Raw genomic sequence first — 70,794 nt, 5'->3', positions numbered from 1 at the left:
CCCTGCACAGTGGTAACAAGGCATGATGGATCCATGTTCTCATTTCTGTTTACGCCAAATTCTGACTCTACCATCTGAATGTCTCAACAGAAATCGAGACTCATCAGATCAGGCAACATTTTTCCAGTCTTCAACTGTCCAATTTTGGTGAGCTCGTGCAAATTGTAGCCTCTTTTTCCTATTTGTAGTGGAGATGAGTGGTACCCGGTGGGGTCTTCTGCTGTTGTAGCCCATCCGCCTCAAGGTTGTGCGTGTTGTGGCTTCACAAATGCTTTGCTGCATACCTCGGTTGTAACGAGTGGTAATTTCAGTCAAAGTTGCTCTTCTATCAGCTTTAATCAGTCGGCCCATTCTCCTCTGACCTCTAGCATCAACAAGGCATTTTCGCCCACAGGACTGCCGCATACTGGATGTTTTTCCCTTTTCACACCATTCTTTGTAAACCCTAGAAATGGTTGTGCGTGAAAATCCCAGTAACTGAGCAGATTGTGAAATACTCAGACCGGCCCGTCTGGCACCAACAACCACGCATGCAAGAAAAATAAATGTTAGTTATGATTAATTTAAAAAATCCATCACACAGCTGAATCTAACCACCCACTCATGTGGCGTCTGTTGTCCTCAGCTTGAGCTTTCAGTTGGGAAACTCTTCCTTAAGTAAACAATAAAAACTGCAGTTTTCAGAGAAGTTTCAGAGTACCGTGCACCATTACATTACACAGTCCCAGGTAAATGTTTAGACTCTCAAGCATGTTTTATTTGCGGAGACAAAGACTAAAGATGTTTAGTCAGGTCAGTAAGCGGGCAGAGCGCCTTTTCCCTGGACTCTGTTGTTAGTAACATTCTGTCATCACACAAACAGAAAACAGGCAATTTCACAATTTACATACCAGCTTTGTGACATTTACCCTGTAATTGAAGAGCAACAGAGTCATCAGCTCATCAACATAATTTATGCTTTAGCTTGTCTAGGTTCAGACACTCGGTCATGTCCCCCTTATTTTCATTCTTGAGTCAGCAATGAGCTCAAGGCTCCTGGTTTCCCCCCCGGATGGTCAACTTTCAAAATAAAGTGGATTTTCCATTTTGTGTGCAAAGGTGTCCTGAAGTATTTGCCATGCGTACGGCTCTGTAAGTCGGCGCAGCTGGGATTGGGAATCTGGAGCTGCTTCTTATTAGGCTATTCCCCGTTTCCCAGCTCTGAAATTTGCTGTCTGTCATGTCACCGCCTGGCTTGCATTACCTTCAGTTCCTCCTCCTGTCCTTCTCTCCTCCTCCATTCATCTATAAACAAGAGGAATCGAGACACACGTGCACAGGGATTCAGATCCTTAGCCAATGCCAATGCTCTTTTAATTGTAAATTGCTTTACAAATCTTACATTGAAATGTTGATCTCTGAGATTATTAATGTATTTTATGGGTGTTTTGCCCTTACAGGACATGAGCGAATAGCGAAGCAGGAATTGATGGATAGCATTCTGCTGTGAACTTTAGCTGTTGTTTGGGTGGTTTGATGTAGCGTCCAGCCTCTGATAACTGATCTGATGGTCCCATCCAAACATTTAGATATTGGTTTGTACCTTTTCCCAAAATTCCAGAGATTTATATTTTTGTAATGCAATTTATTCTTCATCCCATCAGATTCACAACCTTAATCACGATCCATTAACGGAGGGACCTTGTTCTGAAAATGTTGTAATTACTTTAATGACTCACAGGAGAGGCCGATTGTGAGGTAATTTCGTCCCCATTAGTGCAATTGTCTTTTAAACTGTGTGTCTGTGAGAATTTTAGCACAAATAAAGCAACTGAATGCTGCGGCGAAGAGGTAAAGTGGGATATTTAAGCTCAGTTCTTAATTCTAATTTATGGTATTAGTTTTACTTTGTGAAAATCAGCATGAAGTTTATTCTTGTAAAATAATTTAAACTTAATTACGATTTAATTTGTGTATAGTCTTACAAAACGAAAATCACCAGGAAGTTTATTCCAGTAAAATAACGTTATAAATTCTTTATATATATATATATATATATATATATATATATATATATATATATATATATATATATATATATATATATATATATGTGTGTGTGTCTCTGTGTGTGTGTTATTTAAAGTTGTGTCTAATTGATGTTGCAATAATTAATTAAAAATATAGAAATAAAGCTTAAAAATAAACTACATTTCAAAGTTGGATTTGTATTTCAGGGCTGGGACTTTTTTACCGTTGGGAGCGTATTTACCAGAAATCACAGGTATTCTTAGGTTTCCAACCAGATTTGTTATTTTTCGTTTGAGCGTGTTCCTCATGAAGTGAGTTAATGGTTAGTGTTGCTCTCTGGGAAGGAGATTTCCAAGTCATTTTAACAGGCTCATAGGGGGAGCGCAATAACTCAAATGAGATTCTGGGAAAGGCTGGCAGGACCTCCACAATAACTAGGTGAAGAATGTTACAAAATTGCCATGTTCTTGCAGTCTCTTGATGCTCCATAAATAAGGAATGGTCACTGCCACGTGCTTTTATAGGAATATTTTATTAAAATATATTTTAAAATATATATTTTTTATTAAATATATAATAAGATAAAAGTATATTAAAAATAAAAAACAGGTTTTTATTAATTTTATTTCCTTATTTTGCCACTATTAACACTGTGTTTGATTTAATATTGCTCAAGGGTCAGACAACTAGCATGCATTGTGTTTGTTAATTATTTAAATAAATAAAAAATAATAATTTAATTAAAAACATTTGTATTTAAAGTGTACATATTCTTTAAAAATATATATATATTTTTTTATAATTAATTTAATATATATTTTCATTTTTTAAATTATATTTTTACTATACATATTACACACACTGCCCGGCCCAAAAAAAAAATCACTGTTTGGATTTAATAGGCAAATGCTTAAGAGTGAGTGATTAGATCGTTATTGCAGTGATTATTGTGTTTCTAGCATGTTATATGTTTGGCATCAGTTCTTCTAACCCTCATTGATGGAGTGTGTAGCTTTTCATTCCTTAAACAATCATGTAGGAAGACACACCATGACCATATTCCAGGATGACAATGTCAAGATTCATCAGGCTCAGATTGTGAAAGAATGGTTGTGAGGAGCATGAAGAATCATTTCCACACATGAACTGATGCTCCTCTGAGTCCAGAGCTTAAACTCATTGAAAGTCTTTGGGATGTGCTGGAGGAGACTTTACAGAGTGTTGGACTCTTGCATTGACAACACAAGATCTTAACAAAAAATATATGCAGCTCTTGCTAGAAATAATGTTGTGATGTTATTTCATGGTCATGATGTGTCTTCCTACATGGTTGTTTAAGGAATGAAAAGCTACACACTCCATCAAGGGTTAGAAGAACTGATATCAAACATATAACATGCTAACATCATAATCACTGCAATAATGATCCAATCACTGACTCTTAAGCATTTGCCTATTTAAATCCAAACAGTGACTTTGTTTTTTCTTTTTGGCTGGACAGTGTATATCATCATGACATTAATAAGTACTTACACAGACAAGATTAGTAAATCATGAAAATAATTTAACACAAAGACAAGTCAAAATGATTTTCTTTAATCACCAGTCACAAAAGAGCTTAACATTAACTATTGACTATGAATTTAATTATTAACTAACTAATTCTAACCCAGCATTCCTAAACACATTGTCAGAGCAGCAGAGATGAGTCCGGGTCAGTGTGTGTGTGTGTGTGTGTGTGTGTGTGTGTGTGTGTGTGTGTGTGTGTGTGTGTGTGTGTGTGTGTGTGTGTGTGTGTGTGTGTGTGTGTGTGTGTGTGTGTGTGTGTGTGTGTGTGTGTGTGTGTGTGAATGATGTATGAGGGTTATCAACTGGCCAGCGTCTCTGTTCTGCACGGTGATAAAGAAGCTTTTAGTCTGGTGTGGGTGAAGACGAAGCGGATCTGTCTTGGGGGAGGATGTCAGAAACAGGCCCAAACATTGGCACAGCTTCAACTGAATGCTCATCGTAACACGTGCTTTTAAAAATAGTGATTTTTAAGTCATGCTCCTTTGGTTTCTTTAATTTTCTCTTAAAACAACCTCCAGTGTAATTATGACCACTGAAAAGTCTTTTATCTTTCATCCATATGGCCATGTTAAACCTATAATATATTTCCAAAGTAAAGGGTAACGCTGAGGTAATTTGAGATTTTCTAAAAGGCAAGTACAGTATACATTTGATTATCAGTTTTCTCTTATGCTGAGATGGAGGTGCTCTTTAAAGTAGTAATGAACTTATCAGACCACTGTGTGGCACTGCAGAGCAACTTTACTCTATCTATCTATCTATCTATCTATCTATCTATCTATCTATCTATCTATCTATCTATCTATCCATCTATCTGTCTGTCTGTCTGTCTGTCTGTCTGTCTGTCTGTCTGTCTGTCTATCTATCTATCTATCTATCTATCTGTCTGTCTGTCTATTTGTCTGTCTGTCTGTCTATCTATCTGTCTGTCTGTCTGTCTGTCTGTCTGTCTGTCTGTCTGTCTGTCTACCTATCTGTCTGTCTATCTATCTATCTATCTATCTATCTATCTATCTATCTGTCTGTCTGTCTGTCTGTCTGTCTGTCTGTCTGTCTGTCTGTCTGTCTGTCTATCTATCTATCTATCTATCTATCTATCTATCTATCTATCTATCTATCTATCTATCTGTCTGTCTGTCTGTCTGTCTGTCTGTCTGTCTGTCTATCTATCTATCTATCTATCTATCTGTCTGTCTGTCTATTTGTCTGTCTGTCTGTCTATCTATCTGTCTGTCTGTCTGTCTGTCTGTCTGTCTGTCTGTCTGTCTACCTATCTGTCTGTCTATCTATCTATCTATCTATCTATCTATCTATCTATCTATCTATCTATCTATCTATCTATCTATTTGTCTGTCTGTCTGTCTATCTATCTATCTATCTATCTATCTATCTATCTATCTATCTATCTATCTATCTATCTATCTATCTATCTATCTATCTATCTATCTATCTACACTGTAAAATCCAATAGCTTTCCTGACTCACATATACTTAGTAAACTTTACTCAGTAATATAAAATACATACTTCTTACTAGGTTTTGTTGAGTTACAGTCAATTGCAGGGTGAAAATAACAAGTTACTCAATCGTTTGAGTGACGCTTACTTGAAATAAGCAAGTAACAACAAAGGATGCAATGACGTTACTAAACCAGTGAGAGGCAGCAGTGAATTAAAGCATGCCTAATGTGCAGAAAAAAAACAAAGAAGAAGAAGTGGCACTTGTGAGAGCATGCGCAATAGATTCTGTGCGTATTTCATTTTCGGCGCCAATTTTGCAGATGTGGAAAGACTTTGGCCCTGTCCCAAATGGCACACTCCGGACTTGTGGACTTCCTCAGAGTCCACACTTTGGTGACGTCATGTAGTGCAGACCTATAGGGCCCTTGGCGCGAGTCCACGAGGGCGCATTGAGAGGTATTTTTGGGACAGACTCGATCAGCACGCCGGAAATAACGGGCTGTTTTTTTTTGTTGTTGTTTTTTGCATTACAATATAAATCATTACAATGGAAATAATACAAAACAATGAACATGAACATGTGGGGATACAGAGAAAATGAAAGTAAATAATAACAGTAAATAAAATATTTTTACAATTTATATAAAACTTGTTCTATAATACAGGATATTTCGAAGCTCTTTTATTGGAAGGGATTTTTTGAAGTGAAGAATAACTGTAAATCATAAGCAAAAAATTTGCAACAGGTTTGAATTTAAGGTATCTTGGATTTGTGAATATGATATTTACCCATCATACAGAAAAAGTTTAATATATCATCTAGCTTTTTATTTTCAGAGACATCAGAGTGAAAAATAACCTTACTGACAGAAATATTACAGGCCTGGTTGTTGTTGGACAGGAGAAATCACATTTTTTGCGCTCCAACGTCTTATCTCCATGTCAACTACACAGCCTAATTTTACAGTTCTATATTTTGATATTGTGCATATCACCTGGGCATTAGACAATAGATACATCATGCTTATTTAAATTATGTATACAGTTGTACATAATAATACATAATGTTCCATTTGAACTAAGATTGCAATTTTAAAACATAATGAAAATGTGCATGAGTTTCAGATGAATTTACAGGTTTCAATATTCTTACTATGTTTACATATGACTCAGTAAAGCCCAGCCATTCGGTTCTATTTATTTAATGAATTATAATGCGATCGTATTATTAAACGCGCTATTATTATGTTTGAGACATCAACCACTGGTCGATGACCATAATGTTTGTAGGCTATAAACTGTAGGTAACAACTGGTAAAATGTACATTTAGGTCATAAAAAACGTAATATTTTCTTCTCAGCCATGTCAACAATTATCCGTGAGTGAAATCTCCTCCCATCCGTTGTCTGATTGGCCTTTCGCAAGGATTCCTGGGTAGTTAAAGTGCGTGAAGCCTGCTTCTATGCGGGCTTCGCGGAAGACCGCTTCAAGGGTACAAAGGGGGCGCTGCTGAGCACACTTCAGTGCGGTAAAATGCTGAATGGGACAGCCTACGGACTCGTAGACTCAGCGAGCACGCGCAATTCAAGTCCACGAGACCGAAAGTCCGCATGAAGTGCGCCATTTGGGACAGGGCCTTTGACAGACTACCTACAGGTCGGTTTTTTTTTTTTTTTTTTTTTTTTTTTGCGCATAAAACTATCAGGTACCATAACAGTTCCTGGAATGCCTGAAAAGCGATTTATTTGTCCCAAATGTAAGAATTATGGTTTTCTATTTTACTATTTTTCACTGATGCATTCTCCTCTGTTGGCATTGGTTTAATTATTAAGGTTCCAAATCTGGTGAAATGGCGCACATCTACAGTTAAATGTAATCTGCAGCTTATGCAGAGATGAAGTATGTGATGCTTTTTGACAGTATGTGATTTCACAACAGCATTAAACTATTATTATTTTAAATTGAGTAAATTCAGATTGTAATGAAAGCACTGTAAAAGTGATTTTTTTTTTTTATGCTGACTTTTTTTTTACTCAACTACTTTATCACTGCATCAAAGATGGACCAGACCTTCTCAATGCGAAGACGTGAAGTTGTGGATGCAGATGGAGCAGTGGCCAGCTCTTTTTACAGAGAGACAAGTAAGTACTTATTCATACCCTTTTCCACCATTATAAACCACATTCTGTTTAGGTTTGGCTTTAGAATTGGCCTGTTGGCCTGACCATGCATTGAAAGATATTTTTTATAAAGATCAGAAAAATCAATTATTAATTATGAATAATTGTTCATTGAAAGATTTCCACGCTGTCCCATGCCTTTTTTTTTTTTTTTTTTTGCCTGTGTTGTAGGTGTTTGCAGAGTTTAACAGGATAGTCCCCACAGATCTGCAGACTGCAGAGTAACTTTTATGGTGCTGTGGATCGCTACACACCACGCTTTGTCACAATCTTCAAGTCTTCAAGAAGCATTGGAGAGAAATTAGATGAGCTTATGCAGAAAATGAAAACAGGGGTGAGTTTACTGCAGCCTTAATTTTGTATTAATATTCTGAGTTTATCATGGTTTTGCTTACAGTCTATCTAGCTGTTGTCTAAAGTGTTGTGGGGTTTTGTTGATAAACTCTTTAACTGTGGACTGTAATCTTAAAGGGTTAGTTCACTTTCAAATAAAAATTTCCTGATAATTTACTCACACCCATGTCATCCAAGATGTCCATATCTTTCTTTCTTCAGTCAAAAAGAAATTAAGGTTTTTGAGGAAAATTAAATTTTAATTTATAATTTATAGATCATGCCTTTTCACTTTTCTCTGTTGTAATATTTTTATTGTTTGGTTTCATTCAGGTATGTGATGTTGATGAAGCCTGGGCACAACTATCTGTTGGGGTGCTGACTGTCATTGATGAAGAACAACTTCCCTCTCTAAACTCTACCTTTGCCCAGTGTCTACTGCCATCATTGTTGAGAAAGGTATTGTAATGGATAATCTGCAGAACCTGCCTCAGGCAATTTGCATCTATTTTGGTCTGTTTTATGCTTTAAATTTGGATTACCCAAAAGACATGAAAAATACTTTTTAACTTCATTCAGAAATTGATGCTTGCTTTGAGACAGAACAAACTCTCACCAAAACTGCAATCTCTGAACAATCTCTTGTTGAGTAATCAAATGTGCAAGATTGATGATGTTTGGCATTAGATTACATTTGTTTATGACAGTGGAATTAGATTAGTTGATAGAAAAATAAAAGGGAAACTAAGCCACTTGTTTAAAATTGTCAGCCCATTTGTTTATGAGCAAGTTAAAGGGTTAGTTCACCCAAAAATGAAAATTCTGTCAGTAATTACTCACCTTCATGTCGTTCAAAACCTGTAAGACCTTCGTTCATCTTCAAAACACAAAGATATTTTTGATGAAATCTGAGAGTTTTCTACCCCCCAATGACCGCAACGTCATTGCAACTCTCAAGGCCCAGAAAAAAACAGTTACAATAGTCCATGTGACTACAGTACTGCAACCTTAATATTATGAAGCGACGAGAATACTTTTTGTGCGCAAAAAAACCCCGCCATTACGACATTATTCAACAATCTCTTCTCTTCCACGTCATTCTCCTACGCTGTTGACGTAGTGTAAACATCCCAGTGCTTCTGGGTTCTATGTCAGAACGTAGGCTTATTATTGGCCAGCATCACACATGACCAGCATCAGACAATAAGCCTCAATCTGACGTAGAACCCAGAAGCGCTGGATGTTTACACTACGTCAACAGTGTTGGAGAATGACGTGGAAGAGAAGAGATTGTTGAATAATGTCGTAATGGCGGGGGTTTTACACACAAAAAGTATTCTTGATGCTTCATAACATTAAGGTTGAAGTACTGTAGTCACATGGACTATTTTAACTATGTCTTTACTACCTTTCTGGGCCTTGGAAGTTGCAATGACATTGCAGTCTATGGAGGAACAGAAACCTCTCAGATTTCATCAAAAATATCTTCATTTGTGTTCCTAAGATGAACAAAAGTCTTACGGGGTTGGAACAACATGAGGGTGAGTAATTACTGACAGAATTAAAAAAAATTAAGAATCTGTCATTAAGAATCTGTCATTTCTAATGTATGTGTTTGAGAGACATTGCTTTTTCATCGTTTAGGCTTAAACGATGAAATACTATTCCATCGTTAATGAATGTAGCCACTTTTTTTGCACTTCTATATACCAAGTTTGGTCTCTGAAGTGTTATTGATTAAAGTGAGTCATTGTTATGTATTGAATTGTTAAAGCTGTTTGTTGAGAATCTGTTGGAGTCAGGGTATGGTCTCAAATATATTTATTTTTATATGTATTTCTCATGGTTAGTTCATGTTCGTTAACACACTACCTAATGTTAACTAATAAACCTTATTATAAAGTGTTTCCTTTTTTTTTTTTTCAAAAAAATGTAAAAACCTAAAGTGACTATTTACATAAATTGTATACCCCAATGCAAACTCGTGGACCACCCCTGTGTCAGTTGTTAAGAAACAAATACAATAAATTTACCTTTGAACTGTATCATTGCCTTAAATTTATTTGTCCTGTTGTAAATGTTATCTTTGTAAAATTGTGAAAGTATTCTCAATGATATATAATAGATGATTGATAGCACTTAAGTTATTTGAGTAAAGCTTACTTGCTATTTTAAGTGCAATCGGTTTGCATGGTTTTAACAAGTAAACTGGATTGCTTTTGAAGTAAAGTAAACTCAGTAATTCCAAGTTGTATGCAGAAAACATCAGAGTTAACACAACTAGCATAAATGAGTACATCTAAAGTAAATGATCAAGTATACTATACAAATTAGTTTTAAGTTACTGGAACTCTCTTGTAAGTTTACACTACTAGACATGCACTTGTTAGTACTACATACTATTCCTATTTCACGTTACTTAGTTTTTTAAGTGCAATCGGTTTGCATGCTTTTTTTGAGTAAGCTGAACTAATCGGATTTTACAGTGTATCTATCTATCTATCTATCTATCTGTCTGTCTGTCTGTCTGTCTATCTATTTGTCTGTCTGTCTGTCTGTCTATCTATCTATCTATCTATCTATCTATCTATCTATCTATCTATCTGTCTGTCTGTCTGTCTGTCTGTCTGTCTGTCTGTCTGTCTGTCTATCTATTTGTCTGTCTGTCTATCTATCTATCTATCTATCTATCTATCTATCTATCTATCTATCTATCTATCTATCTATCTATCTATCTATCTATCTATCTATCTATCTATCTATCTATCTATCTATCTATCTATCTATCTATCTATTCAATTCAATTCAATTCAAAAATTGCTTTATTGGCATGACTGTACATTTTACAATATTGCCAAAGCTTGTAGAAGACATCAAAATAATACAGTATTACAACATAACTTAAATCTAAATGTACTACTTAAATTAATTGTACAAATTAACAGTGTAACAAATTATAATATCTGTAAACGTTTTACACCATAGTGTTTTAACATATATACAAATTATAGTATCGGAACATTTTATACCACAGTGTTTTAACATATACACACACACACGTCACTGAAGGTCACTGTGGTGGACAGTAGGGAAACACACTGAGGTCAGACACACACATCACACACACATTCACCTGCTGTCTCTCAGGCTGTGGCACACACACACGTATCTGGCAGCAAGTGCTGCTGTCTGGCCCTCTCCTAGCAGGATCTTTAACTGATCTACTTCAGTCATGGCTGTAAAGTTCTGTATTACGTTAGTGAGTTTGCTGAAGTAGAGTTCTCTGACTGAACTGTATTTGTGACAGTGAAGGAGGAAGTGCGTCTCTGTCTCGACCTCTCCTGTCCTGCAGTGAACACACACCCTCTGCTCTCGGGGTAACCAGCTCTTCCTGTGTCTGCCCGTCTCGATGGCGAGACTGTGTTCACTCAGCCTGTACCGGCTCAGGATCCGTCTCTGCTTTGTGTCTCTCACACTCTGGAGATATTCTTCCAGTTCATAATTTGATTTCAGATTTCGATAGAATTGTAATTTACTTTGTGTTTTAGTTTCCTGATCCCAATGTTCCAGATATGTATTTTTAGAGTGTTTGGTAATTTGGTTTATTCTGATGTGTGTGTGAGAAGCAGTGCTGGTCTAAGACTGGTTAGAGTTAGTAGGGTTAGTCGGGTTAGTGAGTCTCAGAACCAGCTGACTGAAGGGACTCTTTTCGGGGTTATCTATCTATCTATCTATCTGTCTGTCTGTCTGTCTGTCTGTCTATCTATCTATCTATCTATCTCTCTATCTCTCTATCTATCTATCTGTCTGTCTATTTGTCTGTCTGTCATTCTGTGATTAATTTGCCTTAAAAATATTATGCTGATCATTTTCTATTATTAAAATATTGTAACATTCAGTTCAGGCAAGACAGGTTTTTCATGTGGAGCAATAAATTCTCATGCTCAGAGATCAGAAAGAAACCAAATACCAGCGAAAGCGCAGCCACCAACTGGTTTAGATTTTCACAGGCTGAAATAATGACTGCCATTATTCAAACTGATCATTTGTCCCTTAAGACATCTAGAGAATGTTGGTGAAAGGATTTGATATTATAATATTATTTAAATATTTTGTAAAAATCTGAGCCCGTTAGTGTTCTTTATTTTTTGCTGCGCTATTGTCACGAGGGCTGTCAGAAAACGTCCAAGCAGAATTCACCACCACACACAGACACGAGAACGGAAGCCGTAAAAACACTGAGATATTTGACTGCTCGGAGTTCTCCAAAATACACTGAATTAATCTGCCTGAACTTGTGATTTATTCCCTATATGAAAAACTTCAAAAGCTCTGAAACTTGACCTGCTTGAAGACCACAGTCTCTACATGAAATATGTGCAGTGTGAATAAGGATCATGACAGCTGAAGGGGATTTTATTAGCCAAGGCATGAAAGTAATTTGCCTTTGATGACAAACCTTGGACAGAAAAAGTGATAAACATTCATTTGTACCTTTTACTGATTTCTAGTGTTCTTAATTGAAGCAAATCAGTGGTATTTGCTAAGGCTCATACTTAGGGTTAGCGATCTGAACAAACCTCTGATGTTTATTTCTAACATGACAACTCTCTGTGTGTTTGGCATGGTAATGGATATGAAAGTGTTGATATATTTGGTCTTAGATCTGCTATTCTTCTGCAGCAGCTTCTTCTTCTTCAGAGCAAGTATGGGACTTGCTACTGCCAATACAAACGCGATACGCTGCTGTTAGCAAGTCGTGCCGCTGCTGTACAATATAGCGTATACATGAATTGCCCGTAGCAGATTTATACAGGTGGAGCTGGGGAAGGTGGACGGCTTCTGAAAGCGCACATCAGCTATGGCAAATGCTGACCAAGTATTTAAAGGTTGAGCAGCGAGCTCATTGGCTGCTGAAACAGCAGGAACCAATCAGCTGTGCCCAATCGAGAATGATGTGATTGCAAGCAGACTGAGTTAGGGTGCTTTCACATCTGTAATTCGGGTCATTTGGTCCGGACCAAGGGCGAAAAATTGTACATTGTAGGATTTTTCAGGCGTTTTGGTTCCTTTTCACAACACACTGATAGCTTTGGTTGAAGTTGAAGAAACAAGCAAAAATGCAGTCACGTGACAACATCCACATCACTCATTGGCCAGATGTGTCTTGAACGTATTTCCAAAACAGCACTTCGATTGGTCAGAATTAAAATTCGGGAAAATTCCAACAGAACTCCCGGAAGTAAACAAAGAGGAGGAAAATCCGTTAGACAACACGCTGCTTTTTACTATGAGACGACTGCGTGGGCTGATTGTATCCCTGGTCATAGTTTGTTATATAGTTTGTCTACACCACTTTAGGCAAAAAATAACATTTGAGAATGAAGCTTCAGGACCTCCTCACAACTCCAAGTGTGTCCGCGAGCTGCCATGCTAAAAGTGCAAACTGTCAACAAACATTAGTCTTCATCCCATAATGCACAGCGCAGCTGACTACGGCAGCTGATTTAGTCCAAAAATGTGCAGTTCTTTGGCAGTCGGGTCTGTTCGAGGTCGGATCACGTTCTCACAACAAACGAAATACCTCCTCGAACGCTTGTTTGGTCCCCTTTTGGTGTGCACCCGAGTGCGATTGCTGCATTCACACCTGCCCAAACGAACCACACCGTAACATTGACATAGCCCAAAAAAATGGTTTTTTAAACATTTTTAAAAAATGGACATTTTGAATGTTCATTCAAGTCTGCATTCAGAAATAACATTTTGTTACTCAATAACTCCACAACTCAATGGAGACGTATTTTTGTTAGCAACTACCCAGAATGCTCTAGTAAATGTATAGCCTACTCTAGTCTAGTGTATACCTTATAGGCACATTTCTTATTTAAGTTATTTGGTCCATTTTTTTTTTTTTTTTTACTATATGAGGATCATATTGACAACTTAGTTACTGTACTAAGTACTGTAATACTTTACTGTATTTGAGAGGACGTTTTCAGAAATTTGGCTCTCATAGTGAGACACGCACAGCCCACCCTGGCACTTATATTGTCGGCTGGGAATTTATATAGTCGAATAAAATAGCAAATAGATGTTCTGTTTTAGAAGGGCCTCCTCATACCTCATTTACAACGAGGTCGTTTTTATGAGTGTTTAGTAATTGTTGGTCCCATTCGCTGCTCCTGGAGCTCCATCTGCATCTGAAACAACATTGAGTCACTATGAATCACATTTTTTTTTTAAATAGTTTTTTCTACATTAAGGGTCTAAGTTACCTAAACCAGCTGTGCATACTGCTTTTTTTTTTAATGGGTTACCGGGTTAGGTGTGTTAAGATGATATGCCTGTGGAAACATTGTGGGAGAAATGCCTGTAGTCTGTGTTTGTGTTTGTGTCTTTCCCCTGAGTTTGCATGTTTCAGGCCTGTCTAGGAAATGAAGACAGGGTACCTTTATATTCACTGTGCTGTATATTCATAAATGGGTCATTCCTGTTATGAAGTACCTTTTGAACTTTAATATGTTTGAGTTATAAAAACATTTACCAGACTTTCAAAAATCTGCTTTGATCAGGCACTTTAACTTGAGTCATTGTGAATGAAAAGAACATGCCTAACATATTCTAAAGAGGTAAAGTTGGTTAATAAAGTTAATAAAGAGCCAAACCTTGACCTTGTAGTTAATTCCCATAATGTTACTTCCTGTATAATGCCACTGTGGACACTGGCTTTTGTTAGTTAAAGGAATTCAAAAGAATGGAAAATGATACTGAGGACACAGGGGGAAAATACAATTAAAATGTATATTCCCAGAAAGAAATGTTTTGTGAAAAAGTAAAGAAACACATGGAATATTTCTTAATAATCTGTTTTTCATGTTAGAAGTAACCAAAATGTCATAACCAAAACCACTCATAATGTAAAACAAACTATGATTTCATCTTTATAATTTTGAGTTTAAAATTTGATTGAAAATATTAAGACATACACTACCATAAAATTGTTTGGGATCAGTAAGACTTTAAAGGAATTAATACTTTTATCCAGCAATGAACCATTAAACTGATCTAAAGTGAGAGTAAAGACATTTCTAATGTTATTTTATTTATTTATTAATAAATGCTGTTTTTTTCCCCAACTTTCTATTCATCAAAGAATCCAGAAAAAAAGTATCATGGTTTTTCACATAAATATTAAGCAATTCAACTGTTTTCAGCATTGATAATAATGTTTCTTGAGAAGCAAATCAGCATTGCAGGAATCATTTTCATTTTAAAATATATTAAATTAGAAATATTATAATATTTATGATTTATTATGAAATATAAATATATTATTATACAAAAATATATTATGATATATATATATATATATATATATATATATATATATATATATATATATATATATATACATGAATACCTATATATGAAGGTGACATTAGTCATTGAAACATTAAAAATATATAGTTTTTCAAACATGTGTTTGACTTAAAATCTTGCACTAATGTCTTTGAAACATTTGTGTTCTTACAGCATGTTATAACAGACACTGAATGATGAATTGAGCATATCTGAAGGAAAGAGCTGCATCAAAATAAGTTGGGTTTACTCATGATGGTGCTCAGTGTTCTGAATCAGTGTGCGTTCATGCAGTTACGGGTTACCCATTGAGCCTCACATTGATCCACAGATAAAGCACACAACAGGAGGTGTCGTGATAGATCTGCACGCTGATAGCCTGAACACGACGCCACGTCCCTCCTGTTTTGATATGGATGGAGTGGATCTGGATTCCGTACAATAAGTCAACCAGCGGATTCATCCTGCTATTCCTAAATGCAATGTTGTCAGGTCTTACTCACAGAAATCTGTACTTATTTCATCAATAATTGAGCATGTTGATTTGCACTTTTTAGACAAGAAATGGTATGGATGTTACTTTACAGGCATGCTCTGATCTCCCACGTGAACTCTACTTTATGAGTGTGATTTAGTATCAAAATCTGGCAACCCAGAGTTGTGGGAACTTGAGACAGGCACTAAATGTGTCATTTACTGGTGATTTGTATTCATAAAAGTCTAAGAGGTCATGTGTGGTGCATGTGGCCTGTGTTATGTTCAAGAGGTGGACAGGAAAGGAAAGAATCACTGCAAAACCCGGACTGTGCTGCCATCTAGTGGACAAGATGAGATGCCACGTAGTCTAACACACACAGAAGCCTGGGTTCTTCAATCTAATCTGTTCATAGACATAATATATGCAGCTGGGTTTTTTTTTCTATTTAGTGCCTCCTTGATTAATAATAATAATAATAATAATAAATAATAATATGTTTATTTTTTATAGCGCCTTTCAAGTGCCTTCCAAGGTCGCTTCACAAAATAATACAAACAGTTGACAGACAAAGAGACAGGCAATCTGCTTATTATAACAATCAAACAAGCAGAAAAGCAGATGGAGACAACTAATGACTACAAATAATTAACATGAGAAGTTATATAATCAAAGAAAACATCAATTTCGATAAATTCAATTGCATAAACTCATTAAGCCTGTATATGCTTGAGATGACCGTATTTAATTTGTTGTGAGTTGCAGTGACTAAAACAGTGACAATTTATGGTGGAAGGGGATAAAGCCTGTGTTTAGGCTATTAAGTTGATGCAATTTGTAGAAGAACTTTTACTTTTAAGCTGCAGTCCATAACTTTTTTACTGTTTAAACTGAACAAAATGTAGGCTATATAATGAGCGAGAACATTATGAATCTATTTTCCAAAACGTGTTTTTGTCTTATCCTGAATCACTACACCAGCACCTATAATAAGTGTTTATATTCGGACTATTTTAGACTGGTTCGGTTCGTACCACTGAGGAGTAGTCCAGTACCTGCAGGAGTCATTTGCATAAACAGAGAGAAGTAATTAACTTGGCTACAATGTTCTTCCGCAAAACGCATGCAGTTCTGTTTATTAACCGCTAGAGCGCCAAAAGTTACGGACTGCAGCTTTAAATAGCTAAATGTCAATTAAACATTCTTCTAAACTATTCCTGACCCTTTTTGATGAAAAGTAAATGGTATCGATTCGACTCCTCAATAGCAAACTTGAGTCGAATCTGCTACCCCCCTTTTTTTTAACCAACAATAATATAAACAGTAGACAAAAAGCCAGTGAGAGCAAGTTAAATAAAAAGCAAGTAAAATAAACAGACAAAAAATAAAAATAAAAAGTCAGCTACCCCTGCAGTGACGTAGCTGTGACGTCTGCTTCCAAAGGGTCTATAATTAGGCTACTTGCTCATTAACGCGGTTGAGTGGAGTGAATGACTGATACCTTACTTGACGGTGATTCGCGAAGTTAAATCAACTCTAGTAGAACGCCATCAAAGTTGTGAGTATAACTCTACTGGATCTAAGGTGAATTAAACTACTATAAAACGCATTACAGTGAGACTGAGTGTATAAGTGAAAAAAATACAATTAAAGCTATGTATCCTCGCTCTAGTGTAGGCCTACATCAGCAGGTTCAAGATTGTATTGTTATTTGTTCCGGGGGCTTTCATACCTGGCACGTTTACCTGCGGTTTGAGTGACAGTCCGAGTGCGACTGCAGCGTTGATCCGGTTTCACACTCGTTTGATTACATCGAACCCTCGTGCATTTTACTTCAACCTACATCATCATAAACGTGCACGTCGCATGATAGAAAACAGAACGCGGTTTATTTTTATTAATTTGGTGCTGTTATGTGCAGCAAAGTGAAGGACACTTGAGTTTACGGTATGCGTCCCTCGAAGACTTGCAAACGAACTCTTTTAAGGAGAAAGCTGATTCACTCTCGGCACGATTACACTACAATCACTTTGGCTCGTATCAAAGGTAAATCATAAAACTTCCATGCCCTACATTGTTTTGTTAAATTAATGATGTGCAGGCTACTTTACTTCCTGAACAAGTGCGCACATGTTTGAGTTGCTTTCACATTCACGCGAATCGATACACAATTCTAGAACTTCCAGTGCAACCGAACACATAGACCACCTCCTTCTGGTTGTCTCAGGTCTGCATGATGATGACACTTTAACATTACAGGTTTATGTGAACCGCGCCCTGTTTCGAATTAAACAGCCAGTGTGAAAGCACCCTTAAAGGGATAGTTCACCCAAAAATGAAAATTATCCCATGATTTATTCACCCTCAAGCCATCCTATCTTCTTTCAGACAAACCCAATCGGAGTTATATTTAAAAATATCATTGCTCTTCAGAGCTTTATAATGCTAGTGAATGGCGATCCTGATTTTGAAGTCCAAAAAAGGGCATCCATCATAAAAGTAGTCCATACGACTCCATGGGGTTAATAAAGGCCTTCTGAAGCAAAGTGATGGGTTTTTGTAAGAAAAATATCCATATTTAAAACTTTATAAACTAAAATAACTATAGCTTCTGGAAGACTGCCTACTCAAATCGACTTGCGCCTAAAGAGTAACCCTGTATGGCGGCGTAGGAGCAAGGGGCAACATTCTAATCTGAAAAATGAAGCCTACCCGGAAGTGCGAAAAACTGCAATACATCGAAAATCCGCTAGGGGCAGGTCCCAAAAGGGAGCAAATGTCCGTTTTCACAGCATAAATTCATGTTTTTACAGGTTGGTCCCATGGACTTTTATTGTATTTTTCGATAGGTTCCGAGTGCCTGACAACTGTGAGGGGGGTGAATTTTTTTCTAACTCGTTAGTTTAGATAGTATTTAGATATAAAATGTATGCCAAAAAGGGCGTGGTTAACTTTGATTGACAGCTTGATTGACAGCTGATAACGAGCATAGGCTGCGCCAAGGAGAATGACAACATAAGAAGCGCCATTTTTTTAATATACAGTTGGAATATAATACTACTGTTTTTGTATCATGAAATGTAGTTTTAAGAGTTTTTCAGGCGAGAATGTAGTTGTTTAAAGCTCAAATCTGTGGTTTATTTATAAAGATTTATGAAAGTTGTATCCAGGTTGTGAGATGCAGGCGATCACCGGGTGCTCGGCGCTCATGTACCCCGCCGGGAACAGCCTTTCCTCGGCTAGTCGTTCTGACGTTTGCCGCTGACTCTGGCGTCTCTGTAGTGGTTAAACATGAGATATAATTCGTCTTGTGTATATCTAATGGGTGATTTTTGGTCTCGTGAATCTATAATTTGTTCCCTGGCCAATCGTTTTGGCTGAGGGCTAAGTTAAGTGAAATTTCATAACTTTATAAGTTATTTAACTTTACCGTTGTATGGTTAGACTAAAGCGCTGACTTTGTGTGTTTGACTGAATTGTTTGCTTTATTTGTATAGCTTCTTGTAGGGCTGCACGATATTGGAAAAAAAATTACATTGCGATATTTTTTTCCCAACGATATATATCGCGATATTGCGAGCCATCAATCCAGGCTAAAGTCAATAATTACCATTCCATGTTATTAATAATTTCACTAATAAGCAAGCTTCATTACAAGTAACAAAAAGGCCACTTAATATTTTATTCCAGAAACATATTTCTCTCAGAATTCGGTGAACGTTCTACGCAGGACCTAACGTTCTTCGGGTTCTAGGACCTGAAAAATTATGTTTTCTGTGCTGATTCAGTGACGTGTTCATGTAAACGGCACCTAGACCCAGCAAAAGTAATGATTAATAATATGTAAAATATTACAATGAGACATTTTAATTGTTTATTAATAAACAAGTGTTTTCTGTAAAGATGAAGTTGACAATATACTGACTCGCGATCTTCGCAGCAGTGATCGGGAGAAATGCACTTTTCATACAGATTAAATATAGCTATATTTTTTTTAATGGTTCTGTTTAAAAGTAGAGATTTCTGTAGATAATAGATATATTTCTTTCTTTCTTTTTTTTTTTTTTTTAGGTGTGTGAGGCGAGTAGGCTACCTTTTACGCTGAGTTTCGGTTCATGGATGATAGCTTAATCTCGGGTTCAGGCGCTGGCTGCTATATTTAATTATTATTAATCATTATTAAATCCAGGAAATTGGATAATGAAATACTGATTAAAATTAAGATACAATTAATACAAAACGAAATTTGTTTTAAAGAAAGGCTTTGTGCTTTCTGTTTGAGGTCTCTGTGAAAGTTTTAAAGCAGTCTTTTAGTGTTGCTTTCATAACGGTCGCGTCCGTAATATCACGTAACATTGTTTTTTCCTCATAAATGCGAACACGAAAAATAAACGAATGTTTAAAAAAGACAACCATCCACAACTTTATAACACTCCAGCAAAGTAGCCTACCTCTTTTTGGTCAACATCCTCCTTTTTGTAGACGAAATAGGCTAGTCCCAAATAGCTGATTTTGACTTTTTTTTGCGGCGGATCCTCTTCGTCGCGCATTTTTGAATGTTGGCTGTGAGCGCGGTGAGCTGCGGCACAGCGAACCAATCACTGTGCAGGCACGCAGAACGCGTATGTCACCCCAGCAAAAAGCCATACAACAAACTCGTGTTTACTGTGTGCTACCGTTCTCTTATGGGTACTACTAACGTTACCCTTCACATCGCATGTTCCGGCGATGTGACTATCGCTCATTCGCACATCGCGATGTCGATGTTAAAACAGAATATCGTTCAGCCCTAGCTTCTTGTACCTTTTACTTACTTTTATAATGGCTAATATTGCTAACTGAAATTTAACAAAAAGAGACTGGGATGAGTTTTGTCATTTTAAATTTTAATACAATGAAGATGATCTGTAATGTTTACTGCAACATCTGTTTAGTACAAATGCACATATTGCCTGGACCATATTAAAATGTTTAATATTTTTATATTATATTTAAACGAAAAGAGGCAGGGTTAGTTTTATATTTCGTTTTGTTAGGCTAACGTTATATGCAGTGAATATAATCAATACGCGTTGCCTGAACCACATTTGTGTGGCTGTAATGTTTAAGATTTCTTTAAATGAAAACGAAAAGAGGCAGTGTGGTGTTTTATAACTTATTTCGTTTTATTGTTGCCTAAAATATACATACAGAGATAACAGGAGTAGCAGAGCGAGCTGAGTGACGCGCGCTGTTCCATTTGCAGAATAACCGGACTCGCGTCCTTTACCCATATATGGATTGGCCAGAAGGTGGGCGGGGTTTTCCAAGATGGCGCCGCCCATACCCCCCATAAACGGCTTCAAAACCGTTCTTCAGAAAGTCTATGGGTGATGTCACAGACGCTTTGTCCATATTTTTTACAGTCTATGCGTAGGAGTAGCGTAAGCAAACCAATAGGGCTGGGCAACAAACTCAAGTTTCTCTTCTCATTTATCGAAATCCTTTAACATTTCTCTTTAAAAAATCTCATTTTAGACTTCTAATTTGTGATCGGTGTTTTGTTTTGCTGTATCCTGTGCGATTCCGCGTTTGTCAATACTTCATACGTCAAGGGTTACTCTTTCGGCGTAAATTGACGCGTTTAGCCGTCTGTCGGAAACAAGTTATTTTAGTTTAAATATGGATATTTTTCATACACAAACACGATTGCTTCGCTTCAGAAGGACTTTATAACCCCCCACCCTTTATTAATTTTTTTTTTACTTTTTACGTCAACATTAAGATGCTTATTGTTAGTTCACACAAAAATTAAACTTCTTTCATTAATTACTAGATGCACTTTTTTGGGGCTTCAAATCTTTTTTTTTTTTATCTTTTTTTTTATAACTCCGATTTTGTTTGGCTGAAAGAAGAAAGTCATATATACACCTAGGATGACTTGAGGGTGAGTAAATTATTGGATAATTTTAATTTATGGGTGAACTATCCCTTTAATTGAATGTGTAGTAGGTTGCACAAAATACCCTTTGTACCCTTATGCATACATAAAAGGGGATCTCAACTTCTTTGTCAAGATCTTGTGTGAGATTGTTTTGAGAATTGAGCAGCAAGTTGTATTTACAGTAGGGCAAATGTGTTTCTGAATTTTAAATGCATATAGTGCTTTTCAGGATGGTGCAGATATATAGTGAAATTTTCTGAAACTTGAAGTAGGAAATAATGATTCATTTTCATTTGGTCATGTTTGTACAGGAGCCACTCCCATTCTGATTTAAAAAGATTCCAAACCGCTGTTATTCTACAGTGAATCGTCCACTGGGTTTGAAAACCCCAGAATGGCAGCATCTCTTTTTCATACTCAAAATCATTTAAAATGTCCGATCTGTCTGACTCTGCTTAAGAACCCAGTGACTACATCTTGTGGGCACAGTTTCTGCATGGACTGTATTAAGAGATGCTGGGATGTGGATTTTTATAGAGGCGTTTACAGCTGCCCTACATGCAGGACAACATTCAAGAAAAGACCAGCTCTCAGCAGAAGCACTGTGCTTGCTGGTATTTTAGAGGGAATGAAGCAGAAAGCTCCAGCTAGGCCTGTGACGTGTGATGTTTGCAAAGGAAGAAAAGTAAAAGCCATCCAGTCTTGTTTGGTTTGTATGGCTTCTTACTGCCAAACTCATGTTCGTCCTCATTATGAGTCTAAAGCTTTCAAAATACACAAGCTGGTCAAAGCTTCCCCAAATCTACAGCATCAGATCTGCCCTCTCCATCATAAAGCACTGGAGATTTACTGCTACAATGACCAGAAGTGTATTTGTGTAGTTTGTATGGGGAATCAGCACAGTGGACATAAAACAGTCTCAGCCGCAGCTGAAATGGCAAAAAAACAGGTAAGATGAGGTAATTATATTTAATATATACTGTATGAAGAGAGTTCTCAATTACATGCACTTCATTGAGCTGTTTCTACTAACTTGTTTTAGTCTGAGGCCAGTTTGAGATTAAGATCTTTACTCCAGTATTCAACAGTTGCTTAAGAACTGTTGCTTATTGATTGTAAATTCATCCACAGGAGGAACTGAAAATAAAAAAGAGGGATTTCATTCAGAAAACCATTGACTTGAAGAAGGAGGTTCATCAGTGCAACACAGCTGTGTTCTCTTTTGAGGTAGGTGTGATTGACCGCTAAAACTAGGGTTTGAACAAGATGAGAAATGGTTCCTATTATAGCCAAACAGCTGCTAACAGAAATACTTACAACAGAGTTGTGCTGGTTGAATAAAGTCGCTGGTCCTTTCCTGGTCATGGTCCTCTCTTATTGTTTTCTGTCTATCTCTACTGTCCTAACATTATTTGGAGATATGTTTGTGTCTGTATGATGGAGAATAAAACTCGCTTTTGGTGCCATTCAGTGGAAATTTCACTTGGAATCTATTGCTATACGTAACTGCAGGTTCATTTCCATTTTTAATTGTTTAGAAGGGACTAAAATTATTTGCACTGAGACTGAGCACTATGCACTATCAGACTTTATTGGCTCTCAGCATGCAGCCAGATGGTGCTTAGATTAGAGTTGATCCTGCCTATTAATAAGGATTATGGATCAATAGTAGAAATTGTTAACATGAACTAACGATAAAAATGATTTTAAAGGAGAACTCCGGTCAATTTTAACATTGAGCTCATTTTTTTGTAAATTTGGAGTGCTGTCAGTAACAGAGAACAACGACAAAAATCGGTGTTGCCTACACAGTGTTATCCTCTTTTTTAAAATTTGCACCCTGTTGACTTCAATGGGGCAAGTTTTAAACCTGCTTTTAGCCTCTTAACATCCTTGATGTGTCATTACAAGTGCACAGCCATGTGAGTGATTCCTTTCAGAGTGAACACGGGTGAATCTGACTGCAGTAGATGTGAAAGATATGTATAAAAATTGTTTATTCAGCCAGCGCAAATACCTGTATTTACTTTCCGTTTTCGGTCGAAGTCCAAAGTAGTCCAAAGTAGTACTGTGGTCTTCGACCGAAAACGGAAAGTAAATACAGGTATTTGCGCTGGCTGAATAAACATAATTTTTAACCATATCTTGCACATCTACTGCAGTCAGATTCACCCGTGTTCACTCTGAAGGAATCACTCACATGGCTGTGCACTTGTAATGACACATCAAGGATGTTAAGAGGCTAAAAGCAGGTTTAAAACTTGCCCCATTGAAGTCAACAGGGTGCAAATTTTAAAAAGAGGATAACACGGTGTAGGCAACACCGATTTTTGTCGTTGTTCTCTGTACTGACAGCACTCCAAATTTACAAAAAAATGAGCTCAATGTTAAAATTGACCGGAGTTCTCCTTTAAAGCACTTTCTCAGTTAATGTTAATTTCAACATTTATCAATACATTATTAAAAAAACAAATGTATATGTTAATGTTATTTAATTTTCCTGAGCAAACAACCAACAACAGATTTATTTTTAACTAACATTAAGATGCTTATTGTTAGTTCACACAAAAATGAAACTTCTGTCATTAATTACTCACCCTCATTTTGTTCCAACCCCGTAAGACTTTAGTTCATCTTCCGAACAAAAATTAAGATATTTTTGATGAAATCTGAGAGCTGTCTCACTCCTTCATAGGCTTTTGTAAGAAGATGTAATTTAATTTTGCCAGCCCAGAAAAGTTAGTAAAGACATCATTAAAATAGTTATTAATAGTGACTACAGTGGCTCAACTTAAAGTTTATCAAGTGATGAGAATACTTTTTTGCGCAAAACCTCCCCCAAAATAACGACTTTATTGAACTATTCATTTTCTTCTTTGTGGTCGACTCTCTGACGCGAGTTCACGAGAGCAACACGATGCATGCGCGAGAACGGAGAAGATGACTCTCATGATCATTTGATGGCAATGTGTGAACGGTAAGCCATTCATTTTGCGGCATTGGTAAGGCACTTTTACGTTTTCTCATTGGTTTCTCACGATTCGGACATCCAGGAAATGCACACTTTAGAACCATTTTAAACAGTATCGAGACCCATCTGCATCTTCTCAGTTCTCGCGCATGCGTCGTGTTGCTCTCGTGAACTCACTCAGAGGCCCACACAGAAGAAAATTAATTTTCTTTTTTGCGCAGAAAAAGAATTCTCGTCACTTGATAAACTTAAGGTTGAGCCACTGTAGTCACTTGGATTATTTTAATGATATCTTTACTAACTTAGTAACGGCAGAATTAAATTACAGAGAAGCCTATGGAGGAGTGAGCCAGCTCTCAGATTTAATCAAAAATCTCTTAATTTGTGTTCCGAAGATGAACGAAAGTCTTACGGGGTTGGAACAACATGAGAGTGTAATTACTGGCAGAATTTTCATTTTTGGGTGAACAAACACTTTAATGTTGGTTAATGCATTAACTAATGGGACTTTATTGTAAAGTGTCACCAAAATGTTGACCAAGTGTTTTGTGTGTGTTGTTGTGACAGCGCTCTGCACAGGCAGCAGTGGAGAACAGTGACCGAATCTTCACTGAGATCATCCGCTCCATTCAGAACATACAAGCCGAGGTGAGAGAGAAGATCAGAGCTCAGGAGAACAAGGAAGTACGAGATGCAGATATTCACATGCAGATGCTGGAGCAGGAGATTGTTAAACTACAGAAGGAGAATTGTAAAGCGGAGCCACTTTTACGCACAGAGAATCATGTTTATTTCTTCAAGGTGGTGAAAAATATCTAGAAGATGGATTTTTTTATTTTTTTATTTTTTTTATTTGATGAAATGCTACATTGTTGATTTTGACTTTTTGTAGGATTTTTTTTTCTTTTTTATCTTCCAGTTGCAGAAGTACTACTGCTTCTATTCTGGAGTTTTCCCATCCAATTCATCCAGGAATGTTAATAACCTGACATTTCAGAGAGTAAACCAATCTCTCTCAGAGCTGAAAAGCCAACTGGATGAAGTCTGTGAAGAGCGCATGCGTGAAATATTATACGAAGGTAAAAATGACTTTTTCAACTGTCTTTTAGCCTTTTTTTGGCAGCTCGGTCTTTCCCCATTCATCTAAATAAGAGCTGAACTTGCATTTTTAGTGATATCTACCACTGGGGTATTACTAATATGGCTGAGAGTGGATGGTCTTGCCCTAAAGAGACATTATTGTGGGGCACTGACTGATTTAAATTATGCCATAAAGGTGTCTATTATAAAGACTGCTGACTGAGTTTAAATCTCAGCTGTTCCTCAACAGCTGTATAATATTATGTTATTCATCATACATTTATGCAAGAGAAATTTCACATTGTAAGTTAATGTGTGTCTGTCTTTGTAGTTGCTGATGTCCAAATTTTCCAGGATGGTAAGTACATCATTCTAAAGGGGAGAAAATGCGCGCGCACACACGCACGCACGCACGCACGCGCGCACACACACACACACACACACACACACACACACACACACACACACACACAAAAAGAGGTGGCAAAATATATTTTAATAACCATTACTTAGGAAATCAACCAGGCTCACATTATAGTCATTTTTAGCACTTAACTGTCACACGTTTGCTCTCTTTACATTCATGCTTCATTTTTTTTTTTAAATATAGATGACCTCTCAGAAGAGGAAGAAGAGAAAGAAGAGATGGTTGATGAGAATTTGTGGTAAAGTTATTTATTACAAATAACAGTTATTGTACCTGCACTTTTTTTTTGTTGGAAACATCTTTCGAAACACTTATTTCGAAAAATGTGAGTTTTGATTGCAGTGGCTGAGATGTTTATTAAATAAACGAAGCCTAAAATAAATAAAGCTTTGGTGAACGTATTAATTTTCCTTCAAAAAGAAAAATCGTACTCATCGGTAGTGTTTGTGCATATATATATTATTTTGTATAAACACACATGCATGCATGTACAGTGGGGAGAACAAATATTTGATACACTGCCGATTTTGCAGGTTTTCCTTCTTACAAAGCATGTAGAGGTCTGTAATTTTTATCATAGGTACACTTCAACTGTGAGAGACGGAATCTAAAGAAAATCCAGAAAGTCACATTGTATGATTTTTAAATAATTAATTTGCATTTTATTGCATGACATAAGTATTTGATCACCTACCAACCAGTAAGAATTCCGGCTCTCACAGACCTGTTAGTTTTTTTTTAAGAAGCCCTCCTGTTCTCCACTCATTACCTGTATTAACTGCACCTGTTTGAACTTGTTACCTGTATAAAAGACACCTGTCCACACACTCAATCAAACAGACTCCAACCTCTCCACAATGGCCAAGACCAGAGAGCTGTGTAAGGACATCAGGGATAAAATTGTAGACCTGCACAAGGCTGGGATGGGCTACACGCTACAGGACAATAGGCAAGCAGCTTGGTGAGAAGGCAACAACTGTACATGTTCATGTCCAAAATTCTTAATTAATATTCAAAGTAGTTGACTCTCTCCTCAACACGGTTTAAGATTGATTAATATACATGGTTAAATTTAAAGCACATACTGCACATTCATTCATTCAAATATTTTAATATTATTTATAAATGTAAACTCAACAGGTATGAAATATGATCAGTAAGAGAAAAAAACTGTTAATGAGAAGACGTGCGGACTGATGCAGGTTGGGAGGGAAATATATTTATTTATTATTCAGAATGCACAGTTGGAAAGAAAATATATTTATTAGGACCATTTCAGTAGCCATGTTCAGTAGCCATTTCAGACCATTTCCATTTCTTAGGTTCAAGATAATTCATGTTAACACAGAAAACATGATTCACTGTTTTCATTGGGTTCCTCCAGATACTGGCTTTAACATAAGAGATCTTCCAGGAACCACTTAAATGTTAATAGATCTTACAATAACCCTTTTATAGAAATCGAGTTCCTCTAATTTCCCCCAAAGCACTTCGAGGTCTCATGGTAATGAAAAGGTGATTCTAGGTCCTCTGAACTGAATAAAAAGTGCTTAAATGATCCCATAAGTTCCTGTAAGAACCGCGAAGACTGTCAATGCTCCACCAGTAACCCTACTATAGGAGAAAGAGCTTTGAGGCACTTAAATTACATTTTTAAGTTCATTGAGTATCCGACAGGCACATTTGAGGCACCTTTAGTTTTTACAGTGCAGGTGAAGAGGTTGTGTTGAATACTGTACTGGTAATGTACACTATTTATTTGAATCAAATTAGTAAGGAATGTTTGTTAAAAGATCAAAAGATCAGGGAGGCTTTTCAGTTCCGTCAGTTCTATATGTTTATTAGAATGTTATACTACTGTAGATGCAATTAAATGAGTTTATCCACTCACTTAAACTTTACACTGATGACATGACTGATGTGGTATTAATTCAGCAGTCACATTTCATAGATCATGATGAAACAAATCTCTTTTTGGGTGGTATTTGGTGAACTCCAGGATCAAAATCTCATCTCTCTGGGGTTGGTAGCAGCCCATTCCTGCAAAAGATTGAGGCATGCCAGAGTATAAATAATAATGAATAATTAATTATTGTGTGTTGTAAGTTAAATTAAACTTTCCTGCTCAGTAAAGTAATACTACAGTATATAATTATCTTTTCCCTTACCCACTTCCAGTGGGATGGGATGTTCTCCTGGTTTCTCAGACAGAAGCTTCCAGTATGTATTGTCCGTTTTAGATCCAGGCAATCCGTTCACACTCTCCAGAAATATGCCATAGTGAGGGTCAGTAGTGTGTGTGAATCTTTTGTTAAAAAGAAATAAAGGTAGCAGAATTAGCACAAAAATTTAATTCCATTCAAAGTCTGCTTTCAAGAAATGTCGTTAGTCCTGGGCCTTGTTCAATTGACTGACAAGACAAGCGCTGATTCAGCATCTGCAGGCTTATCGGAAATGTATAGAAAAATAATAGTACATTACAGAATTGCATTGATCTTTTTGTTCCTGTTTTCCTTAGTGGTCACAGTGGTAAAGTATGCCCCATTCTCCTATAACCTTGATTTTGATTAAGTATGTGGGTAATCAAACCAGTAGTAAAGTTAATCAGGTATGATATAATTACATTACTGCATGTGAAGTGCACTAAACTTCAAATCAATTCAGTAAAATTTGAAGGAATACCTGAAGCTGGAGTTGGTGTGCTGCAGTTCATTTAAGGCCCCAAACATTGTCCATCCCTCTGTCACAGTGGTGGAGTAGGAAATCTGCTCTTTAGTGATATCATTAATGACAATCACCTCAACCGGAAACGTATTCAGCTCGCCTATTTGGGAGAGAGAAAGAAAGAGCATTATATAGTTTGAATGCATCAAATACATGAAGTGGTAATTTAGAGTTATTATAGTGTAACAAATACGCAGTGTTGGGTGCAATGCATTAATAATTACTGTAATTTAATTAGGCTACATTTACTCTTACTTTTTTTTTGTAATTTAAATATTGTATAGAAAAATTATATATAAAACAATAGTGGAGTTAACATCAAAATGTAACATCTAATGTTAAAATTTATGTTTTTAATGTAACATTTATAGAAGATACCTCACCTGAGTGGTCACGCTCTCCCAGCCCTGGGAAAGGCAGCAAAGCTGCGAAGCACAGAAGAATAATCACTGTCAGAGCCATTCTATCAGTCTGCTCAGTGTGTTTGAATGTCTCTCTCAACCGCACAACCTATTTATGCAGTTTTGTATGCTAATTATTTATTTATTTGAAGTTCCTGGGAAATGCATGCCTTACAAGAACTGGTCAGTCAAGAAACACAAGGAAACATGACAAACAAATCTTGACTGTTCCAGTCTCACAAATTTCTGCATTAATTGATTAAAAAAAATAAGTTGTAGTAACTTAGTGAAATTTTCTTGATAACTTTGGAAACTGGGCAGTGGATTTCTAGTTCCCAGCATGTTTTGCATTGGACTGGAAAAGGAGAATAAGTGTTGAAATAAGTTAATTTTTTTGTGTGTGTGAAAAACAGACCTGTTAGTGTTAATTTTACATTTTTTTGGAAGTTTCTGCAATGCATGCCTTAAGAACTGGTCAGTCAAGAAACACAAGGAAACAAGACAAACAAATCTTGACTGTTCCAGTCTCACTCCCTGAGCCTTGTGCAAAACACTGACAAGACAAGTGTTGAGTCAGGTCTGACTGTAAAAGCATCTGGAATAATTATAGTTATATTGATTCTGTTCATTAATGTCACAAATCCAGCCTTTGTGGTTCCCTCTGATCACCACCAGAGGAAACTTCATTTCATTTCCCATAATCCCGTACCTGGTGCTGACCGCACACCTGATTCCCATCTCATGGACTATTTAACTAGCACTCTCCCAAACCATCATTGCAATTTTTACATTTTTATTTTTTTGTGGCTACATTTCTAAGCATATTTTCGCAGCAAATAAAAAAAATATTTGCAGCATTTTACTGTTATTCGTAAGTGTAATGCATGTATTGTGAAACTGCAGCTTCATGCTAACGCAAAATAAATAGGATCTTCTTCTGACTTCCATTTTTCCGTGCTTACACTTTTGGCACGGTTTTTTCGCACAAATACGGCCAAAAGCACTGCAAGCCTGTGAACAGCAATTTGCAACCGAAAACAACAGTCAGGAACTGTAAAACAGATTAACTGCGTAAAATCAAACTTTGTGTTAAAAAAAAAAAAAAAACTGTTGCAAATGTCTAAATGACTTCTTGTGTGCCTGGGGCAAAACAATAACCCGATTTGTACATTTGCGTCTTTCTTTTACCTGCGCTTCCAGTTTTGGCACAATTCTCTCACTCATTGAGTTTTGCAAGCGCGAAGAGGAGGGCGGGTCCACCTTCTTCATGTAGCCAATCAAATGAGCTTCGCTCTCGATTTACTCTTATCTGATTGGTTCAATAACCACGCTAGAACAGTCCAACGATCTCCATTGACTTTGCATTGCGAGAGGCTGCCTCCTTGTCATTTCTTGCTTCTAACAAAAGACAGACTAATGCCTAAAAGCTGCTATGTGACAAGGTGTACAGCAAACAAGCTAAAAAACCCAGAAATAAGTTTTCATAAGCTGTCGACCCCAAAAAACGAGCGTTTTGAGGACATAAAAGTGGATACAGGCTGGAACGAGTGGGTAAATTGTGGGATCCTGACACTCAGTATGCACTAAAAATACACTATGGCCCGGTTTCACAGACAGGGCTTAGACTAAGCCAGGATTAGACCATAGATCAATTAGGACATTTAAGTAATTTTTATAAACATGCTTATAAAAAAACATTACCCGATGTGCATCTTAAAACTAAAAAGGCACTGATATATTTTTAAGATCAGTCAGTGCAAGTTTATTTCAGTGGAAACAGCTCAGACTTACATTTTAGTCTAGGACTAGTCTTAAGCCCTGTCTGTGAAACCAGGGGAATGTGTGCAGTAAGTTAAACATTTGGTCACTAGTGAGTCAAATGTCAGTTTTATATATTATATTTCTGTAAGATAAACTATCCTGTGTTGCCGATAACAGTCTCCTCCAGCGGGCGTACGTTAGTTCTCAGAGTAATGAGACACGTGACGCTCTGTCTCAACTGCCTGTATCCACTTTTATGTCCTAAACCAGGGTTCACCAATCTCGGTCCTGGAGGGCCGCTGTCCTGCAGAGTTTAGCTCCAACCAGCTCCAACACACCTGTTTGAAAGATTCTAGTATGCCTAGTGAGACCTTGATTAGCTGGTTCAGGTGTGTTTAATTGGGGTTGGAGCTAAACTCTGCAGGACAGCGGCCCTCCAGGACCGAGATTGGTGAACCCTGTCCTAAACACTCGTTTTTTGGGGTCGACAGCTTATAAAAACTTATTTCTGTTTTTTTTTTTTAGCTTGTTTGCTGTACACCTTGTCACACAGCAGCTTTTAGGCTTTTTTCTGTCTTTTGTTAGAAGCAAGAAATGACAAGGAGACAGCCTCTCGAAATGCAAAGTCAATGGAGACAGTTGGACTGCCCCCCCCCCCCCCCGGGTGTGGGCGTGGCCTAATTAAATACATTCAGTGCATTTATCTTGCTCATCAGGCCAAATCAGTGTGTAATCTTGATGTTGCTGAATGTAAGCCCTAGTATCTACTACTGCATGCATAATTTCACCTGTCTACTGATCGGGATGATTCCAGAATTATTATTATTATTTTACTAAAATGAGTTACAATCATATTTTTCCCTTTTAATGTGTATTTTAAGAGCATCTCTGAATTATGCACCATTTATTAACTGCAATGTCATCGTGTAACCATTAAATGGCTGTATAGCCCTATATATAAACATATCAAGATGCAGTGTGTTCTCTGGTTGCTGGGTTTTTATTCAGACATAATCAGTTACTTTTTGTCAAAGTTGAGTTTATGTTGATTTAGTATCAGTTTTTCATTACAGTGGAATCTGGACACAGAGAAATCATTTTGTTATTCATGCATAGCTAATAGTTTGATCAGTCACACGAAAGTAATCACTAATCAGAATCAATATTGAGAGTGCGACTAAGACAATTACAAAATATATAATTGAGTGTTAAATACCATGAACAGAGACATGATGTGAAAAACACTGCATCAGAATGGTATTATTACATAAAGAATTGGGTATTAAATGTTTTGATTGTAAAGTTTAACATCTGCTCAGTGGTGTAACAGATTATATAATATATAAAATTTCAATCCAATAATATTAACACCAGCTTGAATTTCAGTATGAATGTCAGTAAGCCTTAATCAGTCTAATTGTGCACAGCTTATCAAGCAATCATGATTTATTTGTTTATTTATTTATTTAACACGTATGTGTGCATTAAAAGTACCATTTTGGCAACGATAACTTTCTGAGCCAAATAAAGATAAAGATGTGTTCTTGTGACTGACGTTTTTGTTTAACCAATCAGATAAGAGTAAATTGTGAGTCAGCAAGAAGCTCATTTGATTGGCTAGATGAAGAAGGTGGACCCGCCCTTCTCTTAGCTCTTGCAAAACTCAGAGAATCGTCGGACGTACCCATAAGCCGCCTTTCCACTGCACACGACATTCGCATTCGATTGTCGCATTTCGCCCCCTGGTGTCAGTCGCACGGAACTTTGAAATTGGTCGTGAAGCAACCGTTACCCTCGGCTATTCACAATGGTAAAATGAATGATTTTAATACATGCATGAATATATCCACACAAAACAAATGACCCTCAATACATCTAATATAAAAAATAGTCGATTTTATAGAGCTAATCAATATAAATATTGATTTAATAATGATAAAAATATTTTTTTCAGCCATATACTAATAACCGTCATTTTGCCGGAATAGTGTTTACAATAAAGTAATAAAATATTGGTAATTCTAGCTTCGCACTTAAAGTTCAGATATTTCAACGTATCCGAAGCTCAAATCGGATCCAAAATTTCCGCATACGCATATGATCGGAACTCCCCGCAACTCCCGTACAACTCTCCATTGGAAATGAATGACTTCCGGTCCGACGGCTGTCGTTTGTCGTGTGCAGTGGAAAGGTGGCTATAGACTGTAAAAAAAATAGGACGTACCAAAACTGGAAGCTCAGGTAAAAGAAAGACGCAACTGTACATCGGGTAATTTCGGGAACTTTTTTTGCCCCATGCACACAAGTCATTTATGGCGCTTTTCCATTACCAGTACCAGCTCAACTCGACTTGACTCAATTCGCCTCGCCTCGCCTCGGCTCGGCCTGCTTTCCGCTTCGTTTTCCATTGCAGATAGTACCTTCACAATAGTACCTGGTCGTCATAGCGACGCCGCAGGAAACTGCCGTGACTTAATCTTCTACGCGACACACACAGGACAATGGAGGAAATCGAGTGTATGCTGTTTTTGCTGTTTTTTTATTCAGGATACTCCGTCTGGCACGTGCAATGATGACGCAGTGAATAGTGACGATTCTCTCTGACCAATCAGCAATGTTTTCACGTCACATTTTAGTATCGCCTCAGCTCGCTCAGAACCTCGCCGGAGGTGGTACGAAAAAAAGTACCTGGAAGCAGGTACAGGTACAACTTTTACACAGTGGAAAACCAAACAAAGCCGAGGCGAGCTGGTACTGTGTAGTGGAAAAGCGCCATTAGACATTTGCAACAGTTTTTTTTTTTTTTAAACACAAAGTTTGATTTTACGCAATTAATCTGTTTTGCAGTTCCTGACTGTTGTTTTCGGGGTGCAAATTGCTGTTCACAGGCTTGCTGTGCTTTTGGCCGTATTTGTGCAAAAAAACGTGCCAAAAGTGTAAGCGCGGAAAAATGGAAGTCAGAAGAATACAGATCCTATTTATTTTGCGCTAGCACGAATAACAGTAAACTGTTGCTAATATTTTTTTCTTACACTTGAAAGGCGATTTACACCTTTACAAATCTTCTCTTGCGCATATTAGTTATGCTTGCAATTTTATGTACACTTGAACAAATCTTACCCTGCGCATACAATTCTTTATACCTTCGTAAAATTAATTGTTTCTACGATGCATCGCGATGCAGACGAGGACGATTCGGTATCGGTTCAGTAATAGACCACAACCGATTATAGTACTGACGCTTTTCTGACGTCAACAGGTAAGAACTGGGCACCAGCACTTTAAGAGAAGCGCGCTCTTTTTTTTCTATTCAGTTTGAGCACTTCCTCCTTTTGCGAAAAACACGAATCGCGCACTCATTAATCTGTTCCATTTCTGTTGCTCATTAGCGCTATTGTATTATCTCCAGTAACACGGCTGACAGTGGAGTGACTGATACTGGGCCAAGAAAGAGGTAATAAAAGCGTGTTTGTACGGATCTCCGCACGACATGCAAGGGAAAAAAAGTAAATCGTGCGCACGTGCATGTTATGTGCGGGGCTTCGTATGTTTAACGTTACCTCAGGAAGTTATGGCTGTATTGTTTTAATTGTTGTGTTTTAGGTCTACACAAAATACCTTTTACTACTACTGGGAGAACTTGATAAACACGGCATACAACTTGAAAGCACCAAAATGGCAGAATCTCTCGTTGATACTGAAAATCCTTTAAACTGCCCGATCTGTCTGAATCTGCTTAAGGATCCAGTGACTACATCTTGTGGGCACAGTTTCTGCATGGACTGTATTAAGAGCTGCTGGGACCAGGAGGTTCATAGAGGTGTTTACAGCTGCCCTACATGCAGGACAACATTCAACCAAAGACCAGCTCTCAGCAGAAGCACTGTGCTGGCTGATATTTTAGAGGGAATGAAGAGGGAAGATCCAGCTGGACCTGGAGACGTGACGTGTGATGTTTGCAAAGGAAGAAAAGTAAAAGCCATCAAGTCTTGTTTGGTTTGTATGGCTTCTTACTGCCAAACTCACATCCAACCTCATTATGTATCTGAAGCTTTTAAAAAGCACAAGCTGGTCAAAGCTTCCCCAAATCTACAGCATCAGATCTGCCCTCTCCATCATAAAGCACTGGAGATTTACTGCGACTATGACCAGAAGTGTATTTGTGTAGCTTGTATGGGGAATCAGCACAGTGGGCATAAAACAGTCTCAGCTGCAGCTGAAATGGCAAAAAAACAGGTAAGACCTCAAGTCTTTCAAGTCAAATTTAATCTTACTTCTATGATAAATAATTGAGATATAAGAATATCTTGTTTGTAAGAATAGGTAGCTCATTGGTAGCAAATTAGTAAAAAATAGGTGATGGAAGCTGTTTTTATTGAAAAAATGGAACAAAATCCTGTACAAATGCAAATATTTTGATTCCATTCAACAGTTGATTTTTATTTTGTTATTTGAAGTCGCTTAACAACAGGATTCTTATTGATTGCAAATTCATTCACAGGAGCTACTGAAAATGATAAAGAAGAATTTAATTCAGAAAAACATTGACATGGACAAGGAGGTTCTGAAGTTCAAGGAAGCTGTGGCCTCTCATAAGGTAGGACTAAAGCCCAATTTATACTTTTGCATCGAACTCACTCTGTATCTACGTCGCAGGCTGTGTGTAGCACGCGTAGCCTTGCATACCCTGACGTGCACCTCGCCAAAAATGTAAAAATGCGTCAATTCTACGCGGACCACAATCGCTGTGATTGGTCTGCTAGAACCCCTCCCTCGGGTTTCACATGCGTATGTGTAATAATTACACGTCAATGCAGACAACAGCGCATAAGTATAAATGAAAACCCACGCTTAGTCTACAGCGTAGAGGATACGGTGTAGGTCCGACACAGAAGTATAAATCACCCTTAAAGGGATAGTTCACCCAAAAATGAAAATTAGCCCATGATTTACTCACCCTGAAGCCATCCTAGGTGTATATCACATTCTTCTTTCAGGCCCCGTCCACACTACTGCGTTTTCGTTTAAAAACGGAGACCTTTTGCTACGTTTGCACCTCCCGTCCACACTAAAACGGCAAAAACGGAGACCCAAAACGGAGAACTTTAGAAACGCTGCCGACCCGTTTTTCGTTTTTGAATCGCCGGAGTGCGTTTTAGTCTGGACGGGTCAAAACGGAGGACTTTAGAAACGATGACGTAGTAGAGGCTCACGCTTGGCTCTATGATTGGGTGTCATCAGTCATGGCGTATATCTTTGCTAGCAGCTGTTGTGCAAGTAAATTCTGCATTTTACAATGATATAACTGCCTACATGCGCCGGAGGCAAGCTATTATTCGAACGATTTGTGACAATTCCCGTGGAAGAACCAGCGCATGTTGGGATAATTTTATCAATGAAGTTGTGTTTACACCGGCACACGCATGCCCAGTGTTGGTGAATGGTCACGTGATCCGCGTTTTCAGTCGTTTTAATGTGGACGGAGATCAATTCTAAAACGCAGCTAAAACGCTGGTGTGGACGGAGATCGTATTTGTTTTAATTCTCCGTTTCTGAACAAAAACGCAGTAGTGTGGACGGGGCCTCAGACGAATACAATCAGAGTTGTATTAAAAAATGTCCTGGCTCTTCCAAGCCTTATAATGGGAGTCAATGGGTATATTTTTTTGAAAGTCCATCAGAGCCTATCCATCTGAGATAAAAGTGCTCCACACTGCTCTATGTGGTTAATAAAGGCCTTCTGAAGTGAAGCGATGCGTTTGTGTAAGAAAAATATCCATATTTAAAACTTTATCGACTAAAATCACTAGCTTCCGGCAGACGGCATCACTTCACTTCAGAAGGCCTTTATTAACCCCTCTGAGCTGTTTCAAGCACTTTTATCTCGGATGGATAGGCTTTGATGGACTTCCAAAAAAATATGGACATTTTTTAATATAACTCCGATTCGATTTGTCTGAAAGAAAAAACTTAGCAGTATACGTTAAAAAAAATTGTATCGTATCAGCGTTTTGTTTGATCCGCCGTTTTGGGAGCCTGAAACCGGGTCCCAGAGTGGATAAATCTGAAAATGACACCCTTGCATTTTCATTTATACAGCCAATCTGTATATTTTGTGAAACAATGATGTCATCACCCCACTTGTCAACACTAGTTAGACAACGCTACCTCATGTAACGGCAACAACAACTGCAGACTATATGCTTGTTCGTGCTACTGATTTTCTCTTATTTATTTATTTATTATTTACTTTAATGTATTTTTGTTATTTCTTTATTTTACTTCTTTATTTATATTATCTTTCTTATGCTATGATGCTTGTTTGTTGTCTGATTAAGACATTTCATATTTTGTACCAGGCCATTTATTATTGTTTATATTGTTCAATAAAGTTCTTGGTAAAAATAAAGAAGCAGCTGCTGAGCCTATTATTATTGTATACAGCGCGCAAGATTTATGCGCAAGCTCCAAGTCTTCTCCATTTTTAGTGTATCTCTGTGGCAGAATTACAGCGCCACATACTGGTCTGGCATATATACTACATCATTTTGAGTTGGTTTCAGTGGTTTCGTGTGTACGCAAATATTTCTTGTGACGACGCAGTTTACGGAATCTTTGTTAGAACGAGGGGAAAAAAGATCGGATAGGGAAAGCTCTGGCTTTGTGGGGATGTGGCCTAAGTGTGATTTAACAACTATATATTACCCCTTTTCCACCAAAAAAGAACTGGTTCGGAACTGGTGCTGGTTCAAAGTTGGTTCAACTTGCTAACCTTCTCAGAACCTGTTTGTTTTTCCACTGACTAGAGAGCCCAGCGAACGGTGCCGTTACATCACTGTGTACGTTGCCATAGGCTACGTCTTAGCTTTCCGAGAAACGCTTGCGCCAAATTCAAACATAACAATTACAATGGCGGACTACATCGTCTTTCTGCAAATGTTTCTCCTGGCTTTGCGATCCTATATTGGGGTCAGAAGAAGACGTTTAGAGCACATTTGTGCTGCTCGTCTGGATTACTATAGACGGAGATTACGTTCGAGAAGAAGTTCGACAATAACCCCGCCCCCAGCCCCTGACGTAAGCATGACATGGTAAAAGAACGGTTCTAGTCCAGCAAAGAGTTGGTGCCGCTTTGGAACCAATTTTCCAGGCCGAGAACCGGTTCTTTGGCTGTCGAAACACAAAGAACTGGTTCGTGAGTAGGCACCGGCTCCGAACCGGCACCAGCACTGCCTTGGTGGAAAGGGGGTATATGAGGGTTTGAAAAAGATGAGGCAAGTTCCTATTGCTGATAACAAATAAATAATAACAATAGAGTTCATTTCCATATACATGAAGTGCCACTGTTTTCACTTTGTAGGATTTTCTATGAATGGCTTACTTTATGATCCTGTCTATAAAGGATAAGGTTAACAAAGACTAATAAATTTTGTAACAAATGTATTCCTATGTTAGTTAATGCATTAACTAATGGGACCTTGTTGAGGTGTTATCAATTTTTACAAATGGTTTCCTGGTACAATGTGTCAGGAGTTTGACCAAGTGTTTTGTGTGTGTTGTGACAGCGCTCTGCACAGGCAGCGGTGGAGAACAGTGACCGAATCTTCACCGAGATCATCCGCTCCATTCAGAACATACAAGCCGAGGTGAGAGAGAAGATCAGAGCTCAGGAGAACAAGGAAGTGCGAGATGCAGAGAGTCACATACAGAGACTAGAGAAGGAGATTGTTAAACTACAGAAGGAGACTTGTAAAGTGGAGCCACTTTTACATACTGAGGATCACGTTTATTTCTTCCAGGTGGTGGAAAAAAATATCTAGAGGATGGTTATTTTTAATGAAATTCGGTACTGTTGATTTTGTAAGATATTTTTTTTTAATTCTTTGTTTTTTCTTACAATTGCAGAATTACTTTTTCTCTTCTGGAATGTTACAATGCATTCAAAATGTTACAATTCCATCCAAAGATGTTACTAACCTGACATTTGAGAAATTAGAACAATCTCTCTCAGAGCTGAAAAGCCAACTGGATGAAGTCTGTGAAGAGCACATGGACAGAATATTTAACAAAGGTGAAATAACATTTCACGTGTCATTCAGCCTTTTTTAGTTTGGCAGTTCAGTCTTCATACATTTATTCTGAGAAATCTCACAATGTAAGTGAATAATGTGTGTTTGTCTTTGTAGTGGCTGATGTCCAAATATTCAATGAAACCGAAAGGTCCCAGTGCAGTAAGTACCTTTTTTCTATAGAAAAAAAAGAGATTCAATACTCACAGCGACGTTCTTCGTTTCATGTGTCATAGAACGGAAGAGAGGCTCTTGGGAGAGTGGGTAAAAGTCACATCATTTTAATTTTCCTTGCAAAAATGTTTTGAGTCCTTACACATGAAAATCCGTACATACAGTGAGGAAAATAAGTATTTGAACACCCTGCTATTTTGCAAGTTCTCCCACTTAGAAATCATGGAGGGGTCTGAAATTGTCATCGTAGGTGCATGTCCACTGTGAGAGACATAATCTAAATAAAAAAAATCCAGAAATCACAATGTATGATTTTTTAACTATTTATTTGTATGATACAGCTGCAAATAAGTATTTGAACACCTGAGAAAATCAGTGTTAATATTTGGTACAGTAGCCTTTGTTTGCAATTACAGAGGTCAAACGTTTCCTGTAGTTTTTCACCAGGTTTGCACACACTGCAGGAGGGATTTTGGCCCACTCCTCCACACAGATCTTCTCTAGATCAGTCAGGTTTCTGGACTGTCGCTGAGAAACACGGAGTTTGAGCTCCCCCCAAAGATTCTCTACTGGGTTTAGGTCTGGAGACTGGCTAGGCCACGCCAGAACCTTGATATGCTTCTTACAGAGCCACTCCTTGGTTATCCTGGCTGTGTGCTTCGGGTCATTGTCATGTTGGAAGGCCCAGCCTCGACCCATCTTCAATGCTCTAACTGAGGGAAGGAGGTTGTTCCCCAAAATCTCGCAATACATGGCCCCGGTCATCCTCTCCTTAATACAGTGCAGTCGCCCTGTCCCATGTGCAGAAAAATACCCCCAAAGCATGATGCTACCACCCCCATGCTTCACAGTAGGGATGGTGTTCTTGGGATGGTACTCATCATTCTTCTTCCTCCAAACACGTTTAGTGGAATTATGACCAAAAAGTTCTATTTTGGTCTCATCTGACCACATGACTTTCTCCCATGACTCCTCTGGATCATCCAAATGGTCATTGGCAAACTTAAGACGGGCCTTGACATGTGCTGTTTTAAGCAGGAGAACCTTCCGTGCCATGCATGATTTCAAACCATGACGTCTTAGTGTATTACCAACAGTAACCTTGGAAACGGTGGTCCCAGCTCTTTTCAGGTCATTGACCAGCTCCTCCCGTGTAGTTCTGGGCTGATTTCTCACCTTTCTTAGGATCATTGAGACCCCACGAGGTGAGATCTTGCATGGAGCCCCAGTCCGAGGGAGATTGACAGTCATGTTTAGCTTCTTCCATTTTCTAATGATTGCTCCAACAGTGGACCTTTTTTCACCAAGCTGCTTGGCAATTTCCCCGTAGCCCTTTCCAGCCTTGTGGAGGTGTACAATTTTGTCTCTAGTGACTTTGGACAGCTCTTTGGTCTTGGCCATGTTAGTAGTTGGATTCTTACTGATTGTATGGGGTGGACAGGTGTCTTTATGCAGCTAACGACCTCAAACAGGTGCATCTAATTTAGGATAATAAATGGAGTGGAGGTGGACATTTTAAAGGCAGACTAACAGGTCTTTGAGGGTCAGAATTCTAGCTGATAGACAGGTGTTCAAATACTTATTTGCAGCTGTATCATACAAATAAATAGTTAAAAAATCATATATTGTGATTTCTGGATTTTTTTTTAGATTATGTCTCTCACAGTGGACATGCACCTACGATGACAATTTCAGACCCCTCCATGATTTCCAAGTGGGAGAACTTGCAAAATAGCAGGGTGTTCAAATACTTATTTTCCTCACTGTATAGGCCCTTTAATATTATTATATTTTAGCCAGTTTATTCTCTTATTCTTTGGTTCTTGTTCTTTTTGTTGTGGCAATCAATAAACACTACTTAGAAAACAGGCTCACATTATACTTGTTTTCTGCACTTAATTGTCATGTGATTTGAGCTCTTTCCATGTTTCATTTTTTTAAATCTAGTTTACCACTCGGAGATGGAAGTAGGGATGGAAGTGCAGATTTGGTAAGTGTTTTTATTAAGTTAAAAAAATAGAAATAAAACATTTCTAAAAATGTGATTTGTTTTGATTGAAATGGCTGAGATGTTTATCAAATAAATGAAGCCTAAAATAAATTACCAACTAAATTAAGCCTTGGTCAAATTAAAAATTTTCAAAAACAAAAATATTGCAGATCCCAAAATTTGGACAGTAGTGATTTTGCACATTTGCTCTTTAGTTGATTTAGCAACAATCTAATAATTTCTCATGTAAGCTTGCTCACTAAAATGTGAACTTTGATTGCAGGGACAGTTGTGATGACTACATATATGGATAGATGGAGACAGTTTCACACATAATTTGACAACACTTAAAAACATCTGGACATCATCATTCTTTTTCCTAGAGTACAATAAAAGGTTACAAGACACCAACATTGGAGATGAACCTCATATGGGTAGATTACATTACATATTATATATTATAATTAGTAATATGGCTTTAAAAACTGAATTTTTAAACAACTGTACCTTTTAGATTTTTTTTTTCCTAGTCCGTTACATTTAACCCCATTGCACACATAATTCCATAAGCTTTTGTTTTTGTGTTGTGAATAATCTTCCAAAACATACAAATTGAACAATGACTTGTTTGGAGGAGCCACACAAAATATTGTCAAATTCTAGCACTAGGTGGTGCTATAACAGAAATGTTCACATAATTCTGCAACCATTTGATGATTGGAGTTAAAGTTCAGTGTTCTATTTCTTTGTCATAGATATGTTAACAGATCCTTTTGTTCCAAAGATCATCTGTACAAAAAATGTTTAAATGTAAAAAAAACTGAATAAATAAAAAATGCTCCAATTTCAACTGATTATAATCAAATGTATTATATTTGTGTTGTTTTCAAATTTTGTGATAGTCAGCCATGAGGTGGCACTACAACAAGGGAATATATATTTTACTGTGGGAATATATGATCATCTGGCTGGAATGAGAGGTAGAGATGTGTGTCATCAGCATAGCTGTGATGGGGAAAAAAACATGTTTCTGAATAACAGATCCTAGTGATGACTGACATGTAGATGGAGAAGAGAAGTGGTCCAAGCACTGAGCCCTGAGGCACCCCAGTAGCTAGATGTTGCGATGTAGACACCTCACCCCTCCAAGACACCCTGGAGGACCTACTTGAAAGGGAAGACTTGAACCATTGGAATGTGGTACCTGAGATGCCCTTCGCCTTGAGGGTTGACAGGAGGATCTGGTGGTTAACTGTGTCAAAAGCTGCAGACAGATCCAGCAAGATGAGTACTGGGGATTTGGAAGCTGCTCTTGCCAGTCTCAGAGAAGGGAGGGAAACATGAAAAGGAGGTATTGGGAAATTTCACATGAAGTATGTCAGTCTGGTCAGTAGGAACATACTACAGTCTTTGGAACATGAAAAAAAAAACTTTTGGTAAATTACAATAATTTCTAAAATAAATTGTTTACTGTGCTACAGGTGAAATTGCGCCAATACCTCTGTTACTGTATGTAACTGTGAACAATTATTTTTTAGAAATTACTGTCATTCAACAAAAGGTTGTTTTTTTTTTTTTTTTCATGTTCCAAAGATTGTACTATGTTCCTAGCGACCAGCCTGACTTACTACATGAAATTGTGCCAATACCTCCGTTGATGTATATCACGCAGTGTCACTCTCACCACCACCTGTGAAATGCCAGCCGCGTTGTAAGTCTGTCTTTCTCTACTGCAATGAACTAGGTGAATTAACAACTAAATAAAAAAACATATTACGGGGTAATGTGCCCAGAGGTAATAAATGTGTGTGTTTGTTTGTGTGCATAAGTTAAAAATCAAATAAAGGGTATTTTCCCATACTCTCTCAGCTGAGGCAAGTTAAGTTATATGGCAGCATTGGTTTGAATAGTATTTACATCCTGTTTTCGGTCGAAGTCCAAAGTAGTTGATTGTCGAGTTCACGCGCATAGGTTTAGTTACCTATGATCACGCGCGTGAACTCGACAATCGATTACTGTGGACTTCGACCGAAAACAGGAAGAAAATACAGCTATGTGCGCTGGCTGAAATAACATCACTTTTATTCATATCTTTCACATCTACTGCAGTCAGATTCACTCGTGTTCACTCTGAAGGAATCACTCACATTGGCTGTGCACTTGTAATGACACATCAAGGATGTTAAGAGGCTAAAAGCAGGTTTAAAACTTGCCCCATTGAAGTCAACAGGGTGCAAATTTTAAAAAGAGGATAACACGGTGTAGGCAACACCGATTTCTGTCGTTGTTCTCTGTACTGACAGCACTCCAAATTGACAAAAAACTGAGCTCAATGTTAAAATTGACCGGAGTTCTCCTTTAACAATATTGTAAGGCAGTTGTCACACTTAAGAGTAAGAAAGAGAAGGGCTTTAAATTATATATTTCGAGCTACATCGACAACTTTGAGGGTGAGTATTCTCTCATATCATGCAAAATACGACTTGCGAATTGGTTTCTAAAATCGTTGTCTCCGTTTCTGAGAAAATTAATTTTATGAAAGTTTTGCCGCTAGTACACTTCGTTATAGAACGCGCTATGCGGAAATAAAGATGCTGGCTGAGATTCTACCGGAAATACGTCAGCAGCGTTTGTACATAGAGCCTATTGGAACGCAGCAATGGTGTTCGGGTTGTTACCAAGCGGCAACCTCCCTGTCTCTCTCTTGAAACCAACAATTCATCAACTGGCCGCTTGAGGCTGGCTGCAAAAGTGAGTCAAAACTGCATCTCTCCCATGTTGAAATGCCCAACTTTACAGCAGAAAAAAACATGTTTACAGCCTGGAGCAAAAAGTGGCTTTGGTCTATACAGTTAATTTTGCCCTTCATGACAACTGTGAGGGGGGTATAACTCATCCGTTTAAATTATATTAAGCCTTAAATTTCTGAATAATTAAGGGTGTGTCCACTTTTGAGTGACAGGTGGATTCCCGCTGGTCATTAGTCATCATTAGCCGTTTGTCTGCTGTCTGTTAGCCGTCATGTTACCTCAGCTCATAGGCCTATGCCACGAAAAAATTGAAGACCGGAAGTACATCTTTTAGAAGGGATACGGCTCTTCCGGTTAGCTTTTTACAATGGCGGAGTCCGATAGATACCGCTGGACCAAATCTCTCCGCAACCTGCCTGAAGTCACATGTGACGATGTGGTTCGGATGGTAAATGAAAACTCTCAAGTGGAAACGTCAAAACTGAGGAAAGGGTACAAGTTCTTCTGGGAGAAATTAATTTTCAATTACAGAGGTAAGTGTTTGAATTCCGCTGACACGCTGTCGCTTGCTAGCTTGAATGTCAAAGTGTATTTATATAGCTAGCACATGAATGTGTCAGATAAGTGTAATGCGTGTGTCAGATAAAACATCCTTTTTAATTAATCGAAAAAATATGATTTGCATCATTGGTAGGAATACATATTTAGTTTTTCAGTGGCCCCTCATCACTCCTTATTAACCGAACCCAAGACTTGCGGAGTGTTTCGTCCTTCGGGAAAGCGTGAAAGCTGAGGTATGGCTGTCTACGTCCTGATGCAGAGCAACCCGGTACACTACAACAACAGCTGCGGGTGTAGCCTGCCATTGTTGTTATAGCTCTAGCCGTTCGCCATTAAGGTAAACGTTTCTATGGTAACAGCGAGTTTGACCAATCAGCAGACATTGCTGCTACGCTTAGGATTGTGGGTAGTGTAGTTTTTTTTTTTCATAAGGTCGTGGATAAAACATGTTTTTCTTAAAACAAGGTTGATTTCATACGAACTTATAGCTTCTACAGGAGCAAAAACCTTCGTTTCACAACCTCATAGCTCGTGGTCAGTTTACCTAGGATGGTTTAGACATTATGGCTGATAATCTAAATCCTTATCGAGAAATACTGTTGACCGTAAGTTCTGAATCCCTACTCCGCGTTCCGGAAGCAGGAAGTGTGACATAGGCCTATTGTCTGACTGTAAAAATAAATAAATTCGGGAGTGATGCGCTGCCAAGATGGCGACGGTCGGCTACGCCCACTTTAGGCTTCAAAAACTGTCTTCAGAAACCTACGGGTGACGTCACGGACACTATGGTTGTTACAGGCAGAATTGGGCACTACCCCTTTAAGAGCAGCGGACTTTTTTTTCTGTTCAGTTTGAGCACTTCCTCCGAATCGCGCACACATAAGTCTGTTCCATTTCTGTTGCTCATTTGCGTTATTTTATTATCTACAGTAACACGTTGACAGTGAAGTGACTGATACTGACTGGGCCAAGAAAGAGGTAGGCCTAATAATAAAAATGTATTTTGTGTGTATAGGTTAAAAAATTAAAGGTGTTTTTTCCACACTCTACCTTAGCAGTTTGTTATAGCTGTGTTGTTTTAATTGTTGTGTTGTAGGTCTACACAAAATACCTTTTACCACTACTGGGAGAACAAACACAACAGACTACACTGTGCATACCACGTGGGATCTCAACTTGTTTGTCAAGCTCTTGTGTTTGAGTGTTTTGAGAATTGAGCAGCAGGTTTACAGTAGGGCAAATGTGTTTTTTGAACTTGAAATGTATATGTATAGTGCTTGTTGGGATGGTATGGTGCAGATAGTGAAACTTAATCTGTTTCTGAAACTTAAGAAAAGTCCAGGAGCAGGAAATTAATTTTTACTTTCACTTTCATTTCATTCCCATTCCCAAAAAATCCTAACTCCTGTTATTCTACAGTGAATTTCCCACTGGGTTTGAAAGCACCAAAATGGCAGAATCTCTCTTAGATACTGAAAATCCTTTAAACTGCCCGATCTGTCTGAATCTGCTTAAGGATCCAGTGACTACATCTTGTGGGCACAGTTTCTGCATGGACTGTATTAAGAGATGCTGGGACCAGGAGGTTCATAGAGGTGTTTTTTGCAGCTGTCCTACATGCAGGACAACATTCAACCAAAGACCAGCTCTCAGCAGAAGCACTGTGCTGGCTGATATTTTAGAGGGAATGAAGAGGGAAGATCCAGCTGGACCTGGAGACGTGACGTGTGATGTTTGCGAAGGAAGAAAAGTAAAAGCCATCCATTCTTGTTTGGTTTGTATGGCTTCTTACTGCCAAACTCATGTTCGGCCTCATTATGAGTCTAAAGCTTTTAAAATACACAAGCTGGTCAAAGCTTCCCCAAATCTAGAGCATCAGATCTGCCCTAAACATCATAAAGCACTGGAGATTTACTGCTACAATGACCAGAAGTGTATTTGTGTAGTTTGTATGGGGAATCAGCACAGTGGGCATAAAACAGTCTCAGCTGCAGCTGAAATGGCAAAAAAACAGGTACAGAAAGATCTCTCTCTCTCTCTCTCTCTCTCTCTCTCTCTCTCTCTGTATATATGTGTCGTGTGTATATATATATATATATATATATATATACACAACGTGCAAAAACTAAAAAAACTGATTGCATAATGAACGGGATTCTTATTGATTGTGAATTCGTCCTCAGGAGGAACTGAAAATAAAAAAGAGGGATTTCAGTCAGCAAGCCAATGACATAGACAAGGAGATTCGACAGTCTACGAAAAATTTGGACTTTCATAAGGTAATGCTCATTAAACCTGGAATATTTTAGAAATTTGCATAAATGTATGTACACTGCACAGTTATGTTTGTATTTTTGGGATGAGGCTGGATATTATTAAATGGCCATCAGGATGAAGCCAGATGATGTCATACCAGCGGGGGCTAAAGCTAACCAGCAAAACCTTGACTTTATGACACAATCAAGCAGCAATGCTTTCTGTCTTTACACTTAGGACAACCAATGAATGGCTTACCTTATAGTTTACTCTGCATACTGTATATGATCTGTCATGTCAATGTGTCAGGAGTTTGACCAAGTTGTGTGTGTTGTGACAGCGCTCTGCACAGGCAGCGGTGGAGAACAGTGACCGAATCTTCACCGAGATCATCCGCTCCATTCAGACCATACGAGCCGAGGTGAGAAAGAAGATCAGAGCTCAGGAGAACAAGGAAGTGCGAGATGCAGAGATTCACATACAGCTGCTGCGGGAGGAGACTGTTAAACTACAGAAGGAGACTTGTAAACTGGAGCCACTTTTACACACTGAGGATCACATTTATTTCTTCCAGGTAAAGAAAAATATTTTGAATGAAATCTTGACAGTGTTTTTGATTCAGTGTTGATTCTTGTTTTAAGGTTATTGTTTTTTTGTCCAATTGCAGAATTATGCTTCCTGTTCTACATTCACTCAGCACACAGCCTCACCCAGGGAGATTAATGACATCCAGACATTTGAGAATGTAGAGAAATCTGTATCTCACCTGAAGAAACAACTGGACAAACTCTGTGAAGAGCACATGGGCAGAATATCAAAGACAGGTGAGATAACAATGTCAAGAACTATTCTGCTTTTTAAAAGTACTAAAATTTGTACCCAACTTTTCATCTGCATCAAATCTGCCGAGTGGCCTGATACAATGTACTACAGTAAGCAACCAAAAAGTACAAGTACAGTGTGTTGTCTCAACTTAATCTATAAATAAATCTATATAATGGAACAGTTTGAGATGGAGTGCTTATTAGCCGCTTAAAGGGTTAGTTCACCCAAAAATGAAAATTCTGTCAGTAATTACTCACCCTCATGTTGTTCCAACCCCGTAAGACATTCGTTCATCTTCGGAACACAAATTAAGATATTTTTGATGACATCTGACAGCTGGATCACTCCCCCATAGGCTTCTAAGGGACTGAAACTTGCTGGCCCAGAAAAGTTATTAAAGAGATCGTTAATATAGTCCAAGTGACTCCAGTAGCTCAATCTTAAGTTTATCAAGCGACGAGAATACTTTTTGTGCGCAAAAACAAAACAAAAATAACAAATTTATTCCACTATTCATTTCCTTCTCTCTGGGCCTCGAGTTGGTTCACGTAGTGTTTTTGCGCAGCGCTTCTGTGTTGTACATCACAGGCATTACACACATGACCAGCGTCGGCCAATAGTGAGCCTACGTGGTGACGTGTAACACAGACGCGCTGCGCAAAAACACTACGTAAACCAACTCGAGGCCCAGACAGAAGGAAATGAATAGTGGAATAAAGTCGTTATTTTTGTTTTGTTTTTGCGCACAAAAGGTATTCTCGTCGCTTTATAAACTTAAGATTGAGCCACTGGAGTCACTTGGACTATATTAACGATCTCTTTAATAACTTTTCTGGGCCAGCAAGTTTCAGTCCCTTAGAAGCCCATGGAGGAGTGATCCAGCTGTCAGATGTCATCAAAAATATCTTAATTTGTGTTCCGAAGATGAACGAATGTCTTACGGGGTTGGAACAACATGAGGGTGAGTAATTACTGACAGAATTTTCATTTTTGGGTGAACTAACCCTTTAATTCACCACAACATTGGAAACAGAGACTGTATAGTGTCCTGTTATAAAGATATAAATGTGAGAATCACATCGCTGTGGGAATGTTGACTGAAAACTGTTCATCAAATGTTGTATAACATTGTCATCTCACTGATGCAGCGAATTCCCACATAATGTAAGTGAATATTGTATATGTCTTCATAGTTGCTGATATCCAAATATTAAAAAACAAGATCCAGAGCAGTAAGTACACTTTTTCTATTAGAAAAAAAACACACACACATTTTTTTGACATAAGAACAACCTATGGACTTTAATATTGAATGAAGTTGTTTCAACAGCCAATACATATCAAGGAATTCAAAGATGCTCACATTATACTTAGCAAATAACTGTCATGTTTGAGTTCTTTACTCACTGAAACGTATGTTTTATTTGTATTTTTTTAGATCAAGATTGCCAAGATGGTTTTTTGTTATTTCCCTGTTCGGATATGGAGTCGTAAGTGTCATAGGTTTTAAACCACTCTTATCAAACTTGCTAATCTTTTTTTTTTTTTTTTTTTAAACTGATAGCAGTGTCTGAGGTATTTATTAATCATAGATATTTCCTGTCATCATGTATTATCACTTTGATCTCGTCTAAGACATGTTCACTCTAACACACAGCCTTAAATGTTTTATTGCTTTAATAAAACGGCATTACGAGAAAAGACACAAATGTTAAATAAATATAATATTTTAATAATAACAGTAATCAATTCTTCCACCAAGTAATTTATTTCATTAGTATAATTGCATGCTGAAAATTAGTGCATTCATATAATATTAATATTTTTTTGTGGTTATGTGGTTATGTCTTTGTGTTTAATTAACCCTTGAACATGACACAGCTGATTTTACAGCCTGTTTGTCAGCTTTAATGTTTCAGTTATCACATCTGTGCATATTTTCTGTGGTTGATTTAGCAACTACTCTTTTTCTATGTAAAAAACTGATTTCTAAAAAAATATGACCTTGTAATAATATGACCTTGATTGCAGTAATGAGGATACGGATACGGATACGGATTCGGAATTGGAATCGGAAATGGAATGATAGACTGTATCTACCAAAGGACCTTGTTACTGACTGGGTATTGTTATATTAGCATAATACTTAAATGGCTATAAAACTATTGCTCAGTTACTCAGTTAATCTTTTTGTGTGATAATTATGAAAAACATTTCAACAGAACAATGGATTTTTTGGAATGGCTCATTGACTAATTAACCTGTTATGTTTGGATGTGCCATACAAAATATTGTCAAATTTCAGCACTAGGTGGTGCTATAACAGATATGTTCTCATAATTCTGCAACCATTTGATGATGGAAGTTGAAATTCTGCCTGCTGTTTCTTTATTCATGTGTTAACACAAACTTATTTGTCCAGAGATCATCTGTACAAATCAACAAAAAATTAAATGCTCACATTTCAACTGTTACGCTATTTCAATAGTAAGATAATAATGATATTATAATTATATTTAAGTTGAGTATAACACAAATATAATTATAAGATAATATAATATAAATATATTTGTTTTAGTATCTTCAAATTTTGTAAAAATTTCATAAAGAAATGTATATGTGGGTGAAATATATAGATTGTTGTGTTGCTCTCAAGTCACATAATTTCCATTTTTGCCTTTGGAAAATTAAATATATCTTCGTAACAATCGGATTGTTTAGCTGTTTTTTCTTGCATATTTGAATGAACTTCACTTGGGTAAAATACGGTCAATAATTCCACTCAAACATTAAAAACCCATAAAAATGCAGTAACTAACCTGAGCCATCAAGAGCAGCAGGGCAACACTCTCTGAGGACACGCTAGTGTGATCACAAAACCATTTGAACTCCATTCACTGCTGTATTAGTACTAATAAAACACAATTCAAGATAAAGAACAACTACTCCATATTCACAGAAAGTGATCGTAATCTGAACGCAAGGGTAAAACACTTTTAGGGACTTTCATCCTACAGGATCTTAAATTGATAGTTCAACCAAAGAGCTGTGATAGGAAAAAACATGTTTCTGAATGACAGATGACAGTGAGGACTGACATGTAGCTGGAGAAGAGAAGTGGTCCAAGCACTGAGCCCTGAGGCACCCCAGTAGCTAGATGTTGCGATGTAGACACCTCACCCCTCCAAGACACCACAAAGACTTGAACCATTGGAGTGTGGTACCTCAGATGCCCTTCACCTTGAGGGTTGACAGGAGGATCTGGTGGTTAACCGTGTCAAAAGCTGCAGACAGATCCAGCGAGATGAGTACTGGGGATTTGGAAGCTGCTCTTGCCAGTCTCAGAGAAGGGAGGAAAACATGAAAGGGGGTATTGGGAAATTTCACCTGTAGTAAGTCAGTCTAGTCACTGGGAACATACTACAATTTTGGAATATGCTGAATTTCAGTATTTACTTTACTACAGATAAAATTGTGCCAGTTCCTCCATTAATGTACAGAAAATAATTATTTTTTTAGAAAATTATTGTAATTCACCAAAAGATTTTTTTTTTCTTCTTTTTTTTCCCCCCATTTTTTTCTTCATTTTCCAAAAGTTGTAGTATGTTCCTAGTGACCAGACTGACTTAATACAGGTGAAGTTGTGCCGATACCTTTCATGCATATAATACATAGGCCTACATAAAATTTACAACATCAACAAAACTAAACATGAATTCCTCATAATAATTACCTTCTTGATTCTCACTGTTTTGTTTGGTAAAGTAAATAATATTTAGTAATATTATCATCATTTCCCTATTTTCGTTTGATGTGTTATGCATTGTAATTGTATTAATGTATTTTCCTAGAATGCCAAGGAAAGAAAGGATAAAAAGAAGAAAAAAAACCAAGGAATTCTTTTTTTTTTTTTTTTTTTTTGTGCCCTTTTTGGTCCTTCTGCCCCTGAGGAGGCCTGTTCACGCCACTGGTACTACAGGTGAAATTGCCAATACCTCCATTAATGTAAGTCAGTCTGGTCACTAGGAATGTACTACAACCTTTGGAACATGGATTTTTTGTGTGTGTGTGTGTGTGAATTACAGTAATTTCTAAAATAAATAAATAACTGTTTACATACATATATTAAGGCAGGTAGGCTATTGGCAATATTTAATCTGTAGTAAGTCAGTCTGGTCACTTGGAACTAACTACAACCTTTGGAACATGAAAAAAATAACACTTTTGGTGACTTAGTCTTTTTTTTTTTTTTTTACTTTGTACTGTACAAGCAAGTTATTGGCAGAAGCTCATATAGCCTACACAAAGTCAATCTGCCCACTAGGCATTTACTATAAGCAATTAAATAACGTTCATTTGAATGAATGATTGGATGTTTATATTTTTGGACTGTGAGTGGTATTTGCTGACGGTCCCTTTAGCAGTCTATGCAGCAAACTAACTTTACCGCGCTACACAAGCTTCCTTTTCCGTTCAGTGCTTTGCTTCTGTGCAAAGCATCGTTAGGCACGCACTGTCACTCTCACCACTGTGAAATTCCAGCCGCATTGTAAGTCTGTCTCTACTTTAATTAACTAAATTTAAATTTAAAAACGCATTACGGGGTGATGTGCCCAGAGGTAATAAAAGTGTGTGTTTGTGTGCATAGGTGAAAAATCAAATAAAGGGTATTTTCCCATACTCTCTCAGCTGAGGCAAGTTAAGTTAACGTTATATGCAGCATTGTTTTGTGCAGATGCTGTTTGTGTAGTAGGCTAGGCTAGTCTACACTAAGGAAGCTTGTTTCCGCCACAAAATAAAAAAGGAAGAAGGTGATTGCGACGTGTTATCACAGTTCTGATTTTTTTCCTATCTGCTGTTACTTCATCTCAATTCTGAGAAAAAAACCCCAGAAATTTGACTTTTTCCCTCCGATTTGTGAGGCTAAACTCACAAGTGCGAGTTATAAAATCAGCATAGAGAGATTCGATTTAGTTTGAGACATTTCCCAAAAAAAGAAAAAAACTTTATAAAAACTTGCTGACAGTGTATACCGTTCTGAACTTGTTTAGCAAGCCCTTTTGTGAATGTTTTAGAATACGATGCGTTTCTGATCTTTAAATGTAGGCCTATTTGTAGCCTATAGAAAGTGTTTTTCAGGATGGTGCAGATATATGAAATCTTCAGAAAATGTTACGTTGGTGCAGGAAATTATTTTGTACCATTATAATCATATTATAATTTTCATTTGGTCATGTTTGCACAGGAGCCCCACCCATTCTGATTTAAAAAGATTCCTAACTCCTGTTATTCTACAGTGAATTGTCCACTGGGTTTGAAAACACCAAAATGGCAGAATCTCTCTTTGATCCTGAAAATAATTTAAACTGTCCGATCTGTCTGAATCTGCTAAAGAACCCAGTGACTACATCTTGTGGGCACAGTTTCTGCATGGACTGTATTAAGAGATGCTGGGATGTGGATAGAGGTGTTTACAGCTGCCCTATATGCAGGACGAAATTCAAGAAAAGACCAGCTCTCAGCAGAAGCACTGTGCTTGCTGATATTTTAGAGGGAATGAAGCTGGAAGATCCAGCTGGACCTGGAGACGTGACGTGTGATGTTTGCAAAGGAAGAAAAGTAAAAGCCATCCATTCTTGTTTGGTTTGTATGGCTTCTTACTGCCAAACTCATGTTCGGCCTCATTATGAGTCTAAAGCTTTTAAAAAGCACAAGCTGGTCAAAGCTTCCCCAAATCTACAGCATCAGATCTGCCCTAAACATCATAAAGTACTGGAGATTTACTGCTACAATGACCAGAAGTGTATTTGTGTAGTTTGTATGGGGAATCAGCACAGTGGACATAAAACCGTCTCAGCTGCAGCTGAAATGGCAAAAAAACAGGTACAGTAGGCATTTAATATAAGCTTGTAAATATCGTTCATTTGAATGAATGATTGGACGTTTATATTTTTGGACTGTGAGTGGAATTTGCCGACGGCCCCTTTAGCAGTCTATAGGCGAATATGCAGCAACTTTACCGCGCTACACAAGCTTCCTGTTCCGTTCAGTGTTTGGCAATTTTGCTTGCTTCAGCATTTGTCACATGGCTGGTGACCCTCTTACTTCACAATGTCCAGACCTGAACCCCACTGAAAGCCTCTGGAATGTAAGCAAGAGAGTCTCCAGCCATTAAATAAAGCCAAGCTGCTTAAATGTTTTCGCCAGGAGTGGCATAAAGTCGCCCAACAGCAATGGGGATCATGCCAAGACGCATGAAAGCTGCAATGGGCTTTATGCACAGCTGCACTACTTCCTGAACTTCAGGCAGGTCCTTTGTTTCCTGTCTGCCATTATTGGACAAACTGATTAATCCAGGTGTGCCTGACCACCTGGATTAATCATTTTGTCCAATAATGGCAGACAGGAAACAAAGGACCTGCCTGAAGTTCAGGAAGTAGTGCAGCTGTGCATAAAGCCCATTGGAAATCAGGGTTATTCCACCAAATATTGATTTCTGAACTCTTCCTAAGTTAAAACATTAGTATTGTGTTGTTTAAAAATGAAGATAAACTTGTTTTGCAATATTCGAGGTCTGAAAACACTACATCTTTTTTGGTTATTTTGACCAGTTGTCATTTATTAAAAAAAAAAAAAAAATGCTCTAAATGACAATATTTTTATTTGAAATGTGGAGGAAATGTTGTCAGTAGTTTGTAGAATAAATTAAAAATGTTTGTTTTACTCAAACGGATAAAAATAAATAATAAATCAAGAGAAACTGCTTATTTTTCAGTGGTCTCTAAGTAATTTTTATTGCAAAAACAAGATAATGAACAGCAGATTCATGTACAAATACAAATAAACTGATTGCATAAAGAACTATAAAATAAATGTGTCGTGTGTATGTACAACGTGCAAAAAAAAAAAAAAAAAACTGATTCCATAAAGAACGGGATTCTTATTGATTGTGAATTCATCCTCAGGAAAAACTGAAAATAAAAAAGAGGGATTTCATTCGGAAAACCAATGACATAGACAAGGAGATTCGACAGTCTACGAAAAATTTGGACTTTCATAAGGTAATACTCATTAAACCTGGATTATTTTAGAAATTTGGATAAATGTATGTACACTGCACAGTTATGTTTGTATTTTTGGGATGAGGCTGGATATTATTAAATGGCCATCAGGATGAAGCTAGATGATGTCATACCAGCGGGGGCTAAAGCTAACCAGCAAAACCTTGACCTCGTGACACAAGCAAGCAGCAATGCTTTCTGTCTTTACACTTTTAGGACATCAACTAATTAATTGCTTAACTTATATTTTACTCTGCATAACAAGGAAAAGGATTATGGATAGGAGAAAGTATTTTAACATAAAAAAAAAATCCACTAACATAGTTTATACCATGGTCTGGGTGAATACTCGATTCTGATTGGCATTGACAATGGACACCTCGTCGGGCATTAACCCTTACATATTTTAGCTACTGTATATGATCTGTCATATCAGTGTGTCAGTCAGAAGTTTGACCAAGTCGTGTGTGTTGTGACAGCGCTCTGCACGGGCAGCAGTGAAGCACAGTGACAAAATCTTCACTAAGATCATCCGCTCCATTCAGAACAAACAAGCTGAGGTGAGAAAGAAGATCAGAGCTCAGAAGAGCAAGGAAGTGCGAGATGTAGAGAGTCACATACAGAGACTGGAGAAGGAGATTGTTAAACTACAGAAGGAGAAGTGTAAACTGAAGCCACTTCTACATACTGAGGATCATGTTTATTTCTTCCAGGTAAACTTTTTTTTTTTTTATATATATATATTTTTTATTCTGTGTTGATTCTTGTTTTAAAGGTATTGTTTTTATATTCAATTGCAGAATTATGCTTCCTGTTCTACATTCACTCAGCACACAGCCTCACCCAGGAAGATTAATGACATACAGACATTTGAGAATGTAGAGAAATCTGTATCTCACCTGAAGAAACAACTGGACAAACTCTGTGAAGAGCACATGGGCAGAATATCAAAGACAGGTGAGATAACAATGTCAAGAACTATTCTGCTTTTTAAAAGTACTAAATTTGTACCCAACTTTTCATCTGCATCAAATCTGCCGAGTGGCCTGATACAATGTACTACAGTAAGCAACCAAAAAGTACAAGTACAGTGTGTTGTCTCAACTTAATCTATAAATAAATCTATCTATATAATGGAACAGTTTGAGATGGAGTGCTTATTAGCCGCTTAATTCACCACAACATTGGAGACAGAGACTGTATAATGTCCTGTTATCTGTCAGATAACATCTCCAAAATGTTAAATACCTTTTGACTAGTAACCAAAAGTCCAAATCACAGTCTCTGCTGCACCAATTTAACTGATATAAATACTAGTGTAGAACATTGCATAGAAACTGTGTCTATTGCTCGTTTAGTGAGATCAAATAATAAATCTACTGCAGGATCTAGGAAAAATCTAATTGTTATTAAAACAGAAAATGTTGCTATTAGTAAACAAAAACAATTTCTAAAGCTAGGTCTTCTAAACATTAGATCACTCACACCTAAGGCAGTGATTGTAAATGAAATAGTCACAGATAATAGCTTCGATGTACTTTGCCTTACTGAAACCTGGCTTAAACCAAATGATTATTTCGGTCTAAATGAGTCTACTCCATCAGGATACTCCTATAAGCATGAGCCCCGTCTGATTGGTCGTGGCGGCGGTGTTGCAACAATCTATAGAGATATTCTCAATGTTACTCAGAAAACGGGTTATAAGTTTATTTCGTTTGAAGTACTTGTACTAAATGTTATGCTCTTAGATAAACATCCCTATTATCTCTAGCCTTGGCTTCCCTATATAGACCGCCTGGGCCTTACGCTGATTTCCTAAAAGAGTTTGCAGATTTTCTCTCAGACCTATTAGTCAATGTCGATAAAGCATTAATTGTTGGAGATTTTAACATACACGTAGATAATCCAAATGATGCGTTAGGGGCTGCGTTTACAGATTTATTAAATTCCTTTGGGGTCAAGCAAAACGTTACCGGACCAACTCATCGTTTTAATCATACACTCGATTTAATTATATCACATGGAACCGATCCAACCGATATAGACATCATTCCACAAAGTGATGATGTCACTGACCATTACATGGTAACTTGCATATTACGTACTCCTGTAATATGTCATGCTGCGCTGCGTTATCGATCAGGCAGAACAATCCTTCCATCCACCATAGATAATTTTTCAAATAGCTTATTTGATCTGTCTCAGCTGCTCAGTGAACCCAAACAAATAGATGAACTAGAGGAATTAACTAGCACTATGAGCACCATTCTCTCTGGAACATTGGATATTGTTGCACCCATTAGATTAAAAAAGGTCAGAGAGAAAAGTAAAGCACCCTGGTACAACAATACTACGCATGTTCTAAAGAGAGAAACCCGTAATTTAGAGCGTAAATGGAAACAAACTAATTTAGAGGTCTTTAGAATCGCGTGGAAAGACAGTATGTCACGTTATAAAAAGGCCCTAAAATCGGCCAGGGCCGAGCACCTCCGCAAACTAATAGAAAACAACCAAAACAATCCTAGGTTTTTATTTAACACCGTGGCTAGACTAACAAATAAACAGATGTCACCTGAACAAAATATTCCGTTACAGTTTAGTAGCAATGATTTCATGAAGTTCTTCACTGAGAAAATAGAAAACATCAGAACCACAATTGTAAACGTTCAGTCCTCAATCGCGCTTTATAATTCAGCCTCAACTATCACCCCACAAGAACAATTACAGTGCTTTACAACTATAGAACAAAAAGAGTTAAATAAACTTATCACTTCATCTAAAACAACAACATGTTTATTAGATCCTATACCCACTAAACTACTGAAAGAAGTGTTACCTGTAGTGGAAGAGCCTCTCCTCAATATTATTAACTCATCTTTATCTTTAGGTCATGTTCCAAGAACATTTAAATTGGCAGTTATAAAACCACTCATTAAGAAACCACAATTAGATCATAATAATCTAGCAAATTATAGACCCATTTCAAATCTTCCTTTTATGTCTAAAATACTAGAAAAAGTTGTATCCGCCCAACTGGGCTCTTTCTTGCAAGAAAATGACATCTATGAAAAGTTTCAGTCTGGTTTCAGGCCGCATCATAGCACTGAAACTGCGCTCGTTAAAATCACAAATGATTTACTATTAGCTTCTGACCAAGGCTGTATCTCAATACTAGTTTTACTTGATCTTAGTGCTGCGTTCGATACTATAGATCACACAATACTCTTAGATCGACTACAAAATTATACTGGTGTTCAAGGACAAGCATTAAGCTGGTTCAGATCATACTTATCTGACCGCTACCATTTTGTCTATTTAAATGGAGAAAAATCGATCATAACTCCAGTAAACTATGGAGTGCCGCAGGGATCTGTGTTGGGCCCTCTGTTATTCTCAATATATATGCTGCCACTTGGAAATATTATAAGGAAACATGGAATTAGTTTCCATTGTTATGCTGATGACACTCAAATCTATATTTCATCACGGCCAGATGAAAACGCTAAATTATCCAAACTGACAGAGTGTGTTAAAGATATAAAAGATTGGATGACGCGCAATTTTCTTTTATTAAATCCAGACAAGACAGAGGTACTAATCATCGGTTCAAAAAAACATCCACAAAACCTCTCACACTACAACTTTAACATAGTAGGATGTCCTGTTACTTTATCCTCTACAGTAAAAGACCTGGGTGTTATACTAGACTCCAACCTGTCTTTTGAAAATCATATTTCATATGTTACAAGAACAGCCTTTTTCCACCTTAGAAACATTGCTAAGCTACGTAACATGCTATCAGTTTCTGATGCAGAAAAGTTAGTTCATGCATTCATGACATCGAGACAAGATTACTGTAATGCTTTATTAGCCGGTTGTCCTGCATCCTTAATAAACAAGCTACAGTTAGTCCAAAATGCCGCCGCTAGAGTTCTTACTAGATCAAGAAAATATGATCATATAACACCAATTTTATCATCACATTGGTTACCTATAAAGTTCCGTATTAATTACAAGGTATTGCTACTGACTTATAAAACCTAAACCTAAACGGCTTAGCTCCAGTCTATTTAACGGACCTTCTATCGCCCTATAATCCATCGCGCTCTTTAAGATCACTAAATTCGAGGCTTTTGGTCATACCTAGGATATCTAGGTCCACCAAAGGAGGGAGAGCATTTTCACATTTAGCTCCAAAACTCTGGAATAGTCTTCCAGATACTGTTTGTTGCTCAGACTCCCTCTCCCAGTTTAAAACTAGATTAAAGACGCATCTCTTCAGCCAGGCATTCATATAATACTTTTAATCTTACAGTTAAATCCGACCTCTAGTTCATAGACGCCAGAGGAGAACTGGCCCCCGACTGAGCCTGGGTTCTCCCAAGGTTTTTTTTTTTTTCTCCATCAGGTCAACTGATGGAGTTTTTTTCGGTTCCTTGCCACTGTTGCCTTTGGCTTGCTCAGTTGGGGATACTTAATTTAATTAATCAACAATACTATTGATCAGCATTACCAAACGTGGACGTTTTCCACTAGAAACAAACATTGATGTATTATTTTAATTTAATACTGTGAAGCTGCTTTGATACAATCAGTATTGTGAAAAGCGCTATATAAATAAACTTGACTTATAAAGATATAAATGGGAGAATCACATCGCTGTGGGAATGTTGACTGAAAACTGTTCCTCAAATGTTGTATAACATTGTCATCTGACTGATGCAGCGAATTCCCACATAATATTGTATATCTGTCTTCATAGTTGCTGATGTCCAAATATTTAAAAGCAGGTTCCAGAGCAGTAAGTACACGTTTTCTATTAGAAAAAAACATTTTTTTTTGACATAACATCATTCAATACTAAAGGCCATAGGTTGTTCAAAGATGCTCACATACTTAGCAAATAACTGTCATGTTTTAGTTCTTTACTCACTGAAACATGCATGTTTTTTTGTTTTTTTTAGATCAATACTGCCATCTGTTGCTGAACGAGACGGATGCGTAAGTGTATTTAGAAATTTTAAACCACACTTTTCATACATGCTAATCTTTTTTTTTTTCTTTAAAAAAATGATAGCAGTGTCTGAGGTATTTATTAATCATAGATATTTCCTGTCATCATGTATTATCACTTAGATCTCGTCTAAGACATGTTCACTCTAACACACAGCCTTAATTGTTTTATTGCTTTAATAAAACAGCAATATGAGAAAATACACAATGTTAAATAAATAATAATATTTTAATAATAACAATAATCAATTCTTCCATTAATGAAATTAGTACATTCATATAATATTAAATTGTTTTGTGGTTATGTGGTTATGTCTTTGTGTTTGATTAACCCTTGAACTTGCCTGTTTGTCAGCTTTATTGTTTTTTAATCAGTTATCACATCTGTGCATATTTTGTGTAGTTGATTTAGCAACTACTCTTTTCTATGTAAAAACTTATTTCTAAAAAATATGATTGTTTGAATATTGATTGCAGTGACGAGGATTCGGAAACGGATTCGGAATCGGATTCGGAATCGGAATCGGAATCGGAATGGGAATATTAGACTGCATCTACCAAAGGACCTTGTTACTGAATGGGTAACAGTATACGGGATAATGTAGAGCGAGGCGGTTGTTATAGCGAATACAACCCCTTCAGGATGATTCAAGTCCTGATCATGGCTATAAAACTATTGCTCAGTTACTCAGTAAATATTTCTGTGTGATAATTATGAAAAACATTTCAACAGAACAATGGATTTTTTGGAATGGCTCATTGACTAATTAACCTGTTATGTTTGGATGTGCCATACAAAATATTGTCAAATTCCAGCACTAGGTGGTGCTATAACAGAAATGTTCTCATAATTCTGCAACCATTTGATGATGGAAGTTGAAATTCTGCCTGCTGTTTCTTTGTTATTCATGTGTCAACACAAACTTATTTGTCCAGAGATCATCTGTACAAATCAACAAAAAATTAAATGCTCACATTTCAACTGTTAGGCTATTTCAATAGTAAGATAATAATGCTATTATAATTATATTTAAGTTGAGTATAACACAAATATAATTATAAGATAATATAAAGATATCATATTTGTTTTAGTGTCTTCAATTTTTTTTTTAAATTTTATAAAGGAATGTATATATGGTTGAAATATATAGATTGTTGCTCTCAAGTCACAATTTCCATTTTTGCCTTTGGAAAATTAAAAATACTGTATCTTCGTAACAATCGGATTGTTTAGCTGTTTTTTCTTGCATATTTGAATGAACTTCACTTGGGTAAAATATGGTCAATAATGCCACTCAAACATTTAAAAACCCATAAAAATGCAGTAACTAACCTGACCCATCAAGAGCAGCAGGGCAACACTCTCTGAGGACACGCTAGTGTGATCACAAAACCATTTTAACTCGATTCACTGCTGTATTAGTACTAATAAAACACAATTCAAGATAAAGAACAACTACTCCATATTCACAGAAAGTGATCGTAATCTGAACGCAAGGGTAAAACACTTTTAGGTACTTTCATCCTACAGGATCTTAAACTGATAGTTCAACAAAAAATAAAAATTCTGTCATCATTTACTCAGCCTCGTGTTGTTCCAAACCTGTATGAGTTTCTTTCTTCTGTTGAAGATATGTGGACGATATTTTAAAGAATGTTGGCAACCAGACAGTTGACAGGTTTGGAACAACTTGAGGGTGAGTACATGACAGAATTTTCAATTTTGGGTGAATTATCCCTTTAAGTGGGACAAACTTCCTCTTAATTACCAGGAATATCAACATTCATTTAATTTTAACTGTCATTATGAAAAAAAAAAAAACTCCACAATACTAATAGTATTACATCTGCAGGAAGCATCAGGTGTAGAAAAGACTGATGAGTTATTAACTTGTACACCTTCTAGAACTTTCAGCATCTGAGGTTTGTACCTGCTGCTTTTGGACTCTTTTGTGGAGTGTTTATTTGACCTAGAGAAGAGAAGAAATCCTGATGGAATGAGCCATGGAGAAAATGTACACTGATTTTTTCAGTCAAAAAAATCAGTGTTTGAAAGCTTGTAAAAGAGATGCTATAATCATTTATATTAAATTCTAATGTTCTCTCATGTCATTCCAAACTTGTATGACTTGCGTTCTTCTGTGGAACTCAAGAGCTGATACTCTGAAGAATGATGGACTTCACTGACTTGGACAGAAAAAAACAGACCTTGTACACAAAAAAATAAATAAAAAGTTGCAACTTGGATGTTTAAGTCATTTAAACTTAAATTACATTAACTTAACAAACGAGTTAATCTTGTATGACTTATTAAAGTTCAAAATTGCTTATTTTAATGTTAAAGCATTGTAAAAATATGTTGTCATAAAAAAAAATACATCTTTTTTGTTCCACAGAAGTATAAATGCATACAATATGAGGGAAATCATTTAATTCGCCCAAAAATGGGTCAATTTAATAATGTGATGGCATGTAATACTTTCAGTTTCTTCGTGTGAATTAACATTCTTTTTTTCGTCTGAAAGATCGTGAATGTCAGTCAGCTAAATGTGCATCATAATTCTTTGTTCAATTTAAAACATGTTCTTTGTGATAATGAAGGTGTTTTATATTGTTTTTAATAATAATAATAATAATAAAAAAATGAATTTCAGAAAAACAAACAAACACAAGGGGGGTCAAACATTTATTTGGCCTAATCGTACAACATCTTATTAACACTTGGAAATGTTAGCAAAATAAAGAGTCAGAAAATGTATGTACAGAGACTTAACAGAACAAAAATATATATTTGATAAAAGCAGTGGTTTAATTCCCCTTTGTCCTAAACTTTGAAATGTGTAGCTAGATCTGATTAAAACTGTAAAACATCATTAAAAACAGACTAAGACTAAAACCTATATTCACTCGCCCAGATCTTCTGACACCCTACAGTCTTCAGGGCTAAACATTGGAATGTAGAGCTATTTAAACACTTTTTAAAAAGATTTTTTTTATTGTTTTATTTTTTTTGTTTTGTTTTACATTGTCCTTTAACCAACTCCTAAGAGGACAATTTGTCATTTCACTCATCAGCCCTGAAAAATCAAGGATCGGATGAAGTTTAAAAGAGAAAAATGACTGAAAAGTTTGTGAACAGGGAGCCACGCTCTTCCATCCGCTGCTTTTCCTCTGAGGCGGAAAATCCATCAGTCATCAATCCATACACAGAGCATTACAGGCCCCATTCCCAACAACGCTCTTGACGTGCGGCACCATGGACCGACTCGGGTCAGGAACACACCACTGAATAGTGACCGTTATCAGCAAAGGTGGTAAAAGAACTTGGATTCTCTGTAGTATTGCTGTAACTGTAAGATTGTGGCTCAAGTCTCATATATTTATATATATTTATATATATATTTATATATTTCAATCTCAAAAAGAAACAAAAAAAAAGGATAAAGATAAACAGTCTAGGTTGCCACAGAGAAGTGAGGTCACTCTGTAGCCGGCTCCGGGTCCGAGGTTGTGGTGGGCGTGGTCTCTTCAGCAGGGGCGGGGCTATCGTCAGATTTTGTAGTCTCCTCTGTGGGCGCGGCTTCTGTTTCCTGGGCGGGCTCTTCTGCTTTAGGCTCCTCCTCTGCTTTAGGCTCCGCCTCTGGCTTTGGCTCCGCCTCCACCTCAGGTGCCGTTGTCTCATTGGTCACCTCCTCCGCTGGCTCCTCCTCTTTGGTTTCCGTGGCAGCCTGGCCGTTCTCCTCGGGTTTGTCTTCGGTTGTGGGCGTGGCCGCGGTCGCGGTCTCTGCTGCCTCCTCGCTTCCCTTTTTGTTCTTCTTCAGGGAAATTCCTTTGAATTTGAAGGAGTTCTTCAGTGAGAATTTCTTCTTCTTCTTGGTTTCCTTTGGAGCTTCCCCGTCGGATTTGGTGGCGTCTCCCTCGGTAGCAGGCGCGGCTTCAATGCCGTCTCCCGCCTCCGTTTTTTCGACCTCCTCCTCCTTGGAAACCTCCGCGGTTCCGTTTCCATCTGCGGCCACGGCTTCTCCATCTGGCTTGGTGGAAACGTCGCCGTTGGTTTTCACATGGCCATTTTCCTGAAGAGATAAGCAGAAACAGGGTAGATAAGCCAAATGCATCTTGGCACACACACGCAGAGACAGAAAAAAGCAAAGGGGTTATGCTGGCAAATGCTTGTTTTTATAGTTATAGTGAATATGAAATGCTTGCTTTATAGTATAGTTTATAGCACAGTATTTTTCAAGCATTTCATTTAACCTGTAGTGATACCACTCATTTTTATTTTGATCCAATACTAAGTAGGCTACTTACAAAGCATAGCTTATAGTGTGTGTGTATATATGTATGTATACTGCTATTGATATTTATAAATAAATAATGCAATCACTAGTAAAAAACACTTCAATATAGAATTAGACCTCGCAATATGAGAAGAATTGAGATTTCAAGATCAATCTGCCCATCACAAACCCCTAAAATACCTCAAATAGATATCAATTACAGCATGTTAGTGAATTCCTAGAAAATACTGTTTTTCAGGCACAAACGAATGTGTAGGACTGCTGCATTATATTACATTAAAAACCGAAGCAACACCCAGTTTAACCCAAAAGCAGAAGTACATCGTGTAATTACACACTGCATGCACTAGGGGCAGTGTTGCTCCACTAATAATCATCCACAGCTCAGAAAACCAGCCACTGCCAGACAGAACAAAGAAAAGGGAGACAGCAACCTAAGATGGCATTTAAAACAATATCTGACTCTAAAACACCTCCTTTTTTCTTACAATTACTGGAAATCGGACAACTAGCCATTCAGGTGATGTATCAACCGAGCACTATAGCCCTGAGATACGGTCACTATCTCGTTTCAAGTATTGGGGTCTTTAAATCACATGCATAAAGATGCATGTGAAATAATACATTTAGTTAATTAATAAAGAGAAGAGCTCTCTCATTACATATGGAGGGGGAAGGGTGCATATGCATTAAGGGGGGTGGGTAGAATGAGTACTAATGAAGTACCAGAGGAATGGTCCATGCATTCACACACACACATGCATTGCATTGTTTGCAGATCAGCAGAAGCGCTCTGCATCATTTGCATGCAGCTCTGCAACCTTTTGTTCTCAATTCGGGTTACTGCCAGTTTCAGCGCCAGCACACGACCACAGAGTCTGCCTGATAACTAACTAAAGCAACTAAAATATGGGCTCAGAAAACACGATTTTTAAAAACAAATCAAAGAGAGAGAGAGTTTAAATACAGATTTTCTACCCTAAACTCACAAAATTACAAAAGCCATCTACACAAAATCTTCTTTTGGAACTGAGATGATAGCTTATTGTTGCCATAACCAATTGGATTATCAAAAAATGTACCACAAATTCCAATATTAATTTGTTAAAAACTAATTGTTAGATAAATGGGATCAATAAAAGGGGAAAAATCATTGATACGATGCCATTCAAATGTATCAGAAAGCTGGTAGTTCAGTCAGAAAAGTGCTTGGAATAGATCCTCACCTGACCATTGGCTTTATCAGCCACGGCTTTTCCGTCCACTGTCGCTTCACCTTTAGTCAACTGAGCACCCATCCTCCTTTGTGTCTTCTTCAAAGAGATAAAAATGAAAATAAAGGCAGAAAAAAAACCCTGAGGGTCCTTAAATTCAAACCCACACAGCAGAGACGGCGAGCGAGCGCGTAGATTCCTGGTGTGTGTTTTAAACTGCTGTGCTCAGCAGACAGAAATAAAGGCTGGTTTCTGGTAGTAAATCCACACGGCTCTGCGGGGAGAGCAAACTAAGAGTTTCACAGCTACAAGTGTGAGTATTTGTCTGTGTGACTCCACCCAGAAGCTACGCTGCCCAATCTGCACCAGAGGGCTGGAGCTTCATCTGCCCCATTCAAACACACTCCTGTAGATTACTGGAGCTTCAGAAAGACTCCACTGGATGGATGCACTACTGTTATTGGGAATTTTATAATTATTTGAACAGTAGTATTCACAGCCTCATCATATGTCTAAAAGATAATGAGATATAAAACAGTATTACATGAAGCATTAACTTTGTTATTTGCTACTAACATTATTTGTCATGCTGCATTAACTTACATGAAAAATAGGCAATTTATTAATATTCTTTGTTTTTTACTTTAGTTTAAATTTATTAAACTAAACATGATTTTTTGATCATTTTTTTTAATCATTAATGAATTCATCTTTTTTTTTTTTTTCTTTCTATTATACAGCCAGCCCTGTGATGACATCATTTTGGAGGGAAAGCAACAGCACCAACATCAGTGAGTATTAGCAATGGAATGAATGGATTCTGTGACGTTCTCTTAGTTAGTTGGTTTGCAAAAGCACGCCATCCGGTAAAATGAAGGTACATTTGGTTTGATAATATCAGCATTTCAAATGATAGTTGATCTCTCAATCCCTCACTGAGCAATGGCTAATGTTAGCTCTTCCGTTCTGTTCCTTTCCTTGCCGTTGTGTAAATAATCAAGCTGTAACTGTAGTTTGACCACAGCATATTTTTGAATGTCTACTCTACACTTTTATAGAAATTCTTTGTTAAGGCATATCAGGAGTGAACCTTTTTTATTTATTTTTTGTGGTTTTATTCATTCACACCTCCACCAGGTTACGGCCCACATTTGTGTGATATTATCTGACCTCAACACGTGTGATTTGAAAAACCCTTCCAGTGAACACTATAGATAAGTGCATGGCAGCTTTTGTTGTGTAGCAACAGATACAAATACAGTGCTATGCATAAGTTTAGACACCCATGCTAAAGTTGACTAAAAAGAGGAATAAAAAATCATCTTTTGGAAATTGAACTAAATGCCTTAATTTAAAAAAATAGGAAAAATCCAACCTTTAAGGACACCAATTTTCTTTGTGAATGAATAATGTATCGTAAATAAATAAATGTTCTTCCTTAAAATACAGGGTGCATAAGTTTGGACACCCCTATGTTAAATTCCCATAGAGGCAGGCAGATTTTTATTTTTAAAGGCCAGTTACTTCATGGATCCAGGATACTATGCATCCTGATAAAGTTCCCTTGGCCTTTGGAATTAAAATAGCCCCACATCATCACATAGCCTTCACCATACCTAGAGATTGGCATGGAGTACTTTCCATAAGATCATCTCTCAATGCAAATCAAACTAGCTTTTAGGCTAACTGAAATAAAACCATGCCAATCTCTAGGTATGGTGAAGGCTATGTGATGATGTGGGGCTATTTTAATTCCAAAGGCCAAGGGAACTTTATCAGGATAAAGTATCCTAAAAAATAAATAAAAAAAATACTTAAAAATAAAAATCTGCCTGCCTCTATGGGAATTTAACATAGGGGTGTCCAAACTTATGCACCCTGTATTTTAAGGAAGAACATTTATTTATTTACGATACATTATTCATTCACAAAGAAAATTGGTGTCCTTAAAGGTTGGATTTTTCCTAATTTTTTTAATTAAGGCATTAAGTTCAATTTCCAAAAGATGATTTTTTATTCCTCTTTTTAGTCAACTTTAGCATGGGTGTCTAAACTTATGCATAGCACTGTACATGGACATCATATGTTTTATTGATGGTCAGCAAAACAGATTACATTTGAGAAGCATTTTTCCGACAAAATGAGCGAAGCCTTGAACCCACAAACATTTTGCATTTGAAGCATATGTAAATAGGAATAAAACAGTAAACCGCCACTGCTGTATCATATTTGATACACAAAGAGCTCTAAATTATCAACATGATCTAAACATGAAAAACCTGTTCATGCAAAACACAATCATGCCTTCTGTGTCTGATTGATACTTGATACTTTTTTAGCAAGTAAAAGGCCTTTTTGTGTAATTCTAGAAATGTCCACCTTCAGGTCATCATGGTTCATGTGTCTTTTTTTTCTGTGCAATTTTTAATGACGTAAATGTAAGAATAACTTTTATGTTATCAGAATTTAGAAAGAGCTTTATTGCCAATATGCTTACACATACAAGGAATTTGATTAAAAATAAATAGCCTATTTAAAATACACAATATAGCCAATATATTAGTAATATTTAAATATATTACTAATATTTCAAGGTGAACATTTACTGGACAGAAACAACTTTACTTGATTATCCAAACTTTTTTCTTCTTTTTATTTATATAATGTTAAAATGTATCAAATGCATCCATCAGGCTTTTAAGGAATGATTATTCGTTCATCGCTCAATCATCATTGTATTGCATTTTATGTTTTGCCCCCCTAAATAAAAACTACAGAGATTTGATAATAAAACTAAGCATTTAAATATCGTCTTAATAAGATATAGAAATGGCAGATATGACAACTGATATTTATATGCATTTTATATAGGTAGTCTGCTAAACGGTTATAAAGATCTCATTGATTTACATTACAAGCAGTCAGAATTTCATCTTACTTTTTGGCCATATAAATATCAGAAACTACACCAAATTGCATATTTTGGCTCATTTTGGGCCTCCTGAAGTGTGAGATCCATACTCTCACTATATCATACTTAATGAGCCATAAATGCTGGATGTATCAAATATGACACCTAACAAAAAACACATATTAAGTACTGTACTTCTACTGTAAATGCTTTATTATGCATGCACTTTTTTTGTCTGTGGGAAACAAAATAATTGTCTGTGCTAATCGATATTGTGGCACAGACAGTCCGTCTGACCCCGGAACAGAAGCGCTGGAATGCCACATGGTTCTGATGCCCCGCCCACTGCAGTGATGATGACACTCAGCGCCCCTGACCCCCCGCCTCCGGTATGAGTGGAATGTGTTCGCCACCCAAAGATCCCTGCTGTCATTCAGCACAACAGCGTCTGCACACAGGGAAATGAGCCCCCGGGGCTGCTGGGTAATTCACCCCGTGGCCTGCTGGGTCGACAGGGAAACTGAGGGGGTGGAGGTGGAACAAAATCCTCAAGAAAGAGCAGCATGTTCCTGAAACTTACATGGAAATTTTGTAGAAAAAGACTGGAACTTACATGGAACATAAAAACACAACGACATTTGGGTGTTGAGAAATCTGACCCATCCAGTCGCCGTGAGATAATAAGGAGGTGAAAGTGTGAAAGATACCTTACTGTTCAAATGTTTGTGACAGTAGTGATAGATTTATTTTTGTAACTAAATCTATTCTTTAATTTTAGACATGGCAAATGTTGACAGATTCTTCCCACTCAAGCATGACTACAAGAAGGTGTGTGTGTGTGTGTGTGTGTGTGTGTGTGTGTGTGTGTGTGTGTGTGTGTGTGTGTGTGTGTGTGTGTGTGTGTGTGTGTGGACTTTTCTTAAGAAAAGAGTTGGAATTAGAATAGATGGAGGGGGAGGGGCAGACACTTTAGAGAGAGAAATGGAGTGTGTGTGATAATATCCGAAATCCTTGTCCTTCCTCCAAAACCGCTTATAAATCATATTAGATGGTGTTTTTTGAAAATGTATAAATGCATAAAGTTTTCTGTGATGTATAGGTTTAGGGGCTAGAAGAGACAGTTTGTAGAGTATAAAAAACATTATGTCTATGGAAAGTCCTCATATAACATGGAAACTTAATGTGTGTGTGTGTGTGTGTGTGTGCGCGAGAGAGAGAGAGAGAGAGAGAAACAGCTGTAGTATAGATGTGTGTAGTGTAGAGCTGTAGTGTTAGTGGGTCAGTGTGCCAACTGCAGTCTAATCATCTACATCTACTGTCTATCACAAACACTTCACTCAAATTCTTTAAGTAATATGCAAAGGGTTCCAAAAATTCTGAGGCAACTATCAAAATATTTTCAGCACATTTTGACACACACACACATATATATATATACATATATATGTATGTTATATTTATGAGCTTCTTGTAGTCATGCTTGAGTGGGAAGAATCTGTCAACATTTGTCATGTCTAAAATTAAAGAATAGATTTAGTTACAAAACTGTATTAGTTCCACCAAAAACAAAAATAAATCTATCACTACTGTCACAAACTTTTGAACAGTAAGGTATCTTTCACACCTCCACCTTATTATCTCACGGCGACTGGATGGGTCAAATTTCTCAACACCCAAATGTCGTTATGTTTATATATATATATATATCGGAGGTTTTACGCCTATATATGCGCTAAATCTTATTTATTCAGCTTTCAGATTATATATAAACCTCAATTTCAACCTGCAACTAGGGAACTATTGTGTTTGATGTGGGCATTACTGCCAAGGACTACCGAACCGTTCTGGAGGACCACGTGCATCTAATGCTTCAAAAACATACTCTGAAGAAGGTGCCTTGTATCAGTCAATGTATCACCAACACACACAGCAAGACTTGTGACCGAATGGTTTGATGAACATGGAAGTGAAGTTGAACATCTGCCATAGCTTGTACAGTCACCAGATCTGAAAAGGTTTTGGACATTGGAGTGTGAAGGAGCGAGTCAGAAAGCATTTTCCTCCACCAGCATCACATCGTGACCGGGCCAAAATCTCTTAAAATCCCTCTGGCCACACTAAAGGACTTGTATCTGCCATTCCCACGATGAACTGATGCTGTATTGGCTGCAAAAGTATATTAGATTGTGTGTGTTTTTGCACTTATTTATTTGATTAATCCCCTTGAGATCTGCAGACTCAGTTAAATATTGGGTGAAGTCAGTCACATGTTTGGTTGAATATATAACTTTCATAATTTTCACATATCACGTCTGATGATGTTCTCTTACAGTTATGCCTATGGCAAAACTGAAAGTGTGTGTTTGAGTGAGTTTTGCAGACTGACAGCCGAAAGCGCAACTGCTTTACAGTCACACCCACCTCGGCCATAACAGTGCCATAATCTCTCACTATCTCACATCTCTCTCTCTCTCAGTCAAATTCAAAGTACTTTAGCGTGTGTTTACATATAATATTGGCACAATAAAGCAAATAATAACAAGAAAAGGAAATATACTATATATTCTGACCGTCTGACTGATGTAAAGTCACAGATTATAGTTTTAGTTTTTTTGTGAGCCGTTTAAGAATGGGTTTAGATTACAATAGACCAGCATTCGCACAATATCGTCAAGACACATGAATTTACAGAAAATTAAAAAAATAGACTTTTTGTGACCAGAAATGTCCAAAAATTAGTAGCATCCTCCATTGGCTGAACAATCAGATAGTCCCGTCCTCAAACGCCCACTATTGAGCCAATGTTTCTGTGTCAGTCTGGTCAATTTTCAGGGTCAGTCTTTAAATTGATTATTTTTAATCTCTGTATTTTTGATAAGATTCGTTTCTGTTTTACATTTCAGTTTTAAACCATTTGAAGTGTGTGTGTGTGTGTGGAGACAGCACATGCAGTGTCTTTTGAATCCATTATTGGTTTACTGCACTGTTGTTTTAGAGA

At 37.3% G+C, this 70,794-nt stretch overlaps 6 protein-coding genes across 12 annotated transcripts; 4 read left to right on the top strand and 2 right to left on the bottom strand.

The window, feature by feature from the left end:
• Positions 1 to 16,851: 16,851 nt before the first annotated feature.
• On the top strand, positions 16,852 to 26,127 carry LOC307149623 (tripartite motif-containing protein 29-like). Its single transcript, XM_079856042.1, has 7 exons — positions 16,852 to 16,971; positions 21,622 to 22,259; positions 22,442 to 22,537; positions 24,849 to 25,082; positions 25,201 to 25,360; positions 25,693 to 25,719; positions 25,972 to 26,127. Exons 2-7 carry the CDS (start codon positions 21,705 to 21,707, stop codon positions 26,028 to 26,030), a joined length of 1,131 nt encoding a protein of 376 aa, XP_079712168.1. The 5' UTR covers positions 16,852 to 16,971; positions 21,622 to 21,704; the 3' UTR covers positions 26,031 to 26,127.
• Positions 26,128 to 26,987: 860 nt separating this feature from the next.
• Positions 26,988 to 29,009, bottom strand: LOC307149684 (cobalamin binding intrinsic factor-like). The gene is made up of 4 exons (XM_079856193.1): positions 28,896 to 29,009; positions 28,471 to 28,612; positions 27,957 to 28,093; positions 26,988 to 27,828 (listed from the first exon to the last, which is right to left on the bottom strand). Exons 1-4 carry the CDS (start codon positions 28,972 to 28,974, stop codon positions 27,734 to 27,736), a joined length of 453 nt encoding a protein of 150 aa, XP_079712319.1. The 5' UTR covers positions 28,975 to 29,009; the 3' UTR covers positions 26,988 to 27,733.
• A 4,945-nt stretch (positions 29,010 to 33,954) lies between these two features.
• On the top strand, positions 33,955 to 41,727 carry LOC307149622 (tripartite motif-containing protein 29-like). The gene is made up of 8 exons (XM_079856041.1): positions 33,955 to 34,128; positions 34,278 to 34,910; positions 35,176 to 35,271; positions 38,240 to 38,473; positions 38,580 to 38,745; positions 38,861 to 38,905; positions 40,865 to 40,907; positions 41,191 to 41,727. The coding sequence occupies exons 2-8, from the start codon at positions 34,350 to 34,352 to the stop codon at positions 41,219 to 41,221; spliced, it is 1,176 nt and encodes a 391-aa protein (XP_079712167.1). The 5' UTR covers positions 33,955 to 34,128; positions 34,278 to 34,349; the 3' UTR covers positions 41,222 to 41,727.
• Positions 41,728 to 45,015: 3,288 nt separating this feature from the next.
• On the top strand, positions 45,016 to 49,755 carry LOC307149619 (tripartite motif-containing protein 29-like). Of its 6 annotated transcripts, none has more exons than XM_079856035.1 (9): positions 45,016 to 45,196; positions 45,315 to 45,370; positions 45,638 to 46,232; positions 46,402 to 46,497; positions 46,815 to 47,048; positions 47,142 to 47,298; positions 48,493 to 48,531; positions 48,738 to 48,789; positions 49,331 to 49,754. In XM_079856035.1, exons 3-9 carry the CDS (start codon positions 45,669 to 45,671, stop codon positions 49,383 to 49,385), a joined length of 1,197 nt encoding a protein of 398 aa, XP_079712161.1. In that variant the 5' UTR covers positions 45,016 to 45,196; positions 45,315 to 45,370; positions 45,638 to 45,668; the 3' UTR covers positions 49,386 to 49,754. The 6 variants fall into 6 exon arrangements, with proteins under 6 accessions (XP_079712161.1, XP_079712160.1, XP_079712159.1 ...); XM_079856034.1 differs by having other exon boundaries at positions 45,315 to 45,381; XM_079856033.1 differs by having other exon boundaries at positions 45,315 to 45,442.
• A 1,861-nt stretch (positions 49,756 to 51,616) lies between these two features.
• On the top strand, positions 51,617 to 60,589 carry LOC307149621 (tripartite motif-containing protein 29-like). 2 transcript variants are annotated; one of them, XM_079856039.1, is made up of 8 exons: positions 51,617 to 51,848; positions 52,545 to 53,182; positions 54,265 to 54,360; positions 54,840 to 55,073; positions 55,161 to 55,317; positions 59,123 to 59,161; positions 59,325 to 59,361; positions 59,851 to 60,589. In XM_079856039.1, the coding sequence occupies exons 2-8, from the start codon at positions 52,628 to 52,630 to the stop codon at positions 59,918 to 59,920; spliced, it is 1,188 nt and encodes a 395-aa protein (XP_079712165.1). In that variant the 5' UTR covers positions 51,617 to 51,848; positions 52,545 to 52,627; the 3' UTR covers positions 59,921 to 60,589. The 2 variants fall into 2 exon arrangements, with proteins under 2 accessions (XP_079712165.1, XP_079712166.1); XM_079856040.1 differs by lacking the exon at positions 51,617 to 51,848 and having other exon boundaries at positions 52,338 to 53,182.
• A 1,457-nt stretch (positions 60,590 to 62,046) lies between these two features.
• Positions 62,047 to 65,192, bottom strand: marcksl1a (MARCKS-like 1a). Its single transcript, XM_079855018.1, has 2 exons — positions 64,898 to 65,192; positions 62,047 to 63,446 (listed from the first exon to the last, which is right to left on the bottom strand). Exons 1-2 carry the CDS (start codon positions 64,967 to 64,969, stop codon positions 62,853 to 62,855), a joined length of 666 nt encoding a protein of 221 aa, XP_079711144.1. The 5' UTR covers positions 64,970 to 65,192; the 3' UTR covers positions 62,047 to 62,852.
• Positions 65,193 to 70,794: the final 5,602 nt, after the last annotated feature.

The sequence above is a fragment of the Squalius cephalus genome (genome assembly GCF_949319135.1).
Source record: "Squalius cephalus genome assembly, chromosome: 21".
Taxonomy (NCBI): domain Eukaryota; kingdom Metazoa; phylum Chordata; class Actinopteri; order Cypriniformes; family Leuciscidae; genus Squalius; species Squalius cephalus.
The sequence above is the reverse complement of the archived record's forward strand: the minus strand, read 5'-3'. Positions and strand labels throughout refer to the sequence as shown.

Bases quoted from the DNA above. Each gene is read 5' to 3' on its own strand.
- LOC307149623 (XM_079856042.1), top strand. From the start codon at position 21,705: ATGGCAGCATCTCTTTTTCATACTCAAAATCATTTAAAATGTCCGATC. The intron at 22,260-22,441 runs GTAAGATGAGGT...ATTCATCCACAG, and splicing joins CTGAAATGGCAAAAAAACAG to GAGGAACTGAAAATAAAAAA. The intron at 22,538-24,848 runs GTAGGTGTGATT...TTGTTGTGACAG, and splicing joins CAGCTGTGTTCTCTTTTGAG to CGCTCTGCACAGGCAGCAGT.
- LOC307149622 (XM_079856041.1), top strand. From the start codon at position 34,350: ATGGCAGAATCTCTCGTTGATACTGAAAATCCTTTAAACTGCCCGATC. The intron at 38,474-38,579 runs GTGGTGGAAAAA...TTACAATTGCAG, and splicing joins ATCACGTTTATTTCTTCCAG to AATTACTTTTTCTCTTCTGG. The intron at 38,746-38,860 runs GTGAAATAACAT...TTGTCTTTGTAG, and splicing joins GGACAGAATATTTAACAAAG to TGGCTGATGTCCAAATATTC.
- LOC307149684 (XM_079856193.1), bottom strand. From the start codon at position 28,974: ATGGCTCTGACAGTGATTATTCTTCTGTGCTTCGCAGCTTTGCTGCCT. The intron at 28,094-28,470 runs GTATTCCTTCAA...TTTTAACAAAAG, and splicing joins CACACCAACTCCAGCTTCAG to ATTCACACACACTACTGACC. The intron at 27,829-27,956 runs GTAAGGGAAAAG...AATCTTTTGCAG, and splicing joins TCCCATCCCACTGGAAGTGG to GAATGGGCTGCTACCAACCC.
- marcksl1a (XM_079855018.1), bottom strand. From the start codon at position 64,969: ATGGGTGCTCAGTTGACTAAAGGTGAAGCGACAGTGGACGGAAAAGCC. The intron at 63,447-64,897 runs GTGAGGATCTAT...TTATCTCTTCAG, and splicing joins CTGATAAAGCCAATGGTCAG to GAAAATGGCCATGTGAAAAC.
- LOC307149621 (XM_079856039.1), top strand. From the start codon at position 52,628: ATGGCAGAATCTCTCTTTGATCCTGAAAATAATTTAAACTGTCCGATC. The intron at 54,361-54,839 runs GTAATACTCATT...GTGTTGTGACAG, and splicing joins AAAATTTGGACTTTCATAAG to CGCTCTGCACGGGCAGCAGT. The intron at 55,318-59,122 runs GTGAGATAACAA...CTGTCTTCATAG, and splicing joins GGGCAGAATATCAAAGACAG to TTGCTGATGTCCAAATATTT.
- LOC307149619 (XM_079856036.1), top strand. From the start codon at position 45,669: ATGGCAGAATCTCTCTTAGATACTGAAAATCCTTTAAACTGCCCGATC. The intron at 46,233-46,401 runs GTACAGAAAGAT...ATTCGTCCTCAG, and splicing joins CTGAAATGGCAAAAAAACAG to GAGGAACTGAAAATAAAAAA. The intron at 46,498-46,814 runs GTAATGCTCATT...GTGTTGTGACAG, and splicing joins AAAATTTGGACTTTCATAAG to CGCTCTGCACAGGCAGCGGT.